The sequence below is a fragment of the Aethalodelphis obliquidens genome, unplaced genomic scaffold, assembly GCF_003676395.1.
Source record: "Aethalodelphis obliquidens isolate GAN/ISIS:26980383/991018 unplaced genomic scaffold, ASM367639v1 scaffold28, whole genome shotgun sequence".
NCBI classification, from domain to species: domain Eukaryota; kingdom Metazoa; phylum Chordata; class Mammalia; order Artiodactyla; family Delphinidae; genus Aethalodelphis; species Aethalodelphis obliquidens.
The window spans coordinates 20,769,227-20,841,315 of NW_020837972.1; positions in this window are offsets into that span (position 1 = coordinate 20,769,227).

A 72,089-nucleotide genomic window follows, 5' to 3' on the forward strand; every position below is an offset into this window, starting at 1 on the left:
CAGTGACTAAAAGTGAATCTAGTTCTTCCACACAGTGAAGGGTTCGCAGGGGGGTGTGGGAGGGACAACCAGTGCTTATAATTTGGAGACGCGTGATGGGGCCATGGGTTGATGTGAGCCGTTTGATGCTCATGAGCTGTTCGTTCGCTCATCCAGTGTCTCTTGAGCACCTTTATGCCAGGTGCTGTTTTAGGCCCTGGGGACATGATGTGGAACAGGACACAGTCCCTGCCCTCCTGGAGCTCTACCTTCCTAGGGAAAATGCAGTCAACCAAGAAATGAAGATCTCATGATACCCCTCATGCAGAGATAAGGACACACACAACAAACAAAGGACTGTAAGGGGTTGGAACAAGGTTTCTCAGCGTCGGCACTTTGCCCCTTTGGCCGTGGGATTCTTCGTTGTGAGGCCTCTTCTGTGCACGGTGAGACACTTAGCAGAATTCCTTGCCTCTACCAACCAGATGCCAGGCTCATCCCCCAATGGCTCCAACCCAGCATGCCCTCAGATCTTGCCAGATGTCCTCTGCGGAACAAAATTTCCTTGATTGAAAAGCTCTCTGTGCAACAGAGAGTGACTGAAGGGGATGGATGCCGTGTCCGATAGGATGTGTGAGGGGGACCTTTCCATGTGTGTTTCCTGGGGCCACCATAGCACGTTACCCTACACTTGGTGTCGTAAAGCACAGGAAATGTCTGAAGACCGAGAATCTCAAATCAAGGTGTTGGCAGGGTTGGTTCCTTCTAGAGGCTCTGCAGAACATTCTTTCCATGCCTGGCTCCTAATATCTGGTGGTTGCCAGTGGTCTTTGGCTAGGGTCCGCACCACTCCCATGTCTGACCCTTTCTTCACACGGCCCCTCCCCTCTGGGTTTCTTCTCCGCGCCTGTAAAATGTCTCAGAAATCCCTCTCTATTCTCTGATATGGAAACCAGTCATCGGATTTAGAACTCACCCTAAATCTCAGATAATTTCATGTTGAGATCATGAACTAATTATATCTACAAAGACCCTGTTTGCAAAGAAGGCCGCATTCACAGAACCAAGAGTTAGGCCTCGGACATATCTTTTCAGGACACATAATTCAACTTTCTAAGGAGATGACAAGTGAACTGAGATCCAAGCAAAGTGTGGGAATGAGGCACTGAAAGGAGAGAGAGAGAGAGAGAGAGAGAGAGTGTGTGTGTGTGTGTGTGTGTGTGTGTGTGTGTGATGCTCCAGGAAAAGGTGATGGATGCAAAGGTGGATTTGAGGCATGAACGAGAATGGTGTGTCCTGGGAAAAAACGATGGCCACTGGGTCTGCAGTGCAGGAAGCAAGGGGGAGATTGAGAAGGTGTGTTTGGGGAACTGGGCAAAGGCCAGACCATGCTGAGCCTCAGAGGCCACGAGAAGAAGTTTGGGTTGTATTCCAAGTGCGGCGGGGAGCTTTGGGCCTTTAAGCAGGGGTTTGCTGTGGGTTTGTTCTGGTTTCCGCTCCTCCCTTTGGAGAAAGCTTAAGACAGTGATGACTTTGCAGCTGTTAATCATCAGGAAACTGCAATCACTAGGAGAATGTTTGAAATCATAAGTTAAGGATTTTTAGAAGGAAGCGAACCAAAGAAATACTGTGGTAGCCTGCCGGAATTCTTTCCCGGGCTCCAAGTAACCAGGTGCACTGGAGAGATTATTTTTCTTCTTCTGATTTGTGGAGGTCTCAGGGTCTAAATTTTGAAACAGCTGATAGAACATGTTCTGGGATGGTGGGATAGGAATCTGAAACTTTGCTACTTGTCTCACAATAAAATTGCTTTTATTATTTGCTTAAGGTCTTTTTGTTTAAGTGGAATTGATTTACAATATTGGGTTAGTTTCAGGTGTACAGCAAAGTGATTCAATTATATATATATGTATTATTTTTTGCAGCTTTTTTCCCATTATAGGTTATTACAAGATACTGAATATTGTTCCATGTGTTATATAGTAAATACTTGCTGTTTACCTATTTTATATATAGTAGTGTGTATCTGTTAATTCCACAATCCTAATTTATCCCTCCTCCCCCCTTTCCCCTTTGGTAACCACAAGTTTGTTTTCGGTCTCTGAGTCTTTTTCTGTTTTGTAAATAGATTCATTTATATTATTTTTTAGACTCCATATATAAGTGATATGATATTTGTCATTGTCTGACTTACTTCACTCAGTATGATCATCCCTAGGTCCATCCATGTTGCTGCAAATGGCCTTATTTCATTCTTTTTATGGCCGAGTAATATTCCATTGTCTATATGTACTACATCCTCCTTATCCATACATCTGTTGATACAGCATGTGGGTTTTTCCCATGTCTTGGCTATTGTAAATAGTGCTGCTGTGAACACTGGGGTGCATGTATCTTTTTGAATGGGAATTTCGGTCTTTTCCAGATAAATACCCAGGAGTGTGATTGTTAGGTCATATGGTAGCTCTATTTTTAGTTTTTTGAGGAACCTCCATAGTGTTCTCCACAGTGGCTGCACCAATTTACATTCCCACCAACAGTGTAGGAGGGCCCCCTTTTCTCCACATCCTCTCCAGCATTTGTTATTTGTTTGTGTTTTTTTAAACTTATTTATTTATTCATTTATTTATTTTTGGTTGCATTGAGTCTTCATTGCTGCGTGTGGGCTTTCTCTAGTTGTGTCGAGCGGGAGGTACTCGTCGTTGTGGGCTCAGTAGTTATGGCTCGTGGGCTCAGTAGTTACGGCTCGTGGGCTCAGTAGTTATGGCTCATGGGCTCAGTAGTTATGGCTCATGGGCTCTAGAGCGCAGGCTCGGTAGTTGTGGCATATGGGCTTAGTTGCTCCGCAGCATGTGGGATCCTCCCGGACTAGGGCTTGAACCTGTGTCCCCTGCATTGGCAGGTGGATTCTTAACCACTGTGCCACCAGGGAAGTCCCAGCATTTGTTATTTGTAGACTTTTTGATTATGGCCATTCTGACTCGTGTGAAGTGGTACCTCAGTGTGGTTTTGATTTGCATTTCTCTAATAATTAGCAATGTTGTCCCTCTAGGTCTTAATAGGGGGAAAAAAAGCCTTCAGAATATCTTTTTTGGTTAAGTATCAACTTCAGATATCAAAGAATCATGTGGTATTTGTTTCTATAGAAGGGAAAATAAGGGTCGTGGACTTAAAGAACTGAGGGACTGCAAAGCTTATGAACTTGAAGCATTAGATAAAACCACTCAGGTTCCAGGGGTCTCAAGGCTTGTGTGTCAGTGTGTGACTTGACTTATAAATGGCCGATCAAATCGTGACATGATTTAGAGGCTGTGGGGAGTTTGAAAGCTAGAACAGTGCTTTGCCCATAGGAGTTCCAAACAATTGGTAGGGTGAATGAATGCTTATTTCACAGAAGAGAAAACAGAACTCATCAGAGGTACTGATCTCATTTCATACTGGCAACAGAAACCCTAAGAGAAAGTGTGATTCCCTGGCGTCTGCACACATGGGCACATGCCCTGAAATGGGCACGAAATATGAGGCTCTCTTACCCCCATTATTCTCTGTTCTGTGTTTGTCATAGTGGGAGTTTATTGCATAAAGATGCACGGCCCCCAAACATGCCGACCACTGCTGGCATTCAACTGTGGAAACATCTATTTTCTCTGATGCTGGAGGGAGAAACTGCTGGACTCATTGAACTAAGAGATTTTGTGCTATTCCCCATCGCTATGCTTTCCAGAGGTGTTTTCCAAGGATATATCTTACGGTGTCTTTTTGCCTTACAAGCTAACTATAAAATCCACCTACCATATAAGATGTGATGCCATTGCACGATTGGGTGGTCTTTTTTTAAACTGTAAGTGCTGACCCACTAGAAGGAGGTGAGATCACTTTAGTGGGTAATTTTTTAAAAAGGAATTAGAATAGCATGGAATGAAAGGGAACCAAATGGAACAGCGTATATAGGAGTAGAATAGAAAACATTGAACGCTGACATTATGAAACTTTCATTTTGGTTAGATGCATTTATATGTGCGTGCGCGTGTGTGCACGTGTCCAAGTCAGGATGAAAATGTTTCAGACTGTGGGACACACCCCAAGATGTCTGCAAACCACTGCTCTACATTCCACTTTCCAGTTCCTCATTGTTAAGCCCTGAAGTAGAAAAGGCACTTAGGCTGAATAGTTCAGGTTCATGAATAGTCAGTGTAGATTTTTAGATTAATCAACATTTCTCTGGAATCTGACTTTCTTCCCTTTAGGAACAGCGTTGTTCCTTCTCTCAGGCTGGTGGTTAGAGGTCTGAGGGCAACTCCGAGATCTAATGTCTCCGACTTTATAACTCAGATTTTCTCCCTGCCCACATCACTTTCATGGATGAGTTATCTGTGCTTGTGTGAGATCCAGACTGGACTTGCGAGATAAGAATGCTTTCAGCATGGATCCGGGAATCTGAGCAGTTTAACCAGCCTTTTAGGGTTGTTACTGTACCCATTTAAAGAAATAAACTCCGGGGACTTCCCTGGCGGTCCAGTGGTTAAGACTTCGCCTTCCAATGCAGAGGGTGCAGGTGCGATCTCTGGTTGGGGAGCTAAGATTCCACATGTCTCTTGGCCAAGAAAAAAAAAAAACAAAAAACAGAAGCAATATTGTAACAAATTCAATAAAGACTTTAAAAATGGTCCACATCAAAAAGATCTTTAAAAAAAAACAAACAAAAAAAACTCCCTTGGAGATTTAAGAAGGCAGCAGAGTTTGTTTGTTGGTTTGTTTTGAAGCATTAAGTACATCTATTCATTTATACTTTCATTACCCAGAGAGGAGATCAATATTTCATAAAACAAATATATTTCATGTCACTCACAGTTTTTGACGGGAGAACACAGTTTCAAGGATGCCCTCATCAAAGCACTAAATTGGTGCTATTTAAGGTGTCTCCTGCCTTGAGCCATCACTGCAGGTGGAAGGAGTTGTCATAGAGATGCTGATTCCTTCAGCCTTGTGAGTGGAATGAGGACCAGTTCTTGAGGCACAAAAGATGACTCGATTTCTTTCTGCTCTGGACCATAGGAAGCGTCAGAGATGCTGGGCTGGGCCGCTGTGCGTGTACCATGCCTTCACACGGGGTCAGACTCTTGATGGTCGAGGAAAGGAAAGATGTGGGTGAAGGGAAGGGTAGGTGGTGGGGGGAAAGAGAGATTAATTGCCTGGGTGATGTTTTACAAACTAGCTGGGCACCAGCCTCTGTGTCTGACTCTATTTGCTTTGGTAATCAGTCCACACAATTTGGGGGGTTCCCTGCAGTTTTTCTCTGCAGGGCTTTTTACAACCTATGTGTAAAAATTTGGGGGGTTCCCTGCAGTTTTTCTCTGCAGGGCTTTTTACAACCTATTTGAGTTTCCGAAGACTGCTATAACGAATGACCACAAACTGGGTGGATTAAAAACAACAGAAATGTACTCTCTTGCTGTTCTAGAGGCCGGAAGCCTAAGCCCCCGCTTTCTCCATAAACTCTAGGAGAGTTGCTCCATCCAGCTCTGGTGGCCCCTGGCTTGGCTTCCTTGGCTTGTGGCTGCATCCCTCCCATCTCTGCCTCTGTCTTCATGGCCCCTTCTGTTCTCTGGGTCTTCTCTTCTGTCTCTTAAAAGGACACTTATCGGGCTTCCCTGGTGGCGCAGTGGTTGAGAGTCCACCTGCCGAGGCAGGGGACACGGGTTCGTGCCCTGGTCCGGGAAGATCCCACATGCCGTGGAGCGGCTGGGCCCGTGAGCCATGGCCGCTGAGCCTGCGCGTCCGGAGCCTGTGCTCCACAACGGGAGAGGCCACAGCACTGAGAGGCCCGCGTACCACAAAAAAAAAAAAAAAGGACACTTATCATTGGATTAAAGGTCCACCCTAAATTGAGGATGGTCTCGTCACAAATCCTTAACTTAATTCCACCTGCAAAGACCCCTTTTCTAAGGTAATAAGGTCACAGTCACAGGTTATGGGGTTTGGAAGTGGTCATATCTTTTGGGGAGCCACCATTCAAGCCACTGTACAACCTAAGAAAGGAAATATACGCTGATGGGGTCAGAGTACAGTTCTGCTCCGTAATTACTCACCAAGAGTGTATGCTGTACTATGAACTGGAGGTGGTGTGTTAGGACAGGCAGAAATATAAAGGAGCCCAGCCCATGAAGTGGTTATCCTATCACAGTCCTGCCTCTGATGAACCCAAGAACTTCAGGCCTGTCGCTTAATCTCAGTTCCTTATCTGTGAAATCTCCTTCCCTCAAATCTTCTACCCAGTTTTCATTTTCTCAATGAGTTCTTCTCTGATCACCTTACTAAGATTACACCAACTTCCTGTCCCTCTTTCCATATCTTACTCAACAGCATTTATCAAAACCTTACCGGCTACATGTGATATTTATTTATTTGCTCGTTGTCCTGTTCTCCCAACAGAAAGGAAGCTCTAGAAAGGCAGGGTTTTTGTCTTTATCTTTCACTGTTATGACCTTGATGTCTAGAGCAATGCCTGGGACGTAGTAGGTGCTCAGGAAGCCATGCCTGAGGGATGGGATTGCCCAGGGCATCTTACCAGATGAGGGTGCAAATTAAACTGTTACCATCCAAACTTGGGTCCACTCTCCTGTTGCATAGCAAAGCCAATCTACTGACACTGGGTTGTGGTGAAGGAAAGTACAGTGTTTATTGTGGGTGCCAAGTAAGGAGAATGGGCAGCTCATGCTCCAAAGATCTAAACTCCTAGATGGCTTTCAGGGAAGGGTTTTTAAAGGCAAGGGTGAGGGAGAGGGTCGCGGGGTGCGTGATCAGCTCATGCACAATCCTCTGATTGGCTGGTGGTGAGCTAACAGGGTGATGTTTCAGGAATCTCAGTCATCAACCTTCTGGTTCCAACAGTCTGGAGTCTGCGTGCTGGTGGTCAGTATGCTTTAACTTCTTCTACCTGGTATGGTTTCAGTCTCTGTAAAACAAGTCAAGGATATGGCTCAGGATCTTGTCTATATCCCTTGAGGAGGAACTAAAGGTCCCTGACTTTGTTGAATGGCTAAACGATTACTATTTTGTCTTGCTTGATGGTTTTCTTTTGTTTCTGCATTTTCTCACTTCTCTGATTAAATTTGCTCTTTGAAACTTAGGGAAAGACTAGGAGGCTAAAGCTTTTCTACAAACAAGAGGCATGGGACGTGGTGTAGGGAGTGGGGGGAAGAGGGGGGGCCTGTCCCCAGGAAGGATCCTGCTTGGCTTCAAAATTAGAGAATCTCTGTCAAGTGTTACAGCAGATCTTATGTAAATGTGAGCTCCCCTTCCTTTTCTTCTCCCATTTCTTGAATTATTTCTTCCCCACAAGATCCATAATGCCACGGGTATAATTCATTCACAGTAAGAAACAGGCCACAGGATTTAAAATACTATGGTAGCAAAATGTGTTATTTGAATTTCTCTTTTCCAAGGCAGAGATATAGTGAGAAATACAGTCAATATTCATTATTCTTGTTATTCACAGTAGTTCTATTCTCGAAAGTGGCCGTGAACACTGAATTAGTGAGTACCACCCCTGCAGGGGCAGGGGTGGGGTCAGTATCCTGAGAGCCTCTGGTCACAGCATCTTAAGTCAACCGATCAATACGTAACCTGATTTTAACGTGTGTTTCTGTTTCAAGACACCTGGCTTAATATATATTGTGGATTCATTAGCACTGAACTCACAGCCAACAACATCATAACTCATGCTTGAATGAAGTGTGTCTAAGACGTGTTTTCCCCATAAGGCACATCACAGCCTTCTTGCACTTGGGAACACTAGCGAGCACTTCAGCTCTATGCTGGTATTTTTGTTTGTTTTTTTTGTTTGCGGTACGCGGACCTCTCACTGTTGCTGCCTCTCCCGTTGCGGAGCACAGGCTCCGGACGTGCAGGCTCAGCGGCCATGGCTCACGGGCCCAGCCGCTCCGCGGCGCGTGGGATCTTCCCGGACCGGGGCATGAACCCGGGCACGAACCCGTGTCCTCTGCATCGGCAGGCGGACTCTTAACCACTGCGCCACCAGGGAAGCCCCAGCACTATGCTGTTTTAAACAGCGGAATTAGCAACAAAAAGCACAAAAAGGTGAAAAACATGACATTAAATTGACTGTGAAAAGGACATTTGTTTACATACCATCTGAGAACTAAAACAAGAAGGCAAAGCATCATCTCTGATCTCAGCAGGGGACCCGTGCATTCAGGCCACTCAAATTTTTCGCCACTCAGCCTTGTCTGCAAATGATCGTGAAAGCACCTTGATTATTGATTTTGACTCTGCAAATAAACTTCCGCGAGTGCGTGGGTTCGCAAATACGGAATCTGCGAGTCAGGAGGATGGCTGCGTATACAGCCTGGTTGAAGAGTTCCACCCGCCTTCCTTGTGTTCCATTCCCCTCCAGTCAATAGGATCAGAGACGCCTAAGAAAAATAAGGCCAATAATGCTGAATATGTGTGCTAAGGGGGGAAACGTCAGTCTCTGCAGAGCAACAGCCTCAGCTGGGTTATTGTGGGCACTGTTTTGTGAAAGGGCTTGAAATCCCAAGAGCAAACCTCTATACGTGTGAGAAAGGAAGTCTGTCCATTCTCAGCCCTTCTAGGGTCTCCTGCCTGGGAAGCGCCGTTTTATGTTTATTTTTTCTAATTCTGTTTATTTACTATTTTACTGAGGTGCATTCACATACCATGCAATTCAGCCATTTAAAATGTACAACGCAATGGTTTTTTAGTATATTCTCAGGTACGCGCAACGTCACCACGGCCGATCTTACAACATTTTTATTACCTCAAAAAACCCCCTGTACCCTTTGTTCGTCACGCCCTATTCCCCGTGCCCCAGCCCTGAGCAACCACGAATCCACTTTACCTTTAGATTTCCCCGTTCTGGACATTGAGTGTGAATAGAATGAGGTCTTCCGTGATTGACTTCTTTCATTTAGCAAAACGTGTTCAAGGTTCATCCATGTTGTAGCATGTTTCAGAACTTCATTCCCTTTTATGACAGAATAATCCGTTTTGTGGCTATACCACATTTTTTAATTAATTTTTTATTATAGTTGACTTACAATGTTGTGTTAGTTTCTGCTGTACAGCAAACTGAGTCAATCATATATACACACACACACACACACACACACACACACACACACAGAGAGAGAGAGAGAGAGAGAGAGAGAGGGAGAGAGAGTCACTTTTTTTTAGATTCTATTCCCATATAGGTCTGTTTTAAAGACCCCCGTCTGAAGGCTGTAATCACAGGGCAGGCTCAGCAGAGACAGATCAGAGGACACTTCCCAGCTAGGAGGCTGGAGGGGACTTAATACCAGGACAGACACAAAGAGCAGCTCAGAAGGACATGACATCTGTCAGCTTGAAAGCGCGCCAGGGGCAAGACGCAAACTTCGGTGGCTCAAAGAGAGCACTTCTCAGAAACTTGCCTTGCTTTTGGAAAACAGTGAAAAGTGATGGACGCTCTCTCCACCTCGTAAGAGGAAAGGGCACCTGCTTTCGAAGGGGGGTGGATGATGGCCGCAAAGAGGGTACCGCCCCAATGTGTTTGGGGTCTCCAGCCTCCTTTTTGTCCACATCCTGGAGAAGACCCCCCTCCACATACCTCACTCAGACACGTCTTTTCTTGTTGTTTTCTGTATTCATTTTTAACTTTGTTTTTAGGAACACAAATAATGCATTAATACCGTGATGGCTAAGCTAATTGCCCGTTGCTTAGCAACCTGCTGCCACTCCAGGATACTTCAGCCTCTCCTTGGGCCAAGGAATCCGCTATTATGAGCTTGTCATGAACCCCGGACCCTTTTCACACTTTGGACCTCCGCAGATACGTGCCCATAAGAAAATGCAGTGTGATTTCCTGAGTTTTGAAAACATGCACAAATGCCATCATACTGTACAGACTATTTTCCATTGTTCTTTAAACTCAAGAGATTTTTAATATCTGTGTTACTAAATATAGGTCCAGACAGCGGTGACCAACAAAACTTCTACAATAGTGGACGTGTTCACTGAGCGCTGGAAATTCGGCAAGGGCGACCAAGGAGAATTTTTAATTGTATCTAATTTTGGCTAATTTAAATTTCAATAGCTGCATGTGGCTGGCTGGTAGTTACCGTATTGGACAAAAATCACAGACCTAGGTCACTCTTTTTATTACTTTTTAAGTTAGCATTTGATGATGGGAAGTTTTCAAACATATACAAAAAAGAGAGAATCGTATAATGAATTCCCATGGATTCATCCTCCAGCTTTAATAATTACCAGTATGTCACCATTCCTGTTGCTAGATTCTTCCTTTTCGCTAATCTACAGTATTCCTTTGCATAAATACATTATGGGTCAGCCGTCTTTCTCCTGTTGATAGAAGGCATTTAGGCTGTTTCTGATTTTCTGCTAAAACACATAAGAGTGAACCTCGTTGCACATTTCTCCTAGTGCATGTGGTATGTGTGTGTATATCTGTGTATATCTGTGTGTATGTGTAAGTGTATGTGTGGAAGTGTGTATACATGTATATATATCCATGTGTATCTGTGGGTGCACTTGTGTAAGTGTGTAACGTGTGTGTATATCTGTGTATATTTGTATATGTGTGTATAAGTGTGTATTCATTTATCTGTATATGTATCTGTGTGTATGTGTATATGTGTGCGCATATATGTGTACGTGCATGTCTGTAAGTGCGTGAATGTGTGTATATATCTATGAATGTGTGTGTATGTATGTATGTGTATGTATGTATATATGTGTGTATGTATGTGTGTGCGTATATGTAAGTGTGAATATGTGTGTATCTATGTGTGTGTGTATATATATCTCTATCTGTGGGTGCATGTGTGTGCATCTGTGTATATGTGTGTGTGCACATGTGTGCACGCGTGTGTGTGTTTCTCTAGGGCAGACACTTAGAAGCGGGTCATGGAGTCGGTGCACTTTCAGCCTTCACACTGCCACTTGCCCATCCATTTCCATAATAGTGAAACAGACACAACACTGCAACCTGACCTGGGCCCTGGAGGAGCTCAGGGCCCCGCTCCGCCCATCCGCCGTGATGGATGCTTGAGCCAGTTCCCATGGTGCTCAGCCTCTGGACACCCCACTGGGAAGCCCTGTGGGTTCCTGGATTCAGGGCAAGATAAAGGCAGGTCAGATTAGTGACACAAAGGCCCCCTGGTCTCCTAATCATTTTATCATTCCTAAATTTCTCTCTCCGCCCCCAGGGATTTCTATTTTCTCCCTCCCCCGTCCTTGTCTTTGCAGGGCAGGGGACCATCGGTGTTTTTAGAGGCTGCTTGAATGAGTTTTTCCAGGCAAGTACTTTCCCATAAAGGCACAATTAATGCGGGAAGGAGTCAGAAGCTCGGGGATGGGAAAAGTTAAGCCACTTTGCTTTTCCAACAGCTCACAAAGTTCTGACCTGCTTCCAGGAACCCTGGTGCTGCAGCCGCGCCTTTTCACTGAGAACTGCTCCCACACCAGAACGCTTGTGGATTATCTAAGTAACTCCGCTTTTTACACTATTAAGAGAACTGGCATCTGTTTAGCTGCCGTACTGTGGCCCGATCGCTAATACCAAGGTGGGGATTTTCGCTAAGCTGCTCAGTTAAAAAAAGAAAGAAAAAAAAATTTTCTAAACCGACAAAACCAAAGGAGGCCTTTGTTCCCTTTCCCTCCCTTGTTTGTTGGAAAGGGAACAAAGGAAAAAAGAGATGAGTGACCTAAATTATTATTGCAGGGACTGAAGTCTGGCCTTTTTCTTCTTGGAAGATAAAGAAAACTGTTTAGAGAGTAAATCGTGAGTTGATCAACTCAAGTCATTGGTCTCAGGTGCTGGACCCGGGCCTCGGTCATGCGTGGGAGAGGACACGGGACGGTGTCCCTTCAGCAGCCCCTGGGGGGTCTGGCAGGGGGACAGACAGGCAGCACTGTCATGGGGTCTGGGTGGGTCTCCACGGAACCTGCCTCGGTGCCTGTGTCAGCAGGACTTGCTGTTTGGTTTCCATCAAGAGCTTTTAAGGACCCCCGTGAGCCGAGACATCCTTGTCTCCCACGTCAAAGATCAGACACCAAAGTTTCTGTGACTCCAAGAGAGACGAGTCTGGGGACCAGGCATCTGATGGCCTCCATCGCTTGTGTGAGGCCACCGCGTGGGCCCGTGCGTCGTGATTCCGTGTCACATGAGTTCCCTTGGCGTCTCCTGAAAACACAGAGGGATGCGGGAGCTCTTTCTTCTTACGCATCCGTCTTGTTCGGTTCTGACTTTTCCACGTGTTTCTGGAGACTTTTGGGTTCACCTAATCAGGCCTCATTTAGTAGGTGGATGTTTGCCCTACCCTCGCAGGGCGGCAGCACCAAAGACAGGTGAGACGTCTTCACCTTCCTCCACTCTCGCGTGACGGCCACCAACCCCCCTTCCCCGACACACGCAACTGGTACTTGACCAGCCTAACGCTGGACTCCCACTCCAAGCAGGACACGGCCCCATCCAGCTCGTAGAACCTTTACAGTAACCTGAGCTATTCATGTCCCCAGAGCGGGTCACAGACAGGCCAGGAATAGGACACAGCCTCCAACCTTGATTTTTCTCACTTTGTCTGGAAGTGTCTGAGACCCCTTATGGGCTGCTGCTTCCTCAAGCTTTTACACACGCAGGTAGCAAAATGTCAGGAAAAGAGCTGAGGTTTGGAATTTGGTTGGATCTCAGTTTGAAACCCTATAGGGCTAGAAAGTAAGTTAACCTCTCAGCCTCACTCTTCCCACCTGTGAAATGGGGATAACAAGACCTAAGAGGATTTTCTTTTTGTAACTGAGATGTAATTGACATATAACATTACATTCGTTTTCACGGGTACAGCGTAAGGATTCAAGACTTGTATATATCGTGGAATGATCACCACAGTAAGTCTAGTTAATTTTGTCGCCACCCATAGTTACAATTTTTTTTCCTGTGATGAGAACTTTTAAGATCTGCTGTCTTAGCAACTTTCAAATATAGTACAGTGTGTTAACTACAGTCACCGTGCTGTACACTGCATCCTCAGTATTTATTTTATTTTATTTTAAATTTATTTATTTATTTTTGGCTGCATTGGGTCTTCGTTGCTGCACGCAGGCTTTTCTGTAGCTGTGGCGAGTGGGGGCTGCTCTTCATTGCAGTGCGTGGGCTTCTCATTGCGGTGGCTTCTCTTGTTGCGGAGCATGGGCTCTAGGCGCATGGGCTTCAGTAGTTGTGGCTTGCGGGCTCTAGAGCGCAGGCTCAGTAGTTGTGGCACACAGGCTTAGGTGCTCCGCGGCATGTGGGATCTTCCTGGACCAGGGCTTGGACCCGTGTCCCCTGCATTAGCAGGCAGATTCTCAACCACTGCGCCACCAGGGAAGTCCCATACTTATTTATTTTATAACTTTGTGTTTGTACCTCTTGACCTCCTTCACCCATTTCGATAATCCTAGGAGGATTGATTTATTTCATGATCACCTATTTTGATAATCCTAGGGGGACTACTGAAAACCTTAGAAACACAAACACCAATTCCTGATGCGTGGTCAGCCATCCTCTGATTTTTATTTCCCCCTGGAATTTTGTTCTTTTTCAGTTAAGTCAGCAGCACTGTAAGAATACCCACCCCGTATACTGTTTGTGATACGTATAAAATCACAACTCCGCTTTACGTGGGAAACATTTAAAGATTCACTTCGGCACTTTTTAGATCATTAATTAATGGTGGGAGAATTGGAAGTTAGGAAACGAGAAAAGGTCTGTGAAGTCATAAAGCCAGAGAGGAGCTGTAGGAGCTTCCGTTTGTGCACTGCTATCCTTCCTAGCATCTCCATTGCATAAAATGCGACACACCCACCATAGCCAGGGAAGGAAATCTGATTTGCGGCTTGATTCAATAACAGAGAAAGGGAGTAGGTGGGGAGGTTTGAAGGTGGGTGAGGTTGGCTGTGTACATCAGCTGCTGTCTTCACAGCCTGTCTCCTACTCTGAGCTGGGACTGAAGACCTCCTCCTGGCCGGCCTGCAGCCCTCAGGTCCGGAAGGACTTGGCCGTGGCTGGCTGGACGGTAGATGGTAGGACCCCTCCTGCCCAGCCCTGCGTGCTGGGGGCTGTGCATTAGTCCTCAGTGATTTCATGGGCATTTTACTCAGCAGAGCCTGAGGTCAGAACCCTACAAGACTCCTAATCAACCAGATGAGCTTTAATCGGAGGTGTGGTTAGATTCCAGGCGCTGCTTCCAGAATTCAGTTCTCACTCACCCCAAGACTCTCCAGTCAGTCCACAGATCCGGCACAGTTCTTTCTTTGACCAACATTTAACCAGTTTTCTTCCTCAACTGCTAGGAGGTCAATGCTTGCCTCTTGGCTAAAGGGGCGGTGGGGGCGGTGGGGGGGACTCTCCCTCGGGCCCCCTCCAGGGCAAGGAAGTCTCCAGATCATATGCGACCCTTAAGCAGACGTAGCCCCTGAAAGAGGCCGCGGCCCCGGGAATTTCCCTCCGTTTCCCCTTCCCTTGTGTTTCTCCTGAACCTGCATCTGTCCTCCCACAAGCCCTGCTTTTCACTCTCGTGGGGCAGAAAGTAGATTCGGGGGTGAGGGGGTTGGGAAGAGATCAGTGGGGAAAGACGAGAAAGTACAGGGGACCCTTGAACAACATGGGTTTAAACTGCACAGGTCCACTTACTTACATGTAAATAATAATTTTTCCATAGTAAATACTGCAGTCCTTCGTGATCCGTGGATAGTTGAATTCTCGAGTGTAGAACCTCGGGTACAGAGGACACGGAAATGTGGATTTTCAGCACCCCTGACCCCGGAGTTGTTCACAGGTCCGCTGTAGAGTATGATGAAAACCACAGAGCAGCCCGCGCTTCACCGCGCCCGTCCTGGTCTGGGGTTGCCCAAAGCCTGTTCCACGGAGTGGGTCCTTCCATCTCGTTGACAGCCCCGTGTAGTGGGTGTCATTACTGTTCTCCGGCATCTTGTGGATGAGGATGTAGAGGTGAAGAAAGGTGGGGCCTTTGGCAGAGGGTCACACGCTAGGGACGGACGCAGCTGGGACCTCAGGGCCTGGGACGGGCGTGGTCCAGGTACGGCCCGGCTGTCCCCTTACCTGGATCCCCTCCCCCGGGCGGCGTCTACAGCTCTCCCTCCTTCCATGCCTCACCTTTCCTGAGGGCACCCATCACGCCACGCTGTTTCTCTCTTCCTCATTATCACTCCCATCAGGGTACACACTCTGCAGCCCTCTTTGCTCCCTGGTGCCTAGTAGATGCTCAGTTGATATCTGTCCAATGCATGAATGAAGATGTGATTGCCAAACCTAGAAGCACAGCGAGCTGTGCCGTGTTCTACCGTCCACAGTATCCCATTTGGGACAAGAAAGGGTGTCTGGCTGCCCTGACCTGGCCCGGGGACCTATCCCCTGGCGGGAGTGACTCACTGGTGAACTTTGTCTCCGCTGTCATTCCAGACATGGCTGGGATCCCTGCTCTCGGAAATGTGGGCACCTTTGGCTGACCAAGCGCCTAGCATCACTCAGCTCGGGGAAACGTGTGCCTTGGAGCCGACAACCCAAGCCCCTTGGCCCGTAGCGTTTGAGTTCTCTGACTTCCCTTGTGCATGCTTCCAGCAACTCTATAGCGCCAAACTGCTTTTCATTCATTACAATGACAAGTTCTGGAGAGGCGCCACGCTGCAGGGAGGGGGTGGGGGACTGCCGAAGGCTTGTTGCTACAGGGCTGGACCGCTAGTTTCCGCTCTCCGGGGCTGGGTGACCGATGGATGGATGGACGGACAGGTGGATGGATGGCTGCCGCTTGCTCGGCTGGCCTGCCAGTGGCTGCAGACCTCCCTGGCCTTGGCCTCTCCTGGGTCCCCCAGGGCACGCCCTCTGGTGGCTGCAATTAGAAGTGTCTCCTGTGCCAGTGGCCAGACAATTGCTGTGTGCGTCCTGGGACCTTCTGTAGAGGATGCCAAGTCTTCTAGAACATTGGATGCCCCCTCCACTTCAGAGAGCCTGGGCTGAGACAAAGCATCTGTGTCGGGGACCTATTTGGTTTGGAGAGCTGGGCTGGATTAGCTCCTCTTCTCTGGGATGGGTGGGCTCTGGGTGGAGAAAGAAAGCCCCTCTCTAAGGCTGGGGTGGCCGACCCAGAGATGCAGGGGCCAGCCAGCTGGACATCTTGGTGACCCAGAGACCCAAGGGGGCAGCTCCTTCCTGGCTCCAGCTAATAGCTGCAGGCAGGCAGGCCAGCCTGGTATGGCCCCAAGTTCCAGTTTTTCAAATGCAACTAAGAATCTGCATTTTTACGTGCTGCCTCTAATTTCAAAGAACTAGCAACCCACCTGCCCTGCCTTACAAAGTCTCTTCCTCCCTCTTACCATCTCTGGCTCCCTCGTTTCCCCCTTCCATCCTCCCTGTCTTTCTCGTAAACACCGTGCCTTGCAGTAAACTTGTCTGAGGACCAGCGTGGCACCCGTGCCTCCGGAGAACGTCCCTCTGGGTCTGAGCTCCTTGGCCACAAGCAGCATCTCTGCTGGTGAAGCATATGCTGTGGATGAGACAGCCAAGGTGCGGATGTCCCGCCGGCCTCATCATTCCTGCCAGCAAGGCTGCATGTGGGCCACCCTAGGAAGGAGGTTTCATCATCCTCCAAGTAGCTTGAGCTGGGCACTCCCTGCAGCAGAGATGATGCTTCCCCCATGTGTGTTTTCTGTTGTTTGTTTCACTTGCCCTGGTTTTGGTGCCATAACTGGGAGGATCTTGTTTCCACTTTTTAACAGACTGTTGGCTTCACACGTAGCTTGAGGAAAACAGTGGCAGCTGCCTAAACACACACCAGATACTAAATTCACAGGAGGCAGCTCTACAAAAAAGTCAGTGCCGGCAGCCAGAAGGAGGGGACACGGTGGGTTTTGTCAGGCTCTGTGGTACCTGCACATGCCGTGAGCGTCCTGGGAGATCCAAGACCAGAGATGCGGCCGGAACAGGGAAATTGGTTCGGGGCGCTCAGGCATTGGCCGCCTGTGGTTCCCAGGGCACTCACCCATTCATTTGTTCGTTCGTTCGTACTTACTCAGTGCTCCCATGGTCCATATACTGGCCCAGATGCTGGGGAGAGAGAAGGTAAAAAAAGTCTCTCTTTCATGGGTTTTCCTGTCTAGCGGGAGAAGAGACGCACTAAACAAAGAAACCAACAAATAAACATCATTTAGGAGGGAGTAAGAAGACCCATGAAAGATAGTAAAATGGGTTGAGCCCATGGGGACCGATTGGGACGGGGTGAGAGCTACTTTGGCTGGAACGGCCATGAGGTCAGCACCTGCCTTGATACATACATTTCTTCTCCAGAGTCCCTACCACCACCCAACAGTAAATGCATTCTGTTTTCTCCCACTGGAAGGGAAGCACCGTGATGGTGGGAACTGTGCTTTGTTCACCGTGGTTTTTCTAGTGCCTGGAAAAGGCTCGGGCATGTCGTAGGTGCTCAGTGAGCTTTGCTGGATGCAATGCAAAGGAGCCAACCCCGTGAAGCTCTGGGGGGAGGAGAGCAAGCTTGAGCATCTCTGAGGTGGAATAAACAGGTCTGTGCGGTCCAGGTGTGGTACAGGCTGGGTGGGTGAAATCGGGTGAGTCCAGGTAGACGTGGGGCAGATCAGATTCCAGCCTCTGCCGTACCGAGTTTAGATTTTATTCTAACGGCACAGAGGAGCCATCGGAGGTTCTGAGTTTTCTGGGACTGTTGTAAAAGGTCACCTCAAGTGCACGGGCTAACACAACACAGATTCGTTATCTTAGCGCTCTGGAGGCCACAAGTCCAAAGGGAGTCTCACAGGGCTAAGATCAAGGGGTCTGCAGGGCGGTGTCCCTTCTGGAGGCTCCAGGGGCGAATCCGTTTTCTTGCCTTTTTGGGCTTCTAGAGGCTGCACACACTCCTTGGCTTGTGGCGCCTTCCTCCATCTTCACAGCCAGCAAGTCCTTCTCATGAGGCATCATCTTGACCCTCCTGTCCTTCCCCGTCCTGCCACTTGGAAGGACCCGGTGGATTTCACTGGGCTTGCCCACACATCCCGGGAGCACCTTCCTGTCTTAGAGTCAGCCGGTTATCAACCTTCATTCCACCCGCAGCCTGAATTCCCCTTCTCCCTGCACCATGTTCACAGATCCTGGGATTAGGATGTGGTTTTTAGGTCCTGATCTGAGGGTTCCCATGCAGAGATCACTCTGAGTCTGCGTGGGCTGGGTGGCTCGTCGACCCGCCACACACGCTGGTACCTCCTGCCCAAGGTGACTGGGGATGGAAGCGAAGGGACAGGTGTGGGGTCTCTTTGGGAATCAGATTCTGCAGTAGCCTTGCAGGGGTTCAGGTGGAAGCTGTCATTTCAAACAGCTTTAGCCTGTCCTCGTGATGTGTGTTACCAACTCCTGGACAGTAGGTCTGACGCTTTACAGCAGGGGTTTTCAAGGGGGGTCCTGGGCTGGCAGCAGCAGTACCCCGTCACCCTGCAGCGTGTTAGAAATGCGCGTGCTCCACCCTGCCCCCCAGACTCCGGGCGAGGGGTGGCAATCCCGTGTGTGGATACCACGGTCAGAACCTGTGAGGCGGCTGAGGTCTGTTCTAACACCCAGAGCCTGGGGTTCTGCTGTGTGCGTGATCTGAGGCAGCAGGCCGGCGGGGTGGCCTTTGAGAAAGTCGGGAGGCCCTTTCTTACCTTTCCTCCAAGACTGCACTGCATGAATCTCAGGGATGGAGACAGGCTCCCTGGACAGAGGCTCCCTGTGGTGAGATTAAAGGAGTCCCTGGGCCCCTGACTTTTTATGCAAATGTCTGCTAAATGGGCACAGGCATGTCCCTTAGGAAAGATGTCCTTAGTACTCAGCAGCGTCCCCAAAAGACCCAAGACCCCATAAAAGGATTAAGCAGCTCCATTCTGTGTGTTGGACGTGAGGAAGGAACATGAATAGCATGTATTGAACCTGTTCTGGACACAGGACTCTGTTTTAACCATTTTATATACACTGACATAGTTACTACTTCAGGAGGAAGGTGTCATCCTTACTACTCTCCCCATTTTACAGTTAAGGAAACTGAGGCACAAAGAGATGAAATGCCTTGCTCTAGGCCACACAGCTGCTAAGCGGTGGAGACAGGATCCGTGCCCCGGCAGCCAGGCTTCAACGCCTGGGTTCGCAGCCCCTAGCTGCACTCTAGACCCAGGTGGGCTGACTTGACCATGGTCCCTGGGACCGGCCCCGCCATCTGCTTGTAGGGCCTGTAGCTGAGAATTGTGTCTACATTTTTAAATGGTTGCATTTGCAACGGTTATATAAGTACTTACATAATGTCCTTGATTTTTGCCTCTTGGTCTAAAATACCTGCCGTCTACGAGTGCCTGCTATCTGGACCTTTAAGAAAAATTGGCTGCCGGTGCCTTTCTCTGCCTCTCTCCCTCTTCATGTCACTCTCGCTCCCACTCTCACTGTCACTCTGTCTGTCTCTCTCTCTGGAGAAGCTGTGTACACACGACACAGACTCTTCCCTCCAGGGAGAGAGGGAGCTGGTGCTTTCAAGAACTCTGGTGGGGTGATTTCTATAAACACTGCAGCAGCCCCTGGGGAGAAGGTGGTTTCCATTCCCATTTCAATTGATGAAGAAACGGAGGCTCATGAAGGTAGAGTCTCTTGTCCAATGGCCAGGTTAACAAGCTAGGATGTCACCTCCAAAGCACACTTCTTTCTCAACCTCGTGGTTCTCCTGACCCAAAGGAGTTTATATTCCAGTTTGACAAAAAGGACTTGAGCACGAGAGAGCCTGACCTCAGGGCATCAGAGAGGACCACGGTGCGTGGACAGACTGTGGGTAGGACAGATAGTCGGGAAAGAGGAAGGGCCACTGCTGGCCAGAGATGGCAAGGAAGACTTCCTGGAGGAGGCGAGGCAAGAACAAGTGATATTCAAACCGCCTTACACAGCAAGGGAACTTACGTGCTGTGGCTCAGAGCTGCATGGCAGTTTCTGACCTCAAGTGTAGAGGGTTCGAGGTGCATAAACAATGTCATTAGGAGTCTGCAGGTAATGGAAACCTGAAAATGGGTGGTTCGGACAAATTGGAGGCTTTATTTTTCTTACAAAACAAAAAGTCCTGAGAAATTTCTTGTCCTGACAGACAGCCTCAAAGCAGCATCACTAGAAAATTGATCCCCACTTGATCCGGGAAATGACCGGACAAGAAAACCCCCTCAGCCTGTGACATTGAACAAACTCCCTCTTCTGAAATGTCCCCAGACTTTTCCCATGCCCCCTTCAGCCAACCAAGGACTGTCAAACGTACCAAAGATCGATTGGAGGGTCTCCCCCGATTCAGGTTTCCCAACTTCATACAGCACTTGTCAATCAGACATGGTCACATGGCTCCGTCCTTTTACTCTTTAAAATTGCCTCTCCTTCCTAAGACCCTCGAACCCCTGCTGAAAGGAAGCTGACAGTGGATGGGTTTCCTTACCGTGAGTCTAGGAATCAGCAGCCTTTCTTATCTTGGAATTTGTTTTGTCTTCGATGGTCCAAAGTTTGGTGGCCCAGGTTGGTATGATGCTTCAAGATGCCGAGAGGGACCCAGACACTGCTGGTGTCACTAAGCCCAGCCCATGAGAGCTCAGCCTCTTGAAGACAGGAGTATCAAGGAATCTGTGGACATATTTATTATTCAAAACCCCACAGGCAGGGAAGGGAGCATTTCACAAGGACTTTTAATAACACAGGAAGGGGGAAAAAAGGTTTAGCAGAAAAATAAAGCAACAGATACACCTGTGCAACTTGGATTAAACCTCCACATGGGTACCAGGGACGCTCACAAGGAAATCGTCTGGTCAGCCCAGCGTCTGCTGACCCCCATCTGATCCTAGGATGAAGCTGAGGCATGTTGGGTGCACAAGTATTTATGTGAAACTCACTGCTTTCCATCTCCTTTGAAGTTGGATATTAGAAGAAATAGCAAAGAAGGGACTTCCCCGGCAGTCCAGTGGTTAAGACTTCGCCTTCCAATACTGTGGGTGTGGGTTCGATCCCCGGTCGGGGAGCTAAGATCCCACATGCCTCGCGGCCAAAATACCAAAAAATAAAACAAAAGCAATATTGTAACAAATTCAATAAAGACTTTAAAAATGGTCCACATCAAAAAAAATCTTAAAAAAAAAAATAGAAATCGCAAGGAATGGGAGGGGGGAGTAATTCTACCTTTAAATGATGCACCTGTTGAGAAGTCACACCCAGAACTAGCTATACATCTACTTTGCTGCGTCAGTCGGCCAAATCCGATCATTGCAGCCCTGTTGCCAAGGGAAGCTGTCTTGAAACAGCATTTTAATCGCACAAGTAATGTGTGAATACACGCTCTCATTTTATAAAAGAAAAGAAAACACCCAGGAAAGCTAAGATATGTGTGACCCTCCAAAAGATCTCATCTCCCTTTCGATTAATAACCACTTTTGTAGAAACGAAATTGAGCTATTTGTAATGAGGTGGATAGACCTAGAGTCTGTCATACAGAGTGAAGTAAGTCAGAAAGAGAAAGACAAATACTGTATGCTAACACATATATATGGACTCTAAGAAAAAAAAATGTCATGAAGAACCTTGGGGTAAAACAGGAATAAAGACACAGACCTACTAGAGAATGGACTTGAGGATATGGGGAGGGGAAGGGTAAGCTGGGACAAAGCGAGGGAGAGGCATGGACATATATGCACTACCAAACGTAAGGTAGATAGCTAGTGGGAAGCAGCCGCATAGCACAGGGATATCAGCTCGGTGCTTTGTGACCGCCTGGAGGGGTGGGATAGGGAGGGTGGGAGGGAGGGAGATGCAAGAGGGAAGAGATATGGGAACATATGTATATGTATAACTGATTCACTTTGTTATAAAGCAGAAACCAACACACCATTGTAAAGCAATTATACTCCAATAAAGATGTTAAAAAAAAAATCACTTTTGTAAGTGTGATATTATCATAAAAAACTTCTCCTAAACATTTGTATGTATGTATAGATAGAAGGTAGAATAGTGTGTTTCAGTTTGTTCGTATTTTAACATAATTATTATGTGGAGTTTATTAATATATGCTAATTTTTATAAATATCAGTATTGATAGTTATTTTTGATGTAAGTAGTTTAATATTTTATGATACTTGCGTGTAAGCGTGTGATAATGCTAATTGTCTACACAGTATTCGTTCTCGTAGCCTAGTAGTTGGGGCATCTCTGCCCCTCCCCCACGGTAGAGGCTATTTCTCTCCCCACGCCCCCTCCCCTTCTCCCAGCACCCCTGCTCTCTGGGGAGCATGGTTTGCTGTTCCTTCTTCTTCAGCTTAAGGCTTTTGTCCCGGGGCAGAGAGGGAAGGGTCTGGGTGGGGCTTCCCCAATGGCTTTCTAAGATGCTCCGTACTTTTTTATTGAAGTATAGTTGATTTACAGTGTCTCAGGTGTACAGCAAAGTGATTCAGTTATATATATATACACACATGTATATGTCTATTCCTTTTCAGAGTCTTTTCCATTATAGGTAATTATAAGATATCGAATATAGTTCCCTGTGCTATACAGTAGGTCCTTGTTGTTTCTCTTTTATATATAGTAGTGTGTATCTGTTAATCCTGCATTCCCAATTTGTTCCTCCCTACCCCTTTCCCCTAGTAACCGTAAGTTTGTTTTCTGTGTCTCGTACATGCCCTTTTATTTTTTTAATTTTTATTGGAGTACAGTTGATTTACAATGTGGTGTTAGTTTCAGGTATACAGCAAAGTGAATCAGTTATGCATATACATATATCCACTCTTTTTTAGATTCTTTTCCCATATAGGCCATTACAGAGTATTGAGTAGAGTTCCCTGTGCTATACAGTAGGTCCTTATTAGTTATCTATTTTATATAGAGTAGTGTGTCTATGTCAATCCCAGTCTCCCAATTTATCCCTCCCCACCCCTTACCCCCTGGTAACCATAAGATTGTTTTCTACATCTGTGATTCTATTTCCGTTTTGTAGGTAAGTTCATTTTGTACATGCCTTTTTAAGTTTGTGAGTTTCCAAAGGAAGGTGCCTCTTTCTGGAACAATTGCAAACTTAGCCTTCGACGCCAAGGTCCAGCTGTATACCCTGGTAGAAGGCAAGAAGGGCGCCCACATTCTATAAAAAATTCAAAAGCAACAACAAAACTGAGTGAAAGTTGGTCTGCCTTCCTTATCACTGTGGACCGGCCATCGGAAACTTCAAGAGTAGCAAAATGTGACGCCCTCGCCCTGCGACATCACTGTCTCGTGCAAATACCTCCTGCAGAGTATGGGTCCAAGGTGCCTGCCTCACTTTCCTTCCCAGCCTGGCCAATTCTGAAGCACCGTCTCATCACAGGACCACCTTCTACTTGTAAACAGTTACTAAGGCACACATCTCAGCTCTTGTATCACATTGGCATCCTTATTTCTACCCATCGTCATTCTTCCTTTCTGTGGCCAGTCTCCTCTCCTGGGCTTGGAGTCCTATGAGCTTGATAACCGTAGTTTATTTACGTACACATCATTCCTGGCAGAAGCCAGGCAGCGCAAGACACACCGAAGATTCCCAGTTAATATTTATTGGATGAAGAACATTCCTCATAATATCCCCCAGTTGGAGTGGGTTTTTTTTTTTTTTTGAGATTAATGTTAAGACCAAGATCGAAGGCTTGCCCCTGCAATATTAAATAAGAACAGTTGTAAGCTCAGCGCCCTCATCAATTAAAAACAGGAAATTGAGGATCAGTTAGTTCAAAGTGACGGGAAGTGCATCTCAGATGGGCTTAAGCTATGAACGGAAACACCCAAAGACCCTCTGACTTTAGGCATGGCTGGATTTAGGGGCTCCAGCTCTTGACTCTTCTTTCCTCAATGTTAACTTGATTTTCGAGCTGGAGTTCAGCATCTCTAGACCAGCACAGCCGTAGATGGTTAATAGCCCTCTTGCTGTTATTTTTACTAAGCTGGCACTGTAAAGGAAAAACATTGCTGGAAGAGAGAGATGTGAACATAAAGAAAGCTTATGTCCTGAAGCAGGTGAGCACGTGGGTCCTGAGTTCAAATCCTGATTCTAGTACTCTTAGCTGGGTGATGCTTGGGTAGGTTACATAACCTCTTTGAACCTCAGTCTTCTTGTGTGTAAAATGGGGTCATAAGAGTACTTAACATAAAGGGCTGTTCCAAGTTTAAACGACTGAGATGCAGTACCTGGACCTACAGGTTGTTGATGGTCGGTGTTGCTATGTTCATCCTTCTGTATCCATAATGCAGGTTTTATGAGGCTAATGTTTCACCTTCCATCTAAGGGACTTTTTTCCCCTTGAGTGTTCAGAATTCTCCCCTCTCAATTCTCCATCCTTTGTGGAAAACTCGGTTTCAGTGTCTTCTTTCACGTTATGAAGAGTTAAAAGCTATATATAATGAAAGAGAAAACGCTTTCATCTTCTGATGGATTCTTTCCTCTTTTTTGTTTACTCAACCATCAGGAAAGCATTTTCTACTTTGTAGCCTAAGACTCCTCATTGATATAATCATCTGAAATACTGGTGCAACCAATCAAAACTACAGATGCTAACCAGCAGGCAAATGAGACTCACGTGTTGGGGGAAAAATGAGGATGACTCAGTGGGTTACAGAAGGGTTTTAAAAAATTATCTGTAATTAGTGGGAAAGAAAATACATGGACTCTATTAAAAATAAGCTCTTTGGGCTTCCCTGGTGGCGCAGTGGTTGAGCGTCCACCTGCCGATGCAGGGGACGCGGGTTCGTGCCCCGGTCCGGGAAGATCCCACGTGCCGCGGAGCGGCTGGGCCCGTGAGCCATGGCCGCTGAGCCTGCGCGTCCGGAGCCTGTGCTCCGCAACGGGAGAGGCCACGACAGTGAGAGGCCCGCGTACCGCAATAAATAAATAAATAAATAAGCTCTTTATTTTTTAGGGGGAAAAACCATCATAAAGAACAGGAATGCTGTTCCCTTTTATTTACATGAATTGAGCTAATTGGGACTCTCAGGATAAATAATACCACCATCTGTGATAAATAAATGCTTCTCTCTTTGAATAGATACAGCAAAACATTCCCAAACCAACCATATGCTATGTGAACATCAAATGCAGTTATTTAAATTCTGCTGTAAATGCTTACATTACGCAACTCCAAATCTCTGCCGATGTTTGAATCCAATCTTTTTTTTTTTTTTTGCATCCTTTTCCAAACTGTCTTGGAGGCATCGTAAGAGGCATGTTTACATTTGGATCAATGAATAAACCTGGTATCTCTGTCAGATTGTAAAGAGCCCTGAAGGAAACACCAAGAAAGTCCTCATCTGCATGAAACACAACTCTTAGAAAGGCTTCGCCTATGTCAGAGGTCAGCAAACAACGGCTCACAGGCAGATCCAGCCACCACTGCGTTTGGATGACCTGTGAACTAAGAATACTCTTACGTTTTTAAATGGTTGGAGAAAAAGCATATTTTAAAGAAGAAGAATGTTTCTGACGTCATAATTCTATGACGTTCCGATTTCAGTGTCCATAAATAAAGTTTTATTGGAGCACGGGCACAGCCGTGTTTACACTGCTCTCTGGCTGCCCTTTTGGCATAACAGAAGGGTTGAGTAGTTGAAACAGAGTGTATTCAGCCCATTAAGCCTAAAATGTTTACTGTGTGGGCCTTGACAGAAAACGTGTCTCGATCCCTTCTTTTTATGACCTGTGAAGCCAGATCACCTCAGTGGATGAAGCCAGTCTGTATCAGCTTAGAAGCTTTCCGCTGAAAGTAAGAGAAAACCCGTGTCCTTTATGGTTGTGCACTGGTTCTCATAATAGGAAGGGCAGTGGAGAGGCAAGATTGAGGGTGTGTGTATTCAGTGGTCCCCCCCTTTGGTGTCAAGACCCAGGATCCCGCCACTGTACCTCCCCCATCCTGGCTTTGTCTCAGGATTTCACTCAGTTTCAGGTTGGGTGACAGTATTAGTGGGGTGAACTGGTCTTTCCCTTGCCTCTGGGAAGAAAGACGTTTGCTGCCATGGTTCTCTTAGGGGGGAGGGCTTCTCTCCCAGGAGTCCCAGCAAACCTCCCCTTGTAGCTCCTGGGCCCAAAGTGTCCGAGGGCATGGTTTCCCAACCTCAGTGCCATTGACCTTTGGGGCCAGCTAATTCTTAGCTGTGGAGCTGTCCTGCACATGGAAAGCACTGAGAAGCATCCCTGGCATCTGTCCACTAGAGGCCGGTAGCATCCTAACCCCCCAACCATGGCAGTGGAACTGTTTCCATGTGAGTGAAATCATACAGTACGTGTCTTTCACCATCTGATTTATTTCACTTAGCATGATACTCTCGAGATCCATCTGTGTTGTCTCAAATGGCAAGATTTCATCTTTTTTATGGATGAGTAGTCTTCCCTTATATATAGGTATCTAGATAGATAGAAACATCTATAGATACACAGGTACATAGATATCTACATAGACGTCAATATCTATCTCTATAGATAGATGTATAGATACCACATCTTCTTTATCCATTTACCCACTGATGGGCACTTAGGTTGTTTCCATGTCTCGGCTATTGTAAACAGTGCCGCAATGAACATAGGGGTGCAGATGTCTTTTCAAATTAGTGTTTCTGTATTCTTTGGATAAATACCCAGAAGTAGGATAGCTGGATCATATAGCAGCTCTATTCTTAATTTTTTGAGGACTCTCCGTACTGTCTTCCATGGTGTATGCAGCCGTTTACATTCCCACCAACCAAGCAACCAACCAACCAAGCAACATGAAATCAGAATAAGTGAACAGACCAAACCAAACAAAAACAAATACGTAGATACAGAGGACAGAGTAGTGGTTACCAGGGGGAGGGGGGGCTTCCCTGGTGGCGCAGTGGTTGAGAGTCCGCCTGCCGATGCAGAGGACGCGGGTTCGTGCCCTGGTCCAGGAGGATCCCACATGCCGCGGAGCGGCTGGGCCCGTGAGCCATGGCCGCTGAGCCTGGGCGTCCGGAGCCTGTGCTCCGCAACGGGAGAGGCCACAGCAGTGAGAGGCCCGCGTACCGCAAAAAAAAAAAAAATAGGGGGAGGGGCGGCTACATGGGTCAAGGGGATTGACTGTGTGCTGACGGATGGAAACCAGTTTTCGGTGGTGAGCGTGCTGTAGTGTATACAGAAGTAAACATACAATGTTGGCCACATGAAACTTACATAGTATTATAAGTCAGTGTTACCCCAATTAGAAAAATACATTGAAAAAATTAAAAATTTACAAAAACAGCTACATCAAGAAAAAAATTGTTTCCAGACATTTCCAGATGGCCCCCAGGTGGCATAATTGCCCCTATGTGGGAACCACGGGTTTGGGCCTGTGCAGAATTGAACCAGTTACTGGAGACAGATCTGGAATTACCCTGTGTGGTTTAAACCAGGGATTGGCAAACATCAGACCATGGGCCAAATCCAGCCCACCACCTAGTTTTGTGTGGCCCACAGGCTGAGTCAGGGTGATGTAAACATGTAAGAATGGTAAAAAGTAAAAATGTAAATGGTTACATTTAAAATAGCTATATAATAAGTACCTTTGTAACATTGATTTTGCTTCTAAGGCTGCAAAGCCTAAGGTGTTTATTATATTCTCTTCAAGAAAAAAATGTGCCAACCCCTGGATTAGACCAGTGGTTCTCAACCCTTAGCTTTATAGATCATAAAATTAAATTCATAGTCTTGTAAACTGTCTATATACATAATTAAAAACAAATCAGTCTAGTGCCCTGTTCTAGAGATGAAAAATATGACCAAAGTAATGGATCGGAAAATAATATTTTAATATGTGTACATATAGGGAAGGTCAAATGAAGTCGTTAGATGCTCGCCCGTGTATTCAGCGTCAGCGTGGATGTGTCAGCCACACGTGCAGGCTGGTATAGCTCTTGGGGCAATTTGGATTTCACAGGCAGATAGGGCATTGCTCATGTAATTTGCCAAAAGGGTAAACAAGTTTTTAGTAAAGTTTCATGAAATCAAAGTACAATCTGGATTTCCCTGATGGTGCAGTGGTTAAGAATCCGCCTGCCAATGCAGGGGACACGGGTTCGAGCCCTGGTCCGGGAAGATCCCACGTGCCGCGGGGCAACTAAGCCCGTGCGCCACAACTACTGAGCCCGCAAGCCACAACTGCTGAGCCCACGTGCCGCAACTACTGAACCCCGTGTGCCCAGAGCCCGTGCTCCACAAGAAGAGAAGCCACTGCAATGAGACGCCCGCGCACTGCAACGAAGAGTAACCTCTGCTCGCCACAACTAGAGAAAGCCCGTGTGCGGCAACGAAGACCCATAAATAAATAAGCCATAAATAAATAAGTACAATCTGCACCCCAGTAATTGCAATACTGGCAAATGCACAGGTTCCACTGTTGCCCCTCCTGGAATTTTTAGTGGAGATAGGTTCTTGGCTTGGGTCGTCCTAATAGGTTTCTCACCTTTGTCAGTGTCCAGTGGGACAGTCAGAAGTCATGCAGGGCCTGGGCAATTATTTGTTGCCTGGGACCATTTCAGGCCTTGCAGGGCATCCAGCAGAGCTGGACCCCGCTCTCTAAACATCAGTGGTATTCTTCCCTCTAGTCACTGTGATAACTAGCTCTGCCTCTGCGAACACCCCGAATGCCATCTCTGGTCAGCGGAACGGTACCACCATCCGCCCCCATAAAGATGTCTGTTCCTCAGTTGTCAGAGCCTGTGAATGTGTGACCTTACGTGGCAAGAGGGACTTAGCAGATGTGATTCAGTTGAACATTCTGAGATGAGGAGATGGTCCTGGATCACCCAGATGAGCTGATGTAACCACAAAGGTCCTTACAAGACGGAGGCCAGAGGTCAGAGAGAAGAGAAGCTGCTGGCTTTGAAGAGAGAGAGAGGAAGGAAGTGGCCAGGAGCCACGGAACGCAGGCGCCTCTAACAAACGGAAAAGGCTCGGAAGTGATTGTCCCCTGAAGCCTCCCGGGGGATCGCAGCCCTGCCGACCCCTTCACGGTAGACTTCTGACCTCCAGAACTATAAATAAATATTTTTTTGCTGTTGGTTTACACTACTAAGCTGTGGTAATGTGTTACGGCGGCAATAGGAAACTAATACGTACATTGTCTCACGGGGGAGCTCTGTCTTGAGCCAGTCGGAGCCCCTCGTGGACCTGGGGTCTGAGCCACATTGCAGGGATGGAGGAGGAGGGATGGGCCTTGTGGGCCGTTTGCCAAGATCAAGCCATTTGCCAATTGCAGCCCAGTTAAAAGACTGCGTTTTAGGGGCTTCCCTGGTGGCGCAGTGGTTGGGAGTCCGCCTGCCGATGCAGGGGACACGGGTTCGTGCCCCGGTCCGGGAGGATCCCACATGCCGCGGAGCGGCTGGGCCCGTGAGCCATGGCCGCTGAGCCTGCGCGTCTGGAGCCTGTGCTCCGCAACGGGAGAGGCCACAACAGTGAGAGGCCCTCGTACCACAAAAAAAAAAAAAAAAAAAAAAGACTGCGTTTTAGATTTAGAACTTTGCATAGCAAATATTTCCCTCTGTGCCTACCCAAGGCACTATTCTCATGCTGATAAAGGCTGAGATTCTGGGTGTTTTAGAGAGTTTGTCTTTGAAAGGCATGTCTCCTTTGCTCTACTTCCAGGGGACTGATTGAGGAGTGCCTGAGAGTGATTATGGACTTTAACCAGAGAACAGGGGGGGATACCCCCCCATGGCCTCCAAGGGGAATATAAGTACCTGCTCCTTTAAAGGAGAGTTTTACTGTTTCGAAATTGCAAACCACACTGTAATTTCAGCAGAGGATACTGGGGGGAGGTTTGTTCAGAAGAGGCATTGAAATCAAATAATCCATTTATCAAGGTGCCTTTTGTTTCAAGAAGAAAAGTAACAATGTGTCATATTTATCAGAGAGACATTTTGTGTCTGGCGAATGTTATAAATCACAAATGGTGGAGGGAGAGGAAAAAAACCTTCCAAGTACTCAGGCCGGCTTGTGTTTCAAGTAAGCTGCGATGACTTGGAAGGAAAGTCCAATCAGGGTTTTTCTTGAGGCTTGTGGGGAAAGGCAGGTTTCTGTGTCGTAGGTTTCTGATATCACACAGGTAAACTGGAGATGTCGGAACAGGTCATTGAAGTTATAACAAGAGCCCACCCCTCTTGATCGCAGATTTCTTTTCTCACATGGCTGTCACCCAACTTTTTTTTTTTTTTTTACGAATTATAATTATCACCTATTTTTTTCATGTTGCTGTAGCCTGAAAACCTTTTTACTATAACTTATCAACAGGATTGAAATAATGGTAATGAGCATAATGATAATAACAGGAATAGAAACTGCTCCCCAATTATTAGGTATGTTCTAGGTGCTGGGTACTTTCTTTATGGCTCTAAGGGAATTGGTTTTGATATGATTCCCACTTTAAAGATGAAGATTCTCAAACTCAGAAGTTTAAGGTATTTGCAAAAAAACCAAAACTTACCTAGTACGTTGGGGACAGGGGTTCATTTTTGGATGTGGTCTGGCTTTGGGAATGCTCTTAACCTGGGATGCATTCCTCTCACTGGGCTGGAGAGGATTCGGTTACAATCCTTCCTCCTGTCTCTTTGGCATCTGTGACAAACCTCTGAACACCTGCTGTGAATCGAGCTAGATCAGGGTTTCTCATCCTTGGCACTACCGGCGTTTTGGACGGGACGATTCTTTGTGGCGGGGGGCTGTCCCGTGCATTGTAGGATGTTCTCAGCATCGCTAGTCTCACCCCACTAGGTGACAGTAGCACCCAGCTGTGAAAATCAAAAATGTCTCCTGTAGACGTTGCCAGGCATCTCCAGGGTGCAAAGTCACCCTTAGTTGAGAACCTCTGATACTCTTTAGGAAGGACCTTTGCACATCCTGAAGCAGCACCACTTGTGCCTCTGGAGTATTCCAGCGGGGTTTGCTTGTAGCTTATTTAATTGACAAGGAAACCGGGACCCAGCATTTTCACCAAAGTACCACACGCGCATCCATCCCTTACCACATTCAGGGCAACGGCGGGCCCCGGCCCCGCTTCCTAGACCAACTTCCCACTCCTCACACACCCAGCTCCTGAGCTTTCCCTCCACTGACCCTTTCCTGGTGCTGTGCTCCGCACCCCCCTTCCAAGGATCCTTCCCCTATCCCACTCACCCTCCCGAGATCCAACCCATCCTTCATGTCACAGCTCAGAGAGAATCAATGCTAAAGAATCCATCTCGGTCAACACATCCCAAAGCGAGCATCGCAGTGGAGGGGGCACATGACGTTCGCCGAAGGGTCATTTCCCCTGGGGTTGTTCTGTCTGGGTGCTAAGTGGCATGGACACCTGCCGCGTCCACTGTCTCAGAATCTCAAAAACTCAATTTCCGGCAGGCAGCTTTGCAGTAGAGTTCTCTGATGAGCGGCTGATGGAGGACACGATATCCCGACACTGACAGGCAAGCACAGATAAAGAAAATGGATAAACAGGAAGGGAGACAGCAAATGAACGTGCTGTCAGCTGGGAGGCCAGATGCGGAGGTGCAGCTGTCAGCTTCTCTCCTCTTCCCCGCTCCGCGTCCGGAGGCAGACAGCATCGGACTTTTCCAGGGGTATTGTTTCAGATGGGTAAAAATTACTCAACAATCCTATCTTTCTAGGAGACGCTGCTATTAGCGGATGAACCAGAATTAGAGGGTGGATATCTGTCTGTGTTTCACTAGGTCACGGCAACCGTGGGATGGTTTCCTTGCAATCAGCAGATAGAGAGTCAGGAGAGAAATACCACAACGGCTGGTGACCACCACGGGTCCCTTAATCTGCCAGATGAAGGCTCCCCAAAATGTGAGATGAGCTTGGGAGATCCATATGGTGTCACAGCATGTGGCTGTGCAGACGGGCCTAGCACAGCTCCAGGGGGGCCGTTTTCATGAGCGTCTATGAGGTTGGGTATTGCAGGTCCACCTACAAGGTGGGAAACCACTTGAGTCTTACCAATGAGAAAGTGATTCCCTTTTCAGTTCTGTTTGAATTACTCTAATTCCCTCGAGGAGGAGGGAGTCTCATGTTGGTGTCACTGTATTTGTTCAGTTTCTTATCCTTGGTAATCTCTTGATATTTATGAGTTACCCCATCAGGTGTTGCTGCATAAAACACCACCTCCAAATTTAGAGACCTAGTTCACTTTTCATTTCTCATGAGTCTAGGGGTGACCAATCTTTGCTGAACTTGGCTAATTTTGGCTGGGCTCTCTCACTTGTTCGGGGGTGGCCGAAGGCTCCGGGTTGGCTGATTTTGGATGGCCTCCACTGGAATAACTCTGCTGTCCTTCACATGGTCTCTGCAGAAATTCAAAAGAGGGTTAGTGGAAACCTGAGCTTGGAATTGGCACATCGTCACTTCTGCCACATCCTGCCGACAAGAGCAAATTCAAGGCCAACCTAGATTCAAGGAGTGGGGCAATAGACTCCTAATTTTGAAGGGAAAATTGCAAAATCACACACAAAATGTGTAGAAAGAGGAGGAGAATGGGAGCCATTTTGTAATTGCTCTACAACAGGTACTATTAGATCCTATATAATGAAATCTGTCCACCTGTCTATCTACCTGTGTACCCATCCATCCATCCATCCATCCAAACATCCATCCAACCATTGATCCATCCGTCCATCCAGGCATTCATCCAGCCATTGATCCATCCTTCCATCCATCCTTCCATCCATCCTTCCATCCATCCATCCATCCATCCTTCCATCCATCCATCCATCCATCCATCCTTCCATCCATCCATCCATCATTCCATCCATCCATCCTTCCATCCATCCATCCATCCATCCATCCATCCATCCATCCATTTATCTATGGAAACTGAAACTGTCCAACAAGGTAAGAACTTGCCTGAGATCACATGGGTACTGAATAGATCAACTCTAGATCTCTATAGCCAAACATCATGTCTTTAACCACTATACTAGATCCCACTCCCTTCTTTACAATGTCTGTCTCTTCTTGGCTCGAGTTAAATCTCTCATTAACTGGAAAACTTCAGAACTAGGTTCAGCAGGAAGGTATGAGCTAGGCACTTCCTGTCCCATACGAAAGATAAAGAGGGAGTTAAATAATGGAAGCAGCCTAAGAGAGGAGATGAGAGGACAGCACGCCCACTTCAGCTTTATGTCATCGAAAATAAACTCAGCATTTGCTTCAAAGCAAAAGGTTCATTTTTAGGATTTTTTTAAAAGTAAAAAGACCCAAAAAAAGGAGAAAAAAGGCATTTTTAGGTGCAAGAAGAGTGAAGAATGATGAGAAAGCTTGTTGACAAGCTTCCCTGTTGTGGAATACACCCTGCACAGACGGGCCTTAGAATCCTTGCTCTGTTCCTTCAGAGAGCCCTTGGCCCACTGTCTTTTCCAAACAAACCAGTCTCTAAATCTCTACCCTTCAAGGTTTAAAAGCCTTTTTGGAGGGGGATGAATACATCAGAATAAAAGCGTTAAATGTAGTAATTAATCCATTGGGTTTGATACAATTCTACAAGTTGCTTAAAGAGTCAATGATTACCCATTCTCTAGTAGGTCTGTGTCTTTATTCCCGTCTTACCCCTAGGTTCTTCATGACCTTTTTTTTTTTTCTTAGATTCTATATATATGTGTTAGCATACAGTGTTTGTTTTTCTCTTTCTGACTTACTTCACTCTGCATAACAGACTCTAGGTCCATCCACCTCACTACAGATATCTCAATTTCGTTTCTTTTTATGGCTGAGTAATATTCCATTGTATATATGTGCCACATCTTCTCTATCCATTCATCCAATGATGGACACTTAGGTTGCTTCCATGTCCTGGCTATTGTAAATAGAGCTGCAGTGAACATTTTGGTACATGACTCTTTTTGAATTATGGTTTTCTCAGGGTATATGCCCAGGAGTGGGATTGCTGCGTTGTATGGTAATTCTAGTTTTAGTTTTTTAAGGAACCTCCGTACTGTCCTCCATAGTGGCTGTATCAATTCACATTCCCACCAACAGTGCAAGAGGGTTTCCTTTTCTCCACACCCTCTCCAGCATTTATTGTTTCTAGATTTTTTGATGATGGCCATTCTGACCGGTGTGAGATGATATCTCATTGTAGTTTCGATTTGCATTTCTCTAATGATTAATGATGTTGAGCATTCTTTCATGTGTTTGTTGGCAATCTGTATATCTTCTTTGGAGAAATATCTATTTAGGTCTTCTGCCCATTTTTGGATTAGGTCGTTTGTTTTTTTGTTATTGAGCTGCATGAGCTGCTTGTAAATCTTAGAGATTAATCCTTTGTCAGTGTGACAAAGTGAGAGAGTGGCATGGACATATATATATATATATATATATACAACCAAATGTAAAATAGATAGCTAGTGGGAAGCAGCCGCATAGCACAGGGAGATCAGCTCGGTGCTTTGTGACCACCTAGAGGGGTGGGATAGGGAGGGTGGGAGGGAGGGAGACGCAAGAGGGAAGAGATATGGGAACATACGTATATGTATAACTGATTCACTTTGTTATAAAGCAGAAACTAACACACCATTGTAAAGCAATTATACTCCAATAAAGATGTTAAAAAAAAAAGTCAATGATTTTCTTCAAGCACATAGAGCCAGAACCTTTTCTAGAATGTTATGCAGGGTCTTCTGAGAGTGTTTTAACCTGGTCCTGAAATGAGTGGGTTAAAAGGGAAGCCGTGAAATATCCCTAAAGAGAGAGGGGCAAAGTACCCGTGTTACCGGTGACCTCAGAACAACGCCTCTGGGCGAAGAACAAGGGAGAAAGCTATTCCTTTGAAAAGCCACCTCTACAACCTAAGGGCGTTAGGCTGCAGCACCAAAGGCAGCTTTGATCTGCTAGCCAGTGTCCTGGCCGGGAAGAGGATTAGGGGAAGTTCCGGAGGAGAGAGGCAGTGGGGTAGCCCCATAGGCTGGATGGGCTGTGCCGGCTGCAGTTAGAAGCAGGGACAGCAGGGGAGGTTGGAGCATCAGGGGAGAGGAATGCCCGTGTTCTCTCTCAGGGTATGAATGGGGGCTTATGTGGGTTTTCTGGTCTGGTTTTGAAAGACAAGGGCCAGGCGATGGTCTTTCCTGGGCTTTGCAAAGTTAGCAGTTGGGGCGCAGTAACCTCTCGTGCCCTGGGCGAGCAGCGAGTCCCCAGCAATATAAGTATCAACCCACGGGGAAGCTGTAGAGGGCAGCCTTCAAGCAGCAAGGAGGCAGCTGGTTGTACTGCTAATGATGCGGGTGATGGACAGAGAAAGACAGGAAGATGGGAGCGATGTGCTGCTTTTCCCTGGCTCAGTGTTGAACCTCCAGCCTCCAGTGTACATTTACTTACCCGGCTGGAGATTCTAACTGGTGCTTTTAGTATTCTTTTTTTTTTTTTGGTACGCGGGCCTCTCACCACTGTGGCCCCTCCCGCTGCGGAGCACAGGCTCCGGACGCGCAGGCTCAGCGGCCATGGCTCACAGGCCCAGCTGCTCCGCGGCATGTGGGATCTTCCCGGACCGGGGCACGAACCCGCGTCCCCCGCATCGGCAGGCGGACTCTCAACCACTGCGCCACCAGGGAAGCCCCCTAACTGGTGCTTTTAAACTCAGGTGCTCCTGAGGGTCCAGCAGGAAATGGTACTGAGCAAAGGTGGTTTGCTGGGTCTGTTCTCTTACCGTTGCCGGGTGGGCAGACAGCCTACATGCTGCCTGCCACTCCTCTCACGTTTGCAGAGAAGCTGGAAACCCAGACACTCCCCAGTTTTTAAAAAAGGTTCCCATTCATAGCCATCTTTTAAAATAGCGTGGACCAAACAGAACGCACCTGCAGGCTGAGTTGAGCACCGTAAGTGAGCAGTTTGCAGTGTCTCCCAGGTTGCCCTTTTTCTTTCGACTTTATGATAGTTTTGGCTATGAGCAAGGTCTTGTAAAAGTTATACACAGGCACGTTTATCACTGTTTAATTGCATTCGGCGTTTGGGTTATCGTTAGAGAGCTTTCCCTAGACCCAGGTTATAGAGGAAATCACATTTTCATTCAGTAGTGAAAAAAATGTCATTTTTTTACATCTAGATCACTGATCCATTTGAAGTTCATGCTTGTGTATGGTGTGAGGTATGGCCCTAATTGTATCTTTTTGCCAAATGGCTGGTCGGTTGTCCTAGTACCATTTAAAGTCTGTCTCTGCCTCATGATTTGTGGTACCACCTTTAAAACATACGAAATGTCTAGATGTACAGGGGCTTGTTTATGAACGGTTCCCTTCCACTGGTCTGGTTTTCTCTTCATGTACCAGTGTCATTAAAAATGTTTGAAACTCATGCAAGTTATTAATAAATCCACCCACTTTACACTCCCACACTTGCCAGCATTAGATCAGACTCCATAAAGTTGCCGCGGTTCAACAATTCTTAATGGACAAAAATCTCCCTTTCGTAGGTTTCGACCTAATACACGCAGGTAATTTTCGGAGCATGTTGTCATTTACTGGCTGATCGAAGGAACATGAAAATCCTAGCCAAGTGGACTGCAGAGTGTTTACCCTCGTTTCTAAATTGCTCGTCAATTACCCCTCGTTGCTCGTAAGTGACCTCTAAGGAGCCCGGAATAACCCCATCTTTGTCTTTTTCTTTTTTCTTTCCCCCCTGCAGTGATCGAGGGCCGTGGGATCACAGACAACATCCAGAGGTTTTCCTCGCTGCCCCCTTATCTGCCCGTGACCTACCACGTGCTCAGAGCGGAGACCTCCTTCTTCCTGAAGGAAACCAACCAGGACTTGACACGCAACTCCAGCCTGCAGTCCCGAGTCGAGTCCTTCTTCCCCTACAAAGCCAGGCGGCCCCCGATCTTAAATGCCAGCTATGGGCCTTTTTCGGTGGAAAAGGTCGTGCCCCCGGACCTGATGTCGACTCCAGACTTTTTGGGTCCCACCGACAAGGTTAGTTTCAACTGGAAGCTGAAAGCGCACATCCTGCGGGACAAGGTCTCCCTGAGCCGGCCCCGCGTGCAGGTGCTCTTCCACGTGGTAGGCAGGGACTGGGACGACGCCGACCCCGCGCAGAGGCTGCCCTGCCTGCGGGTGTTCGCCTTCCGGGAGACCCGGGAGGTGAGGGGCACCTGCCGGCTGCAGGGGGCCCTGGGGCTGTGCGTGGCGCAGCTGGAGCTCCCGGCCGGCTGGTTCGGGCCCCCCACGGTGGTGGCCGGGAGGAAGAAGTCGCCCGAACCCCCCGAGGGCAGCCCCGTGGAGCTCTACTACGCCCTGCAGCCCGGGGACGAGCGCGGAGACTGTGCGGGCGGCGACGTCCGGAAGGGCAATGCCATCCGCCCCGGGAAGGACGGGCTGGAGGAAAGCACGTCCCACCTGCAGAGGATCGGCGCCGTCGGCCTCTACCGGGTCCAGGACAGCGCCCAGCTCAGCGAGTTGCGCCTAGATGGCAACGTGGCCGTCTGGCTGCCCTCCCGGCCGGCCAAGCAAGGAGACGTGGTCACTGCCTATGTCACCGTGGCTAGCAATTCCACCGTGGACTTCTTCATCTTGAGGTGGGTGCCCACTGTAGTCTGGGGCGTGCGTACGGTGACGCCGGACGGGAAGGTGGGGTGCGGATTTGAGAAGAATCCATCTTCACCACCTTCAGGGACGCTCCGGCTTCAGAGTAGAAGCCACATTCTGCACCCGGCCACAGGCTTTCAGCAGCTTCGCTGTATATTAGGGGGTGGGAGAATGAGGGCCGGAATTGCACCCCTAAGAAACAAGACTAACCTACCCACTGTCTTCTGACCTTGTATTACCTTTGAATTGGCAGAAAGATAGGATTTTTTTTAAGCTTCAGGTTTTTTTAATACATGTACAAATACTTGGTTGCATGGCCAAGTATATGTTCAGGGGGCCCAAGAAAAGACATAGGCATATCTCACTCTCCACTATCTCACTTGGGGTGTAAACGTGAAAAAAAAAGCCAAGGATAAGTATTTTTTTTTTTTTGGTGGGGTTAAATCTTGCCAGTTAGCGGTGGGAAAACCCCAGTTTCTGAGTACAGTTTAGCAATGATTCAGGGAGTCTGCCCAACAGAAGATTCTTCAGCAGAGGTATTCCATCTCATAAAAAAAAAAAAAGAAAACTAAATTGAAACAACTACAGAACAACCCACCTACCATCACCTCTGTTGGTTCAGCAAATCACCCCAAACTTGTAATGGGCTCTTTCTCTGCACAGTGATTCTAAGGTTTAGATCAGGAGCGCCTGTTATCCGAGGATAACTAATAATGGGGGGAAAGCCACCTGAAGCAAATCCTCTTAAAATGTGGCCCAGGATTTCATAAAAATGAAAAACTATTTGCTTGAGATTTGTTTAAAAGATAAGGATGATAAATAGCAGGTTTTTGTTTGGTATCGTTAAGAAGGACTTAGGTTGTAATTGCAGCTATGCTTTGGTTCTTTTTAGAATAAAAAATTAATCACATGTTGCTTGAGTTGCTGGGGAAAATATTCGCAAAATAGAATGATGGCATCTTATAGCATATTTCACTTTGGTTTAAATTTTGTTGTCTGATGATAAGAATGGTCCATTTTCAAGGGTTTTAATAAGTTTCTCGAGGCATTTCTTAGTCCTTTGGATTCGAATAATTCTCTTCTGAAGTGTCTGTCTAGTCATCATCCTTATAATTTTTTCTTTCAATTTTAAGTGGACTAGTTTACCAGCTCCTTCTTTGACAGTGGTTTGGGATATGATCAAGGGCTTTACAGCATCACTTTCAGTGACGTTAGGCAGTCCTGCATCTTCTACAGAATATAAACTGTGTCCTGGGGGAAAAATTCCCATCATATTTGTACTGATGGGTGGTCAGCCTGGTGCCTGCTGCCTTTGGGGGGGAGGAAGGATAAACTCAGTGTCTTAATGCAAGTGTCAGCCTTATAACTGCAGGGCCAGGATAGCAGATATTGAGATAAAAGGATCCAGGTTTGCTTCCTCCTGCCTTGGATGGGGAAAGACACTGATCTGGAAGGTTTGAGTTTCATTTCCACTGAGTCCGTTGGCACCCTGGTCTCATGTTCTTCTATTGCAAAATAAATATATCAATCCTGAGCTTTGGAAAAGAGGGATAGAAGGCAGGGAATCAGTAGTACTGCTAACAAGTTTTAAAATTCCAGAGTCACAAGTATCTTCCCACTTGTACTTATCCTTAGCTTCCCTCTTTAGCACAGCAGGCTTGAGGGGTGAGTATGCCTGAGCCACTGGGTCCCCATGTGTAAGATGCAGGGCCTTCCGCTGCAGGTGGGACACTCAGACCTGGTTCACTGGAGAGGAGAAGCTGTTTTCTGTATTTTTCATCACAAAGATGAGCATGATGTGGGAGAACACAGGTCCTGCAACCAGCTGGCCTCAGTTCTGGTCTGCTTCCTGGCTTTGGGACTGTAGGCATGCCACCTCATCTCCATGTGCCTTAGTTTCCTAATTCAGATGAGACTCTGGTACCTACTGCCATAGGGATGGGAAGATTCAGTGGGCTGATATTTATTTGTGAGATGCTTACAACGGTATCTGGCACATAAAAGTGCTTCTATGAAGGGTTGCTGTTGAACACCCATCAGAACTTCCATAAGCATTGAATTCTATTTTAGCAGTGAAAGGATATTGCGCTTTGCATCAAACAACAGCTACCAGGTGTGTTCTGAAAGCTGTATTGATTCTCACTTCACCATGCTTTTGTTTAAAGAGCAAAAAATTTGTTTTATAATGACAAGAGCTTTGGGAGCACAGAGGGTCGGAACGACATGGATGTTGCTTGATGCCGGGAAGGGCAGTGGCCCTATTTCTGCCTTCCTGATCTTTCCACCCACGGATCAGAGTCATGGGGAGAGAGAGGAGGTGGAGGAGAAACAGAGTCAAGAATGACTCCAAGGACTTTCCTGGTGGCGCAGTGATTGAGAGTCGGCCTGCCGATGCAGGGGACGCGGGTTCGTGCCCCGGTCCGGGAAGATCCCACATGCCACGGAGCGGCTGGGCCCGTGAGCCTGTACTCTGCAACGGGAGATGCCACAACAGTGAGAGGCCCACGTACTGCAAAAAAAAAAAAAAAAGAATGACTCTAAGACATTGGGCGTGAAGGATGCAGCTGCCCTGATTGGTATGGGAAGGCTGTGGGTAAAGTAGGTATTCGCTTTCCAGATAACGTATCTCATTTTAATTTATAAATTAATTATTCTAAGGAAAAAAATATTCAGTAAGAAAATACAAAAAGATGTACACAGATGTGGCGAAATAGTGAACTTTGCATGAGGCTTACTGAAGTCTGGGAAACACCACTTTCTTCCTAGTAAAAGTAGCAGCTTGTGGAAATCCACCTTTATCCAGCTGTCTCCGGTGATGGTCACTGGTTCAGTCGATCACAGGAGAAATCCATCTGGCCCATCCCTGGAAGCCAGCTGCGAAATTCACGGGGGATTTTTTTTTTTTGGGGGGGGGGGAGGGACTTTGCTACACCCTTCCTGACCGTGAAATCCAAAGACATTCTCCATTGCCTCCCTGGAAGATGGCTTTGCCGACAAGGCTATGATGCTTGAAGACAACCCAAACTTCTTGGGAATTTTTATAGGGCCAATGACATACATGGACACTTGGCCTAAGCCTCCTTTCTGAGATCGTTTTCACAAACGATACTCTCTTCCATGGGCTCGAGGAAGCCGCCTGCATTTCATTAGTTAGTCGTGCATTTAATTCAAGGGCCATCCCTGCTTTGCGATCAGCTTGGTTCCTGAGATGCAGTCAAGGTGTGGAGGTTGAAGCTTTGTTTCCTGTGGATAGAACGTTATTTTAGAAACCTATTTTGGAAAAACAGAAACATAAAATAAGGGCCAACGTAAAGAAAAATACCCAACTTGGATATGTTTTACAGATACTTCTAAGTAGGTCAGTTCCATGGGTATCAGTCCCTTGTCCCCTGGGATACAGCTTAGCACATATTGGGCTGGCCAAAAAGTTCATTCGGATTTTTCCAGAAGGTGTTAACAGGAAAACCCGGATGAACTTTTTGGCCAACCCGGTAGTCAAGGACTAGTAAACATTTATTGAATCGATGCAGAAGCAAATACCTAATGTCCAATTTATACCATGATGTGCCTTTTCATGGATGTTTTCCTTCATGACTTACTAACTGAATCTTCTTGAAATACCAAGATTCCTTACGGCAAGCATAAGCATTATTCCCTATTCCGAGGGTTTTCAAAACATATTGACAGTTGGGGTCATCAGTCCTGACAATTCCCGATGCCATCTCCACGTACCTGAATGCTGCTGACAAGCCGGGATGCTGAGGACCGCACATCTTACTCAAAGCTCAATCTTAGACTGGGTTTGCGGAATTACTCCCTGTGTTGGGACCAACGTCCACATTATCTCAAGTTGCAGGTGTTAGGCAGGTAGATCACTCTTTACCTTGCAGGTCTTTGAAGGGAAGAGTAGGGGACACCGTGGCACCTCTGATCTCAGCAGGAAGCAACTGAAATTGATCCCTAAAGAAGCCAAGGCAGTGGTTCACTGGTCCTCTCCCTTTTAAAATAAGCTTGCTTCATTGAAATCCCTAATTCACAGAAACGGTCGGGGGATGTCCTCCTCCGAGTGTAACTAATTCAGAACCCCGCAACTTTGTGATTGGAATGAGGGATGCTAAGAGAATCATAAAGAGAGTCTTTCCTCTTTACAGGATTACATTATGCTGCTACCATGAGCTTACACATAGCAGATCGTCCTATCTCGAGTCTCATAATGAAAAGAACGTAAGTAGCGTACCAGCTGGTTTAGTCTACGCCGGGGTTTCTCAACCTCCGCAAGATGGGCGTTTGGGGCCAGATCATTCTTTGTCGTGAGGCCGTCCTGTGCATTGTAGTATGTTTAGCAGCATCTCTGGCCTCCACCCACTAGCAGTGGTACCTTCTCTTCAGTTGTGACAATCAAATTGTCTCCAGACATTGACAGAGATCCCTTGAGGGACAAAATCACCCCAGTTGACAGCCACTGGTCTACACCTTTGATGTGCAGAGGGTATGGATATCTGGATGGTCTGTGTGGAGATTTGGGTGGGAAATGAAGAAACAGTCTGGCTCATCCTAGGCGTCTGACCAAAGTCAAAAGCTGCTGAGACCGTATTTCCTCAGTTTCTCTTCTGACAGTGTACTCCCTCATTCTGTTCCTTCCCCATCTAGAGTTAAGTGTCTGATCTGTGTAATCAATTCAAAACCAAAGGATCCAGACTATTTCACAGGTGACTGAGGAAGAGAGAAAACAAGATACTTGACATCACCTGTCTTGGATTCCATGTATTTCTGGATTTCTGTCGAGCTCAGGTAGTTATCCCAAGTCCTGTCAGCCGGTGGTCCGGCCACCACGCCTCCCCTCAAAGGTAGCTGACTCTTCAGAACAAGTCATGACCCCCACGAGCAGAAATAGAAATCTTTCCATCTCTTTCTCTCCAGAAGAACTGACCACAGAACAACCGTTTGCATGGCTGCTTTGTCCTTTTCTGGGTAAGGTTTGTGTATCAGTGGTGATCATGGAGCCTTCAGGGTTTAAATCCTAAGAGGTGATTTTTCCTTTTTAAGTAAAACGTGGTGAAGTCACGAGGTAATCCTCCCAGAAGCATAAAGGAATAGAAGAAAGATGACGCTATGCCAGGCGTCCAGTCTGAAGAGCCCTTGCTTTGTAGAGGCAGGATCACAAATTAAGGGAGTAAGTCGTGAGGCAGCCCTCCGCTGGGGTGCAAGGGGTATCGTTCTGTTCCTTCCTGGCTCTCGGATGTGGGACCTACGGGTTCATTACCTCTGTCCTGGTGTGGCTGCGAGGTATATGCACAGTCATTCTTGTTAATGACTAATGTCCCCCAGCCAAATCAGCATGACGTCATGTGCATTTAAGTGCTGCTCTGTGTTCCCAGTGTCTTTCCAATAAATAAACACCAAGGATGAAGGGTGCAGTCAGGCAAGAAGCTTTTAAGGAGATGTGCTAAAGGAAGAAGAATGTTAGGGAAGTATTATTTTTCTTCAAGCAGGATGAGATCTGTAGGTGGATGTATTTCTAGAACCTCAGCGTATAACGAGGGAACGCGGGTAGAGTGCAGAGCCTGGCTCTCTCCAAGTCTACAAGGATTTTGTGAGGTTCATGTTTTACAGACAAATTGTGTCCCTAGCCAGCGCAGGGCAGAGGGCAGAGTCTCAGGATGCCCCTGGTGGGTGGATGGTGGGATTCATGGGGCATCTCTCTCCTAATAGACTGAAGCCCATCACACGGCTTCACTACTAAGTCTACTTACACTTAATTATACACAAGTACGCAAAATACACAAATGGTCATAGCAGCATTATTCACAATAGCCAAAACATGGAGAAGACCCAAACGTTCCATCAGTGGGTGAATGAATAAGTGAATTGTGGTATATTCCTACAATGGAATAGAATATGGCCGTAGAAAGTTATGAAGTATTGATACGGGCCACCATTGTGGATGAACCTTGAAAACAGGGCGCCGAGTGGAAGAAGCCAGACACAACAGATCACGTGTGGTACGATTCTATGTATAGGAAATATCTAGAATAGGCAAGTCCATAGAGACAGACGGTAGAGTAGCGGTTGCCAGGACCCAGTGAAATAGATGGCCAGTGGTGAATGATTGCTAAGGGTATGGGGTTTCTTTCTGGAGGGATGAAAATATTTTGGAATTAGATGGTGCAGATGGGTGTACAACTTTGTGAATGTACCGAACACCACTGAATTGTATACTTTAAAAATATACGATATACAAAACTAAACCATATATACAATATAGAAATAAGCCAGATATATAAATAAACCATATGTATTATATATAAACATCTGTAAATAATTATATATATAAAGAAACTATATATAAGTATAATCTATATGTATATATAGGGATATATTGTAAGATGGTATGGAAAAACCCGAACGAACTTTTTGGCCATCCCATTATATCTCCCAGCAGATGGTGTGTGTGATAGAAAAGATGATTCGTCTTGACCTTTCTTTCTTGCCTCCAAACTTAGCCACATATTAAACATGGAACGAATTAAAAAATATAAAACTCTAGTCTAACTGAGGCTCTTTCCCTCAAGTGATCAAATGTTCAGTTGCCTTTCCCACACTTGGCAACATTCTTAGGATCATGCCCGGTTGAATCTTTCCCACGGACGCTAAAGCGTTTCTTATGCTTTGTACCATGTCACGATGAGAAGCCGCCTCAACGTTTCGGATGAATGAGAATGGCCAAAGCAGGGATGGGCTGGCTTACATCAGACGTCTATACGGGCTAGCCAGGGAATGTAGACACGTGCAGCTGTATGCGGGGGGTGGGCGAGTGCTAAGAGGGCCTCAGCAGCCCCCATAATCTCAATTAACCAGCCCCCGAGGCCGCCCCAGATCAACACTTGATCCAGCGAGGGCAGTATATTATGTCCGCACAGTTCTCCACTTCCGCGCAACGGCCAGTCAGATGTGTGCACCCTCCGCGGTGGAAATGATGGGACCGGTAGGGAAGCAGCAAGAGGGGGATCACATGTGTTTCTTTTTTTTTTTTCACGTGCATTTCTAAAGGGAGCAGCCTCTTCTCAACTCTCAGCAATTGTTGCCACTCTGGAGCCCAAGACCATGACAACCAGGTTTACTGGTCTTGAAGACCAGCTGGAAACGCAGGGCTTATGTACAGTCTTTCAAACAGAATGACTTTTCAGCCATCGCCATGCAGGCCTGGGGGCCTGCTTGGGTCTGCAGGTTGCCATGCTGCATCTCTTGATCCGTAAGTCAGGGCTCAAAGGAGAGTGGTTTAGTGTCCCAGGGCTGCTGTAACAAATGGCACCAAACTGGATGGCTTAAACAACAGAAGTTTTTTCTCTGACGGTTCTGGAAGCCAGAAGTCTGAAATCAAGACAGCGGCAGGGCCGTGCTCCCTCTGAAGTCTCTAGAGAAGAGTGCTTCTTTGCCTCTTTCAGACACTGGTGGCTGCTGTCAGCCTTTCGGGTTCCTTGGCTTGTGGTCACATCCCTCCACTCTCTACCCCTGTCTTCACATCAGTTTTCCATCTGTTTCTCCTCTATGTCTGTGTCTCAAATTGCCCTCTCCTTTCTCTTATAAAGAAACCTGTCATTCAGATATCATATGATACCGCTTATAAGCTGAATCTAAAAACAGCGATACAAATGAACTTATTTACAAAACAGAAACGGACTCACAGACATAGAAAACAAACGTATGGCTACCAAAGGGGAAAGGGGGACAGGGATAAGTTGGATGTTTAACATATACAAACTACTATATTTAAAATAACCAACAAGGACTTACTGTAGAGCACAAGGAGCTCTGCGCAATATTCTGTAACAACCTAAATGGGAAAGTAATTTGAAAAGGAATAGATACATGTATACGTACAACTGAATCCCTTTGCCGTACCCCTGAAACTAGCACAATATTGGAAATCAACAGTAGTCCAATATAAAATAAAAATTTACAAAAAAAAAAAAAAAGAAACGAGTCATTGGATTTAAGACCCACCCCAATCCAGAATGATCTCATTTTTGAGATCCTTAACTACTTACATCTGCAAAGACCCTGTTTACAAATAAGGTCACATTCTGAGGTTCTAGATGGACATGAATTGGGAGAAGGGCCATCCTTCAACCCACCCTAGAGAAGATGGGCCACTCGCTGTATTTCAGAGCCTTCCACTGTGGCATCCTTGGTTCTTCTGAATTGCTCCATCCCGCGGCGGGAAGGAGATGCTATGAATAAGAATGTGTGCCTTCGCTGCATGAAGGATAAACCCTTCTCTGTTGGGGGAGTCCAAACCTGCACCCTCAAATCCATTCCACTAATTTCTGAGCGCAGCCTGTGTGTGTGCGGTTATAATTGAATATTAGGGAGTGTGGGTTTTTTCGCCCCATCCGTTTTGTGTCTGAGGATACAAAAAGCCCTCAAAGGCAATTTCCAGATACCTGGCTTGCCCTGGATAATTTTGGGCTCTTCATTTCCACCGGAGCCTCAATCTGCAGGGTCAAGCAGAACCCTCGAGAATGACGGCACAGTCCCCAGACTCCCCCTGAAGCGGAGGAGACCGTCCAACAGGATGGTGTTTGCCTCGACGGCCAATTTGGAGCTAATTCAGAAAATTCTAGAGACTCATTTTCCCACACCCGTGTTGAAAATGCCTTCCCTGTTGAAGGCCTCCCCGGGAAAGGTTTGTTTTCATTTTCTCCAGCTTGTCGTTTTAAATGTATTCTGCTGGAATAGAGAAAAGGAACAATTTTCTTTCTGCTTGGGAAGAAGTAAAGAAATAACGTTTCCTGCCTGGGGCCCCTCCCCAGCCCCCCAGAACACATCTGGGTTGCCAGGCAGCCCGGCTTCTGCGAAGCATTTGAGAACGATTTGACTGTTGTGGGAAACATTTAAACATAAAATTGATTCCAGTTCTGTGAACAGAGAAAAGCAGAGCCCTTCTGACCAAGTCCTGCCTCTTTTGTTCCACGTTCTTTCAACCATGTAAAAGTCATCTTAGTGTTCGAGTTTCCCCAGATCACAGCTTTGTCTGTTGCAAACAATATGACACGTGCATAAGTGGCCCTGTGACACACGGTCCCTTTCTATCCGGACATTTTGGAAAAGAGAGTCTGGCTAAGGGCGTGGTAGTCATTGCAGTAAGAGTGTCAAAATTTTAGTATTATTTTGTACTGGGGTATTTTATTTTTCTTCATATGGAGTTTTTTCTCTTGTTTTTGAGTCCCTCTTTTTATTTTGTTTTTTAATTTAATTTTTAAATGGAAGTATAGTTGATTTACAGTGTTGTGTTAGTTTCAGGTGTACAGCAAAGTGACTCAGATATATATGCATATGCTGGAGTATTTTAAAGTACTGATAGGCTGCTACTTTGGTGTCATGTCACTGCTCCAGGGTTCCTAATATCAGAACTTTCAACTGTTTATGGCTTGCAACCGCAAGAGTTATTAGCTGAATTAAAATCTCGGAGAGGGGAAAAAAACCTTACCGGATTCAAAAGCGTTCGGAATGCATTCCCGCTGCTTTATTTCACTAAGTGAAATAAGTCAGCCGGAGAGAGACAAATACTGTGTGGTATCACTTATAGGCGGAGTCTAAAAATACAACAAACTGGGGCTTCCCTGGTGGCGCAGTGGTTGAGAGTCCGCCTGCCGAGGCAGGGGACGCGGGTTCGTGCCCCGATCCAGGAAGATCCCACGTGCCGCGGAGCGGCTGGGCCCGTGAGCCATGGCCACTGAGCCTGCGCGTCCGGAGCCTGTGCTCCACAACGGGAGAGGCCACGGCAGTGAGAGGCCCGCGTACAGCAAAAATAAAATAAAATAAAATAAAAATACAACAAACTAGTGAATATGACAAAAAAGAAGCAGACGCACAGAGAGAAAGTACTAATGATTACCAGTGGGGAGAGGGAAGGGGGAGTGGGAGATCCAAACTGTTGGGCGTAAGGCAGGTTACAAGGATGTGCCGTACTACACGGGGAGTAGAGCCAGTACTTTGTAATAACTGTCAATGGAAAGTAACCTTTAAAACTTGTATTAAAAATTAATTTCAAAAATTTAAAGAACAAAACATATGCATACAAATTTTAAAAAAGAATTTTTTTTCCATTAAAAAAAAAACCTTTCTTGGAAACTTCTTGCTATTTCAGCTTCCATGTCCTATGTTCCTAGCAATGTTGAGTATATTTTCTTGTGTTTATTAGTCCTTTGTGTGCTCCCCAGGGCCAGTCTGGCTCCAGTCTACTTTCAGAAGTACGATGCACTGTTTTACTTAGAAGGGAAGGGTCCTGGAAATTAGGACATCAAGACAGACAGGAGGCTGTGGTGTAGGAGGGGATAGAAGGGAGGGGAGAGGGGCTGTGGATCTCAGGACCAATTACCAGCCGTTTTCTCCAGCTGAATCCAGTGACCTCACTCCCCCCGTGGCTGAGTCCCATTGCCCCACCCCGCCCCCTCCCCTCTTTCCTCCACAGTGGATGCACATTCTCAAGGCCTGACCTTGTTCCCTTAGTTTAACTTATATCAACTAGGACTTTCTTCCTCCTTCATCTTGCCTCGAGAGCATACAGCTAGAAAGACCAGCATCACCAGACCTGGACAGTGGCTGTCCCTCAGGTGGAACCACATGTGAGGGCAGTGCCTAAAAGACGGAGACCACATCTTACATGTCCCTAAAATACCAGCATCTGGTTGGCGTGGTTAAGAATCCACCTGCCAATTCAGGAGACACGGGCTCGAGCCCTGGTCTGGGAAGATCCCACATGCCGCAGAGCAACTAAGCCCGTGCGCCACAACTACTGAGCCTGTGCTCTAGAGCCCACGAGCCACAACTACTGAGCCCACAAGCCACAACTACTGAAGCCCGCGCACCTAGAGCCCGTGCTCCGCAACAAGAGAAGCCACTGCGATGAGAGGCCCACACACCGCAACGAAGAGTAGCCCCTGCTCGCCACAACTAGAGAAAGCCTGCGCACAGCAACAAAGACCCAACACAGCCAAAAATATAAATAAATAAATATAAATATAAATAAATATGTATAAGAAAAGCCACGTGCGGGCTTTCTCTAGTTGTGGCGAGCGGGGGCTACTCTTCGTTGTGGTGCACGGGCCTCTCATTGCGGTGGCTTCTCTTGTTGCGGAGCACGGGCCCTAGGCGCGCGGACCTCCGTAGTTGCAGCACACAGGCTTAGTTGCTCCACGGCATGTGGGATCTTCCCAGACCAGGGATCAAACCTGTCTCCCCTGCATTGGCAGGTGGATTCTTAACCAGTGCGCCACCAGGGAAGTCCCCCAATTGGTTTTATGCAGTCACTTTGGACATGCCTTCTTGAAGGAGTCTTCTCTTCTTTTGAATTTTTCAGAGACATCTTTAAAAAGGGAAATTGCTGCAACAAAGTAAAGAAATGCATAGCCTTTTCAGCAGCTCTCACCCAGTGTCACCTGGATGGGACCAGTCACTCCTGAAGTTAAAATCCTGGCTGCCTCTGGGACTGCTGGTTGGATGTGGACCTATTGGGATTCTAGGAGAGTATACTTGCATAGTGTTTGGCATGTCATTCATTTGTAACACGCCATGCAGTCCTCTCAACAACCCATTCTGGCATCCAATCTCTTTAGCTCCATCAGCCGAATCCCCTCCTTACGTGTCATTATAATTCTCCTGCTGGCTCTCTACATGGTGACCCCCAGCGGCTCCTAATTGCGACCATGCTGAGAGTTATTTTTTATTTATTTATTTGGCTGCGTCGGGTCTTAGTTGCCGCACATGGGATCTTCTGTTGCAGTGCACGGGCTTCTCTCTACTTGTGGCTCGCGGGCTCCAGAGCACGTGGGCTCTGTAGTTGTGGCACGCAGGCTTAGTTGCCCTGTGGCATGTGGGATCGTCATTCCCTGAGCAGGGATCGAACCCGCGTCCCCTGCATTGGAAGGTGGATTCTTAACCACTGGACCAGCAGGGAAGTCCCCATGCTGAGAGTTTAAGAGTGGACTTCTACAGTGAAATAGCACCTCGCAGCCATTAGATTGGCTGCTATCCAATAAACAGAAAATAGCAAGTGTTGATGAGGATATGGAAAAATTGGAACCCTTGTGTCCTATTGCTGGGAATGTAAAATGGTGCAGCTGTTGGGAAAAACAATATGGCGGTCATCAAAAAGACGAAAAATAGAATTACCATATGATCCAGCAGTTCCTCTTCTGTGTATGTACCCAAAATAATTGAAATGAGGATCTTGAAGAGATATTTATATACCCATGTTCACTGCAGCGTTACTGAAAACAGCCGAGAAGTGGAAGAAACCCAAGTGTTCATTGATGGATGAATGCATAAACAAAATGTACAGTGGAATGTTATGCCACCTTAATAAAAAGCAAGGAACTTGTGACACCTGCTGCAACATGGATAATAATCTTGAAGACATTATATCAAGTGAAATAAGCCAGTCAAAATGATAAATGCTGTATGATTCCACTTCCATGAGGTACTTGGATGAGTCAAAATCATAGAGACAAAAAGTAGACTTGTAGATAAAGTGGCCATAAGCTATTGAAATCGAGGCCAATTTTCATGTTTCCCAAAGAGCAAGGATCTCATTTAGTTTGTCTATACTCTGTGATAAGTATATCTTAATATCCCTCCTTAAAAAAAAAGAGAGAGAAGAGAAAAGAAAACAACAAGAAAAGGGCTTTGATAACATCAGAGAGGTCTGTTCAAAGACAGAGCCATCCTTGACATCACATTGGCAGAAAGAGGGCCACACTCCAGGGGCTGCCCGTTTCATTAGCTGCTAAGGAGTACTTCCCGGAATGGGCTCCGTGGGCACGGGACTGGCTCTCAAAATTGACAGATCAGTGTCAGCATGTCTCAGATGGAAGGGCTAAATATTGAGTCCAGCTAACAAACCCAGCTGTGCCATCCTGAAATGCACAGGGGAGCTCGAAGGATGGAATGTGGCAGCTGCGTTCAAATGGGCAGTGGGAAGGGGCCACCTCCACGTAGCTGCGCTGTTGGCTGCAGGGCCGGGGAGCGGCTTGGCCATCTCAGCGACTGCTGGAGCTAGAGCATCTCTAACGAGTTCAAGAGATGATCTCCCCAATCCTAGTCAACCTAGGTTGGGTTTTTTTTTTTTTTTTTCATTTTTTGGCCACGCCGCGTGGCATGTGGGATCTTAGTTCCCCACCCAGGGATCGAACCCACGTCCCCTGAAGTGGAAGCGTGGAGTCTTAACCACTGGACTGTCAGGGAAGTCCCAACCTACAGTGGGTATTTAACTGTCTCTCTGCCCCCCTTCTATTGGGGGATAATATTTTGATATGTGATATGTCATCCCTTTGTGCTTCTTATTCCATTCTTGGTCCATAGTTCTTCCCAAGATTGAAGCCATAAAGAGAACATGTTATACTGATTTCCAGAAGGAATGGGCTAACATAGCACAAGTGGAAAACAAGAGAGTGAAACCCTTAATTTTTGAATTGGACCAGAAAATCTGGAAAACTCTCATCAGGTTTGTTCTTATTGCAAAAAATTAGATAACAGTTTCCTAAACTGAGGGTAAAGCAAAAAAAAAAAAAAAAAAAAGCAACAGATGGGAATTAGAAGGAGTTAAAAGTTGGTAGGACCCTAAAAGGAACATTGAGCTTTGAGGGTCCATCTGAGAAGTTTGGGAAACCAGAAAGTGTGGATATCTCTTCTCTCCTTCCAGATAAAGAACAAGCAAGATCTCTAAGTTCTCTTGTGCTTAGCGTGGTAGGAAAAAGAAGTAGGGTCAAAATGGTGTGAGGTGTCTGGGCAAAAAAAGCCTTCACCCCCATGCAATTTTCCATATTTTCTTTTCAGTATAAGGGATATAGAAGCAACTAAAGGGATGCTGACTTTGTTGTCAAAATAAACAAGGCGCATCGGTGGACCACCTGTGAAGTTGCTCTTTTGACTGGAGAATATGCCTTTGACATGTATGTGCCTGGATAGACACACAGGCAGCTCACAGATGCCAGTGTGGGCTGATGCCACAGGGACTGATGTCCCCACTGACCTTCGACCCCCCCAAGAATGGAGATGGTCCTTAAGGATGGGAGGCCGTCGGCTAGAATGCTTCAGCTAAGGGAACAGAGCTCAACCAAGAGTATTCAAACCAGTGATGCCCCACCTTGCGTGGACGTCAGAATATATATAATTAATATATGTATATGTATAAGTTCTTTTAAAATATATGTAATTCATATGAGGGATATTAAATTTTCAGAAGGTATATATATTTACAGAGAGAAAGAGAAAGGGAGACAGAGAGATAGAGACAGAAACAGAAGAAGAAGCAAAATCATACATGGCAGATTTTCAAAGTCTGTCAATTTAGGTGAAGGTTAGCTGGGCATTGATGATACTCTTCTTTTAATTTTCCCACAACTTGAGAACTCTTGGAGAAAAGCTGAAAAAAAATTCCAATGTCTGAATCCTACACTAATCCAGTTAAATCAGAATCTCAGGGGTTGTGCTTGGGTATCATCAGTATTTTTAAAAACCTCTCCAGGTGATGCTGATGAACAGTGAAGATTGAGGTCCACAGATGCAGGCTTGCCCATCTCTCCAGCCTTAACCTCGTTTCTCACACTTGTTGCACTGAAGCCTCGCTGCCGCCTTCTCGTTGCAACGCAAAGCTCACTCCTGCCTCATGGCCTTTGTACCTGCTGTGCTCTCTGCCTGGAATGCTCTTCTTTCTACCTTCACAGAGTGGGCTTCTTCTTGTTACCCAGGACTGGACTTACCTTGGTTCTCCTGCCTTTTCACTTTCCTCCAAGCCAGATAGGAGCTCATCCTCCTTCAAGTTCTCCAAAGCATTCTTTTCTTACCACTCTTCTCCTTTATCATCCTGGCACTACCCTGTATGGATTTGCGAACCTGAAAATACCTGTACTGCCTTCCTAGTATTCCCTGCAGCATCTCAAATTGTTTCTTCTCAGATGGAAGGTCCAAGGCACACTTAATTCACAAAGATACTGGTGAGCCGTAAGGGTCTGGGTCCAGGGTGATCTTGTGACTGCATGGGAAGCTTTCATGTTTCTATAACGATGTCCTTGGTGTTTGCAAACAAGGGAGGGAACAGAGTGGTAATGAACTGAATGACTTCAGATTCTCCTCTCATCTGACTGTTAATGACAGTCAAGGGATTTGTATGGAGGAAGCAGCACGTAACCTTAGATTCTTGCTTTCAAGTTGGACCACATTCAGGCAACTAGACTCTCCTAGGAAGAAATCATCTCCACTCTTCTTTGACTGAAGATGGTGGCAATAAATATCTTTCCTGTTTGTCCAGGGTAAAGGACATCGTCCCCCTTCTTGGCACAGACAGTATATGATTAGATTTTTTTGTTCGTTCCCCCACTGCACTTGAAAAGTGCAATTAACCCTGTGAGGAAAGGCCATTAAGAAGCAGTCTTAAGTCAAGACGCAAAGAATTCATTAAGAAATTATGTTTTTCAACCTGACAGAGATGGGAGAGACTACAAGGAAGATATTTAAACATTGCACAGAGGTGTAAAGGTCATTATACTGGGCTCTGTCACCCTCGAGGTTAATTGAAACCACTGAAAGCATTACCCAGAAAAGAATGGAAAGTTACCCGTATCTGCAACAGCCTCATACAAAATTCTGAAATGCAGGCACCTGGCATTGTTGCTTATCCTTGATTCTTCAACTGTCTCCAGAAATGCAGGTGGTGGCGGGACTGTTGCTCTGGAAATTGCTGCCTTTTTTTTGCATAAGAAAAGTTAAAGAAAATGTTACTTTCAAAACACCTACAACTTTTGTCTTTGCTTCCATATTGCGATCATTTGGGCCGGCTAATTTAAACAGTTCAGGGGTGAGCACATTCGAAGCGAACTGAACAAAGGGGACGGATTAGAAGGGAAGCGTGCAATTTACCAGTTTCCAGTGGCCTCTTTTTCCCTCTCGTTTCGTCTCCTAAGGTTGTGTGCTCTTAGCTCCTGCCGTTCTCTCTGCCATTTCACTATGCGTGTTCAGAGCCCTCGGTACACATGAAGCAGAGGCATCCCTGGGTGATGTGACAATGATTGATGATACCTAAGATGCAATGCCTTGGTCCCAGGGCGCTCTGAATCTAGAGAGGGGCCAGGAGTGTTCTGGAGCTGACGTCCTCTGGGAAAGCTGGCTTCTCTTCTCTGGCTCTTGGGTCCGTCGCTGCCCTTACTGACGAGCATCCTTGTGTCTGCCACTGAGAAACTCTCCCTGGGCTGGCGTAGAGGGGACCCACCCCGAGCGCCTGGAATCCACGAAATCTCCAGAGAGTGTGTCTCTGTCAGTGTTCTGGCACTCACTGCAAGGTCTGTGTGGAAGAAGAATGAACTCCCCATCGTGGAGTAAGTGGTGATTAAAAGCCACCCCCTGGGGATATTACACTGGCTTCTAGAATGTTCTGTCTTCAAGCACAGCCAAGCCCCTGTTCGTAGAACATGAAAGAGGAGACCAGAAAGCACTGAAGAACCACAGTAATGGAATCATAATGAGTGTGAGATGATTAATCTGTGTCATCTTCAAAGCCGTGTCAACGTTACAATGCTGCGTTTTCCTGTATATCCTTTTTCTCCCCGCTAATGCTATGAAAAGTAAAAAGCAAAGGAAAACTGTATGGAAAGGTTGGTGAAATGATCCAATATATAATTTTGGTTAACATTATTTGGCCTTTCAGATATGTTAAGGTAACTCTGCTTTCGACGGGTTGAATGCATGATTCTGCCCATTGACTGGACAAAATCATCACTCATTTTAGGGGTATCAGACTCACAGGGCAGGGAAAGGGGGAGGGTAGACCTCCTTCAGTCCTTCTCGTTTGCTGAGCTTAAGTCTCAGAACCGTGAAGTTCTGGATCCCGGACCATCAGGGATGCAGGCGGACTTGCCAGCCTTTGGGGTGAGCAAGCAGCAGACAGACGGTGGGTCTCCACTGGGGAGTTACACCAGCAAGATCTGAGCACCTGACCCAGAGACCGCATGCACATCTAGGGAGAGTAAACTTCCCACGTCGTAAAACTCCCTTTCTTCCGTTTCCCCAGAGGCATCTGTATTTCTCCATCACATTCATTTGATCAACTGTTTAGCAAACGTCTGTTGCCTGGGAGCAGTAATCCCCAGGAGAGAAAACAGTACGGGTCAACCCATTAAGTAGATGAGCTCTGTCGACGTCCACATTCGGAGGCTGCCTTTTCCCGGACTGCTTTGCATCCCACCGTTATATTAGGTATGACGCCTGCGCTTCAGAGTGGGGGAGTAATTCAGGCATTCCCAGCCGAGATCAGTACTCGCTTAAAAAGTGATGGAATAAGAAATAGCCTTTTTTAAATGGAAAGGCCTGATAATACCTTCATGCTTGCCTCTGCGGGCTGATTGCACTACTGGTTTCTAAAAAATGTTTCCATAGCTGCAAATATAAATGAGTAAAGAGTGTGTGGGATGCAAAAGTCCAAGGTCTAAGAGAGTATATGGCTTTCTTCCACCTTCAGTTCCTTAAAGTTGTTCTTGTATCAGGACTTCATACAATGGATAGGAGATAATCCCCTCAAAGGAATCTGATGCCGTTAGGGAGGGAAAAGCAAATGGTTATAGAAAGAAGGAACCACATTTGATGCCTGGTTTAGTGTATAAGGGATACATGCAGAGGTTTACAGATGCAGGTTTAATATCCAGCTCTCTGGGAAGGGGGAAGAGAAACAGCCCTTATTTGTAGTATTGGTCTGTTTCTATGGTGTAAATTCTCCCACCATCCACGTTACTACATGGCTAGCAAAATTCCTGAAAATTTAATATGTCGGCCTCACGAGCCCAGATGCACCAGCTTCAGCACATCTCTAAATGCATGTCATTGTTTCAATTGCTTTTTAAAACACATACTAATATAAACCCTAAGTCAAGTACCACATATGCTCAATTTCTGAAACACATGGCCTGCTGAGCAGCAGAGTTGGGACAATTCAGACTTTTTAGTTGTTACTGATTAAAATGGACTGGACGTCTTTTTGAAACATTGGGGTGAAGACAACAAAATTATTAGTTGATAATAACTTACCAAGAACTTATGTGTGCCAGGCCTCAGTCTAAATACTGTGCATAGATTATACTATCTCACTAAGTTCTCATAAAGGCTCTCTGAAGTAGGTGTTATCATTATTACAATCTTTATGTTATAGGGAGGAGGAGATTGAAGCATTGAAAGTTAACTTACTGTTCCAAAGTCACCTGGTTAGTAGCTGGTGGAGCTGGGATTTGAACCCTGACGATATAGCTACTGAACTAAAAAGGTGTAACAGTAGCTTTTTCTGTAATAAACCACCCTGGAAATTAGTGGCTTAGAGCAATAACTGCTTGTTTATCTTTTGATTCTGTGGGTCTGTAATCTGTGCTGTGCTCAGCTGGGCGGTTCTTCTGATCTTGGCGGGCTCACTCAACTGCCAGGCAGCCCTCTAGCTCTGCTTCTGCAGGTTGGCTGTTGGCTGGGATGATGGGGGCCTTGGGGCCATGTGTGTCTCAGCACCTAGCAGGCCATCTTGGGCTTGTTCACAGGGTGGTCCCAGGGCTCCACGAAAGAGCAGAGACAAGGTCCTGACATGAACTTAATCCAACAGGGCTTTTGCCGCCTTCTCTTCTCTCAATACAACAAATCACAAGGCCAGCCCATGTGTGAGGAATGGGGAAAGAGACTCCACCTCTTTTTAAAACATTTTTTTAATTTTAAATTTTTTAATATTTTATATAGTTTCTAAAGGTTACTTTCTGTTTACAGTTCTTACAAAATATGGCAGTACTCCCCGTGTTGTACATACATCCTTGAGTCTCTCTTACACCCAATAGTTTGTACCTCCCACTTCCCTCCCCTATATTGCCCCTCCCCCCAAGTGGTAACTCGTTTGTTCTCTATATCTGGGAGTCTGCTTCCTTTTTGTTATATTCACTAGTTTGTTGTATTGCTTAGATTCCACGTATAGGTGATATACAGTATTTCTTTCTTTTTCTGATTACTTCTCTTAGTATGATCATCTCTAGTTGCATCCATGTTGCTGCAAATGGCATTATTTCATTCTTTTTTATGGCTGAGTAGTATTCCATTGTATATATGGAATATCTGTTGATGAAGAGACCTCACCTCTTAATGACAGAACTTCAAAGTCATTCCAAAAGAACTCATTATGGAGAAGGAAAAAATTATGACCATTTTCACCATCTATCAGAAAGAATAAGCTGAACATAAAGTTATATTCTTTGTTTCCGCTTTATTAACCAATTCATAGAAACATAACTTAGCACATGGCTTAAGATCTGGTGGCTTGAAGAAGTGTTTCCTTGGGCCTGTGTAGTAGTTTTAAACCTAAGAAATTTTATGTAAGACTCTGGCTTTCTGTTTTTTCTTAAAGATCGGAAGGTCTGAGGCTTGAGCCCTTTATTTATTTATTTATTTTTTGCGGTACGCGGGCCTCTCACTGTTGTGGCCGCTCCCATTGCGGAGCACAGGCTCCGGACGTGCAGGCTCAGTGGCCATGGCTCACGGGCCCAGCCGCTCCGCGGCATGTGGGATCTTCCCAGACCAGGGCACGAGCCCGTGTCCCCTGCATCGGCAGGCGGACTCTCAACCACTGCGCCACCAGGGAAGCCCTTGAGCCCATTTTTTTTCCTCCAGTAGTTGGGAGCCAGCTTGTGGCCGCCTTGGAGGCGGGGAGGCGCTTTTGTTTTCTACCCCTTCGCAGCCCCACTGCTCCCTCCAGCACCTCCCAGGCAAGCCTTCCTCACTTACCCCAGTTACTTTCCTGACCCCTGGAGGCATTTTCATTTACAGGCCCTGCTTTCCCATTTCAGTAGCTGTGTGGGCTTCCACCTTTCATCAAGTTAATTTGTGTTAACCTACTCTACTACAAGAAACAAACCGACCAGATAGCTTCTTATTAGTCTATGCTTTGGGTCTGTTTCCAGTTTATTGAGAGGACTTCCCCATTTGGACCAAAGACAGGATGAAACTTCAATCTTGTTCGATGTTATCACAATTCCATTGTGGAGGAAGTAATCATAGTTTTCCAATATGTCATGTCTGAAGACGCAGTCTTTTTTTTTTTTTATATCTTTATGGAAGTATAATTGCTTTACAATGGTGTGTTAGTTTCTGCTGTATAACAAAGTGAATCAGCTATACATATACATATATCCCCATATCCCCTCCCTCTTGCGTCTCCCTCCCTCCCTCCCTATCCCACCCCTCTAGGTGGTCACAAAGCACCGAGCTGATCTCCCTGTGCTATGCGGCTGCTTCCCACTAGCTAGCTATTTTACATCTGGTAGTGTATATATGTCCATGCCACTCTCTCACTTCGTCCCAGCTTACCCTTCCCCCTCCCCATATCCCCAAGTCCATTCTCTACGTCTGTGTCTTTGTTCCTGCCCTGCCCCTAGGTTCTTCAGTACCATGTTTTTAGATTCCATATATATGTGTTAGCATACAGTATTTGTTTTTCTCTTTCTGACTTCACTCTGTCTGACAGACTCTAGGTCTATCCACCTCACTACAAATAACTCAATTTCGTTCCTTTTTATGGCTGAGTAATATTCCATTGTATATATGTGCCACATCTTTATCCATTCGTCTGTCAGTGGACATTTAGATTGCTTCCATAAGATGCAGTCTTATTCGGGCTTGGCTAAGTACGTATTACAGTGTACCCATCCGAGTACAAGATAATAATGCTGTCCATAACCCGAAGACCTCAGAAATAGCCGCGATTTTACGACAGGTGTCTTCTTAGTTCTGCAGCTAGTGAAGTGAATCAGACTGCTGCTTCCTGGTAAAGTGACTGGAAGTTTCCATAGAGAAATGCTTTGGGAGGAGACGAAGGTATATTTGACACACAGAAGCAGAAATGAGACAACTTCCTGGAAAATGGAATCAAGTTGAGTATTCAGTGGGTTCTAGAATCTTCCAGTGAAATATTCACAATGCCTATGAAGATTTGGGGATCCCAGCCTGCCTCTAGAGGGATGTGGACCCTGCCTTTCACAAGCAGATGGCGAAAAGTAACTTCAGGGTGTGGAGGGAATGTTCTGTGCTTTCTGGAGGAGACCTTTGCATGACAATGGAAATGGTCTACATAAGTACGTGCCATACAGTATAGCAGCCTCTTGCCACGGGTGCTCACTGAGCCCTTGCAATGTGGCTGGTGAGATGACGACACTACATTTTGGATTGTATTTCATTTTAATTTAAACCGGCCACATGTGGCTAGTGGCTGCCATATTGAAGAGCACAGAGAACTCAGAAGACTGATCTTTTTTTTTTTTTTTTTTAAAAAAAAGTGTATATATATATATATATATATATATATATATATATATATATATATTCTTTTTCATATTCTTTTCCATGACAGTTTATCACAGGATACTGAATATAGTTCCCTGTACTATACAGTAGGACCTTGTTGTTTATCCATCCTATACATACTAGTTTGCATCTGCTAATCCCAAACTCCCAATCCTTCCCTCCCCCAACCCCTTCTCCCTTGGCAACCACAAGTCTGTTCTCTATGTCCATGAGTCTGTTTCTGTTTTGTAGATAAGTTCCTTTGTGTTCTTAGATTCCATACATAAGTGATATCATCTGGTATTTGTCTTTCTATTTCTGACTTTCTTCACGTAGTATGATAATCTCTAGGTCCATCCCTGTTGCTGTAAATGGCATTATTTCGTCCTTTTTTATGGCTGAGTAATATTCCACTGTATATATGTACCACATCTTCTTTATCCATTCATCTGTCGATGGACACTTAGGTTGCTTCCATGTCTTGGCTGTTGTGAATAGTGCTGCTGTGAATGTTGGGGTGCATGTGTCTTTTCAAACTAGAGTTTGGTCTGGATATATGCCCAGGAGTGGGATTGCTGGATCCTATGGTAGTTCTATTTTTAGTTTTTTAAGGAACCTCCATACTGTTCTCCATAGCGTCTGCACCAATTCACATTCCCACCAACAGTGTAGGAAGGTTCCCTTTTCTCCACGCCCTCTCCAGCATTTGTTACTTGTAGACTTTTTAATGACGGTCATTCTGACTGGTCTGAGGTGGGACCTCACTGTGGTTTTGATTTGCGTTTCTCTAATAATTAGTGATGTTGAGCATCTTTTCATGTGCCTGTTGGCCATCTGTATGTCTAGGAGATGCTGATCTTAAACCCTGACTCTGGGTGTTCCATATCTAGAATAAATAATAGTGAGAACCCAACTCCTTTTATAGCTGGAGTCCCACCAAGGACGAGGCTTTGAGATCAGGTTGTTTCTCTCTCTCTAACCCCCAGCCCCTCAGCAGATAGAGTCAGCTCTCAGTGACTGTCTCATGAAGTTTAAAGGCCAGTGAAATGTCTTACAACTCTTTCCGGAAGTATGATAAGAACGCCACTGGCGATACACCAAATTTTAGTTACTTCTTGCTCGTGCTTCTTTTATTTTACTAATTATAATTTGTTTCAGTATGTGTGAGGAGAGGATAATTAGCTGGTCAAACTCTTAATGTCAAAGATACGAGTTCAGGCTCAATTTCTAAAAATATCAGTGGGATTGAATTCATTTACAGAAAAATATTACATAAACAGTGAGATAGTTTGTCCTCAGACATGACACACATTGCAAAGTCAGTAAAGAAAGAAATGAAATGGAAGAAGCGCTGATGGAGATGCTGGCATTTTTTTGTGCTCTGATGATTGTAAGTTTTCTTTTTCTTTTCTCTCTCTCTTTTTTTAAACAGATGCACATGTCTTAAAACATGAAATCTTGTCCTTCAAACCTTTGTGCAGCTGAGTGAACTACTTTTTATTTTTTCTTGTTTCATTTGGCTTCTCTTGTTTTTATTTGGAAGTAAGCCGAAAGCATGAATATTCATGATGCCGTTCAACAAGATTTTTATTGAAAACAAAAATGGATCCGAAGTTTTTCATTTGTGCTTCTCCAGTCAGAGAGTGAAAGCCCCATTGAAAGATCAGTATCAGAGATTTTGGTTATTTGCCATTTGCTTTTGCTCAGAATGTATAGATTTTTGGCTACTGAGGCGTTATCCTGTTCTGGAAAAAAAAAAAAGTTAAGTATTTATATACTTCTGTTTTCTGTCCTTGAGCAACAGAGGAAGAAAGGAGAATATGGCTAATGCAAAAGGGGGAAATATTTATTTTTCTGCTTGTCCTAAATAGGAGAAGAAAAAAAATAGGCACCAGAAGCTAAAAAAGGTGCCTTTGATTGCTCTGAGGCCCCCTTTGCTTTTTGATAGCTAGAAAATTGATCCTCTTCATCCTTTTTAATTTGTGTGTCTCCACCCACTACCCTCTGCAGGGAAGAGGGCTGCATATTTTGCGAGGTTGATTAATCAATGCATTATTCTTTCTCGCTCTTTCCAGCAGTTCAGGGCTACCCATTTTTCATCAGACCTATTGTTACTTGGCAGAAAATAAATACACCATCAAAAATGTATCGCCATACCGACTGAAAGATGAAGGGGAGTGAACATTTCACTTTGCGTTTGTGCAAACAATATTATGAAAAAAAAATTCCCAGGAGAGTCTTTATAATCAAACAAGTTTATTCTTGACTGGTGGGGTGAGTGGGAGACTTTGAGCCATAAATCATTAATTTATTCATTTATTCCTTAAGCTAATAAATATCTATTAAGCACCTACTTAGTGCAATCCCTACATACACATCGGAACAGACTCAAAAGGGTCCGAACAGAGCTTACATTTTGTGGGTGGGCAGGCAATTATCAGACAATAAAATAGACTAACTTGGGCTCCCCTGGTGGCGCAGTGGTTGAGAGTCCACCTGCCGATGCAGGGGACGCGGGTTCGTGCCCCGGTCCGGGAAGATCCCACATGCCGCCGAGCAGCTGGGCCCGTGAGCCATGGCCGCTGAGCCTGCGCGTCCGGAGTCTGTGCTCCGCAATGGGAGAGGCCACAGCAGTGATGAGGCCCGCGTACCGCACAAAAAAAAAAAAAAAGAAAAAGAAAAAAAATAGACTAACTTAAAATACAGTGAAAAGTGCAGTGACAAAAATTAAACAAAAATTAAGCTTTCTTAAGTATGCTTTAACAAGTTTTAGATCCAGAAATGATTTGAGAAAGAAAGGGAAGACAAAAGAACAGAAGAACAAGAAATTTTCACAAGTGTACTTAAGGCAATGTTCCGGAGCATGGTTCGTGCGTGGCTGGTGGTCCGTGGGTCATTATCTTTAAATGGTGATAATGAATGACATATTTAGTGTTCGGGTAACCTTGCATTTTTATCAAGGGATGCAAGTTCTCCATTCATAATAGTTATACAAAGTTTCATATCCTGGTACATTTATAAGTCAAAAAGGCAAATGGTTGTAGAGAAATATATTAAGTAAATTATAGAAGGTTTAGTATATGGATATGAGAGCATTTGTGTTGGGAATACGCACATGGCTGTCCCAGTGAGCTGAATACATGCCTTCTGTCCAAAAACAAAACAAAACAAAACAAGACAAAGCAAAAACAATATCACAAAAACTAAAGAAAGAAATGCTAGGGCTTCCCTGGTGGCGCAGTGGTTGGGAGTCCGCCTGCCGATGCGGGGGACGCGGGTTCGTGCCCCGGTCCGGGAAGATCCCACATGCCGCGGAGCGGCTGGGCCCGTGAGCCATGGCCGCTGAGCCTGCGCGTCTGGAGCCTGTGCTCCGCAGCGGGAGGGGCCCATTGCGGTGTGACCAGGAGTCCCTGCTGAGGTGATTTACCTATCTCAATGTTCTGTCCCTGCATAGTATCCCGCCCCAGAACTTGGTGGCTTAGTTTTGGCTTGTCCGTGATGCCCTGGGTTGGTCAGACAGGGCTCAGCCAGGACACTAGCCTCTGCTTCATGCAGTTGCAGGTTGGGTTCCTCATGCTGGTCTTGGGTGGCATCGGCCTGCAGCGGCTTGAAGCAGGATTTCGGTTCCCAGCCGGAGGTTGAGATGGGGCCGCGGCAGTGCGAGTGCTGAATCCTAGCCACTAGACCAGTGGCCAGTGACAAGGCCCTGGCCCTTCGGCTCTGCAGACGTGAATTCCCACAAAGACGGAAGGTGGTTCAACAAGTAGAGTGTTTATTAGGAGGGAAAAGAGTACGTGTGGATAGACACAGGGGCGGGCTCAGAGAGAGAGTTCCTCCCTGGTGGTAGTTTGAATCACTTCTATGGAACATTTCTTCTGGGTTTCCTTTCGCCGGTCATCTTGCTTTGCCTGGTTCTGAGTCCGTATTTGTGATTTGAGATACTCAAGCTGGGCATTACCCCCCGCCCCCAGGTAAAGCACTTCATCTGTCAGTGGAGGTAACTAGGATTGCTGACATTTCTAGTATTACTTGTGAGTGGTCAGAGGGAACATGGGAGAAACATTGGGAGGAGGGAAGGGCAGCATCCCACGACAGCACAGGTGCTCCCCCAGTAGCCCCATGAAACTCTGCTTAAGTCTCCAAATATTGATTATCAGGAGCCCAGGGACTGCCCTGGTGGCGCAGTGGTGAAGAATCCGCCTGCCAGTGCAGGGGACACGGGTTCGAGCCCTGGTCCGGGAAGATCCCACATGCCGCGGATCAACTAAGCCCGTGCGCCACAACTGCTGAGCCTGCGCTCTACAGCCCGCGAGCCACAACTACTGAGCCTGCGCTCTGGCCAAAAATAAATAAATAAAATAAATTTATTTAAAAAAAAACAGGAGCCCATCAGGTCCTACACCTTTGTTTCATTCCCTGTGACCATGCCCACCTCTTCCAGGGTCTGGGCAGTTGCTGCAGGCTCTGAGGGTCTTTCTCTTTTATTGGGAGGTTCACCTAAAATGATTTGTCCATTTTAAAAATGCTCTCTCATCCCAAGAAAAGTGATATCTGAGCTCTTAGAGAATCCCGGTGAGAAGCAGTCTCCCGTTCATAAAGGCACACCACACGTCACCCGTGGTCAGTCTTGCCCTTGCCTGGGAGCTCCCTGAGGATGGGAACTGGATCTCATCTATCCCAGCTTCCTTGGTCTCACACAGAGGAAGAGCCAGGAAAACACCCATCAAGCTGCATAGAATTCCCTTCCATCAGAGTTTAAATAATCAACCAAACGGAACAGTCCTGCAACCCTCAGGACGCTTCACTTGACGTAGAAGTAGCTAATTCAGGACTTGAAAGTGCAGACCTCTCTGGGGTCAGCAAAGTACAAACTGAGGGTCAAATCCAGTCTGCCAGCTATTTTTGCATAATCCGGGAACTAAGAATGGTTTGTACATTTTTTAATGACTGAAAAGAAAAACTGAGGAAGAATAATGGTTCGTGACCCAAGAAAATTATACGAAATCCTTTCCCTCAATAACATAAATTAAGTTTTATGGGGGTCCGGCCATGCCCCTTCCTTCTGCATCACCTGTGGCTTCTTCCGTGTTACAGTGGCAGAGGGGAGTAGGGGCAGAAGATCCCACATCAGGCTCATCTCTTCCCACTGCTGCCCGGGGCACTGCCCGTTACGCTGATGCAGCTCTAACGTGAGAGCATCAAGAAAAACTGGGTGGAAATTTGTTTCCTCTCTTATTATATGAATACAGACATAGCACCTTCAGTTTTGTCTCGCAACCTGCAAGGGCTAACATATTTCCTCTGTGACCCTTTCCAGAGAAGGTTCTCCAGGCCCTACACTGGAGCACGTTTGGAGGCTGATCTTAGATTTCATATCTACTCTAAGGGCATCTCAGTAAGATTAGCAAGTGGTTGAAGAGAGCAAGGAGGGGATTTGGGAACTTCCTGGTTTGCCCTTCTGGGAAAATGGACCAAGGGATTTGGGGCACGATTGCTCTTATTTTTTCTATCCTCCATGTGCAGCTTCAAGTCCAAACAGCATAGTAAAACCAACAGTAGGCAGGTATATCCACAAAGAAGCTTGTGCTCAAACAGATATCTCAGTGCATTGTGGCTTCTGGCATGTGCCTGAGTAGTGATGTCCTCTGCCTTTGCTAGGTCCTCAGGACAGGTTGGCCCAAGCAGAAAAGGGGTCTCTAGTCTCCCTGAAGAAGGCAACCAATTCTGTCCCCTTTTGAAATTGGCCTCCAGACAGAGAACAGATGGGTGACTTGCCTCTCCGTATGGCACTGTAGAGACAGTGTGAGCTGACTGCCTCTTCCTTGTATCCACTGACCAGTGAAGGTGACTGGGAAAGGTAGAAACTTCAGGCCATAGAACTGAATTTTTTTAAAAACAAGAGCCCCTTGTGGTATTTTCCCTCCCCTCTCCCTCTTGTATGATGACTACAGAGTGTCAGGAGAAATCTGAATTTTGGGTACTCCAAGTAAGTAAGTAAGTTTGAGATAAGATGAGTCTTAGGTGTGACTGTGGCTCAGAGCAAAGAGTTGCTCGGTAAATAAATCATGGCTGTCACATCCAATTAAGTGGGTCTGCAGTGACTAGATCCTTGTCTGAATTCAGCATTGCTCCAGACCCAGACTCTTTCCCCAATTGGAGGTGGCTAATATCAGAAACAACAGACGTGGAAACACGGTTCAGCTACCTCGGCTTGGGTTCAGGGTGGGAAGATGTGCATCTTACCCATAAAGGTTGCATCCTGGTCCCTTGAAGTGACAAGGAAGCCAGTAAGTAGGAACGCTCGAGACAGACATCATTCATTAGGAGAGATGTGACGGTTTGTGAATGTGAGCTTGCTGGTGAAACGGTCCCGGTTGATGACACTGCGAGGCGGAGCGGATTTTCCATCCTCAGGTCATTTTCATCAGCAAAGGAGAAATAAAAGATCTTGTTCTGTGGGTAATGAGTAAACACGACCTCCATTTTATCGGTGCTTATAAATGGCAGGTTTTGGGTGCTTCCCGCCCTGGACGCTAAAAGCCAAGGCAACAAAGCCAAGGAGAAAAAGACAGAAGGAAAGGAAACAAAGACAACATGCGTAGGGACTAGGGAGCGGCAGCAGAGGGCGACATGCAGGCGATGGGGCAGGTATCAGGTCTGCCCAGCCCACCTGAACTCATGCTCTGGCCCCCACGACTGCTTGCTGCTCCATCGGTTCAGCGTTGCGTGTCGTGCTGGGTGTTTGTAAGGCAGAAATGGTCAAGATGGTGCCCTATCTCTGTGAGCTCACGCTTCTGGTCCAGGACGCCAAATACGTCAGCTTTGATCTGTTTGCGGCGGATGCCTGGAATGATGTGTCGAGAAGGATTCTGAGGCCCGAGTGGAGGGGACAAGGGTGCATTGATTGCCGATGTGGGCCATGCGCTAGGAGAGGAGTGGCAGCCTGCAAACCGCGTGTGGTATTTCAGGAACTGTAGCTCTGTTTCAGAAAACACTAGAATCTTGGCAGATTTGGTGTTGGCAGGTGTTGAAGACCAAAAGTCTGAGGCCCAGTGTAGTCTCCAGACATGATTGTTTGAGTTGCATGGAAAAAATGTCCTCCTTTTGTCTGTTTTTCTTCCTTTCCTTCCTTCTTTCTTTATGGAGTAAACAGGCATTCTGATGCTTTATGTGTTTCCTGTATTTCTTTTTTATAATGTATTGACATAAATTGCATACATTAAAAGGCACAGATCTTAATTCGGTGGTATGATTACTTTTCACAAATGTATACGCCCATGTACCCAACACCTCTCTTAAGACATAGAACGATTTCATCATCCCAGAAAGTTCCCTCATGGTCCTTCCTGGGCAGTCCTCTCCCCCATGTACTGAAGCAGCCAGTGTTCTGATTTCTATCACCATAGAGTAGTGTGACATGCTTTTTAGCGTCATGTAAATGGACTTCTAAGTAATACTTTTCATCTCACTTCTTTAGCTCAGAATTTTTTTGAGATTGATTCATATTGTTGTATGTAACAGTACTTCATTCCCTTTTATTGATGGGCTGTAGTTCATCCTACCAATAGACTACAATGGGTTTATCCATTCATCTGGTTGTTTCCAGTTTGAGCTATCACGCATAAAACTGCTATGAATATTTGTATGCAAGGTTTTGTGTGCACATCTGTTTTCATTCATTTTGGAGTGAAATTTCTGGGTTGTAGGGTAAGCAGATGTTTCACGTCTTAAGAAACGGCCACACAGTCCCCCAGTGTGGTTTAGACCATTTTATGCTCCTGTCAGCAATATTGAACAGAATATAGAACAAAATATAAATTTATTTTCTTAAGTTTCTTTCTTTCTCACATAGCATCCAGGAATCATCAGTTTAGGGTTGTATAATCACTTCACAGTGTTGGGACCCAGGTCCCTTCTAACTTTTCTTTTTTTTCACATCTTTATTGGAGTATAATTGCTTTACAATGTTGTGTCAGTTTCTACTGTACAACAGAGTGAATCAGCTAATATGTATACATATATCCCCACATCCCCTCCCTCTTGAGCCTCCCTCCCACCCTCACTATCCCATCCCTCTAGGTCGTCACAAAACACTGAGCTGATCACTGTGTGCTATGCGGCTGCTTCCCACTAGCCATCCATTTTACATTTGGTAGCGTATATATGTCAGTGCCACTCTCTCACTTCATCCCAGCTTCCCCTTCCTCCTCCGTGCCCTCAAGTCCGTTCATTACTTCTGCGTAGAGACGTATTTATTCCTGCCCTGCCACTAGGTTCATCAGTACTGCTTTTTTAAATTCCATATATATGTGTTAGCATACGATATTTGTTTTTCTCGTTCTGACTTACTTCACTCTGTATGACAGATTCTAGGTCCATCCACCTCACTACAGATAACTCAATTTCATTCCTTTTGGGCTTCCCTGGTGGTGCAGTGGTTGAGAGTCCGCCTGTTGATGCAGGGGACATGGGTTCGTGCCCCGGTCTGGGAAGATCCCACATGCTGCGGAGCGGCTAGGCCCGTGAGCCATGGCCACTGAGCCTGTGCGTCCGGAGCCTGTGCTCCACAACGGGAAAGGCCACAACAGCAAGAAGCCCGAGTAACACACACACACACACACAAAAATTTATTCCTTTTTATGGCCGAGTAATATTCCATTGTATATATGTGCCACATCTTCGTTATCCATTCATCTGTCGATGGACACTTAGGTTGCTTCCATGTCCTGCCTATTGTAAATAGTGCTGCAAGGAACATTGTGGTACATGTATCTTTTTGAATTATGGTTTTCTCAGGGTATATGCCCAGTAGTGGGATTGCTGGGTCATATGGTAGTTCCATTTTTAGTTTTCTAAGGAACCTCCATACTGTTTTCCATAGTGGCTGCACCAATTTACATTCCCACCAACAGTGCAGGAGGGTTCCCTTTACTCCACACCCTCTCCAGCATTTATTGTTTCTAGATTTTTTGATGACGGCCATTCTGACGGGTGTGAGGTGATACCTCATTGTAGTTTTGATTTGCATTTCTCTAATGATTAGTGATGTTGAGCATTCTTTCATGTGTTTGTTGGCAATCTGTATATCTTCTTTGGAGAAATGTCTATTTAGGTCTTCTGCCCATTTTTGGATTGGGTTGCTTGTTTTTTTGATATTGAGCTGCATGAGCTGCTTATATATTTTGGAGATGAATCCTTTGTCAGTTGCTTCCTTGGGAAGTATTTTCTCCCATTCTGAGGGTTGTCTTTTTGTCTTGTTTGTGGTTTCTTTCGCTGTGCAAAAGGTTTTAAGTTTCTTTGTTTCTATTTCATTTATTTCTGCTCTGATCTTTATGATTTCTCTCCTTCTAACTTTGGGCTTTCTTTGTTCTTCTTTTTCTAGTTGCTTTAGGTGTAAGGTTAGATTGTTTATTTGAGATTTTTCTTGTTTCTTGAGGTGAAGCTTCCATTGCCTTGAACTTCCCTCTTAGAACTGCTTTTGCCGCATCCCATAGGGTTTTGGATCGTCATGTTTTCATTGTCATTTGTTTCTAAGTATTTTTTGATTTCCTCTTTGATTTCTTCAGTGATCTCTTAGTTATTTTGCAGTGCACTGTTTCGCTTCCATGGATTTGTGTTTTTTACTGGGTTTTTTTCCCTGTAATTGACTTCTAATCTTATAGCATTGTGGTCGGAAAAGATGCTTGATACAATTTCAGTTTTCTTAAATTTTCCAAGGCTTGATTTGTGACCCAAGATGTGATCTATTCTGGAGAACGTTCTGTGTGCACTTGAGAAGAAAGTGTATTCTTCTGCTTTTGGGTGGAATGTCGTAAAAATATCAATTAAGTCTATGTGGTCTATTGTTTCATTTAAAGCTTGTGTTTCCTTATTTATTTTCTGTCTGGATGATCTGTTTATTGGTGTAAATGGGGTGTTAAAGTCCCCCACTATTATTGTGTTACTGTTGATTTCTCCTTTCATGGCTGTTAGCATTTGCCTTATGTATTGAGGTGCTCCTATGTTGGGTGCATAAATATTTATAATTGTTATATCTTCTTCTTAGATTGATCCCTTGATCATTATGTAGTGTCCTTCCTTATCTCTTATAAGTGTCCTTATTTAAAGTCTATTTTATCTGATATGAGTATTGCTACTCCAGCTTTCTTGTGATTTCCATTTGCATGGAATATCTTTTTCCATCCCCTCACTTTCAGTCTGTATGTGTCCCTAGGTCTGAAGTGGGTTTCTTGTAGACAGCATATATAAGGGTCTTGTTTTTGTATCCATTCAGCCAATCTGTGTCTTTTAGTTAGAGAATTTAATCCATTTACATTCAAGGTAATTATTGATATGTATGTTCCTATTACCATTTTCTTAATTGATTTGGGTTTGTTTTTGTGGGTCTTTTTCTTCTCTTGTGTTTCCTGCTTAGAGAAGTTCCTTTAGCATTTGTTGTAAAGCTGGTTTGGTGGTGCTGAATTCTCGTAGCTTCTGCTTGTCTATAAACCTTTTGATTTCTCCATTGAATCTGAATGACAGCCTTGCTGGGTAGAATAATCTTGGTTGTACGTTTTTCTGTTTCATCATTTTAAATATGTCCTGACGCCCCCTTCTGGCTTGCAGAGTTTCTGCTGAAAAATCAGCTGTTTACCTTATGGGGATTCCCTCGAATGTTATTGATTGCTTTTCCCTTGGTGCTTTTAATATTTTTTCTCTGCATTTAATGTTTGATAGTTTGATTAATAATGTGTCTCGGCATGTTTCTTTTTGGGTTTAGCCTGTATGAGACTCTCTGCACTTCCTGGACTTGATTGACTAGTTCCTTTCCCATGTTAGGGAAGTTTTCGACTATAATCTCTTCAAATATTTTCTCAGACCCTTTCTTTTTCTCTTCTTCTTCTGGGACCCCTATAATTCGAATGTTGGTGCATTTAATGGTGTCCCAGAGGTCTCTGAGACTCAGTTCTCAGTCCTCAGTTCTTTTCATTCTTTTTTCTTTATTCTACTCCCTGGCCATTATTTCCACCATTTTATCTTCCAGCTCCCTTATCCGTTCTTCTGCCTCAATTATTCTGCTATTGATTCCTTCTAGAGTATTTTTAATTTCAATTGTTGTATTGTTCATCACTGTTTGTTTGCTCTTTAGTTCTTCTAGATCCTTGTTAAATGTTTCTTGTACTTTCTCCATTCTGTTTCTGAGATTTTGGATCATCTTTACTATCATTACTCTGAATTTTCTTTCAGGTAGGTTGCCTATTTCATCTTCATTTATTTGGTCTTGTAGGTTTTTACCTTGCTCCTTCGTCTGTAACATTTTTTTGTCGTTTCATTCTTTTTTTTTTTTTTTTTGATGGGTGAGGCTAAGTTCCTGTCTTACTGGTTGTTTGGCCTGAGGCGTCCAGCACTGGAGTTTGCAGGCAGGTGGGTAGAAGAGCTGGGTCTTAGTGCTGAGATGAGGATCTCCGGGAGGCCTCACTCTGAACAATATTCCCTGGGGTCTGAGGTTCTCTGTTACTCCAGCAGTTTGGATTCAGAACTCCCACCACAGAAGCTTGTGCCTGACCTCTGGCCTGGGAAAGAAAATCCCACAAGCTGTGTGGTTAGGCCAAAAAAAAAAAAAAAGGCAGTACAATAACAAAGAATAAAAAACAAATAAAATTAGAAAGATAAAAAATATATTAGGAAAAATAAAAATATAACTGAAACAACTGCAACAAGGTAAAACGAAACCACAACAGAAAAAAGGGGGTGGGGAACAAGCCAAAAGGAGAACAGGAACAGAAGTATAAAGAATAAAATCAAATTAGAAAAATAAAAGATTTATTAGAAAAAATATAAATATAAATGTATTAACAACAGTGAATCAACAACAAGGTAAAACAGAACACCCCAATCTAAAAGAGGAAAAAAGAAAAAAAAAAGCCTTGGATGGGGGCGGAGTTTAGGTGGGGGGTGGAACTTAGGCAGGGGCGCGTCCTAGGCGGGCGGGGGGTTGGGGGTGACGTTTGATCCGGGGCCGGTCCTTGGCTCAGGACCTGAGCAGCCGGAAAAGGTCTTGGGGGCGGGGCCTAGCCCGGGTGACGTTCAAGCATGGGGCAGGGCCTCTGCCTAGGACCTGCAGAAGGGGAGAGGCAGCACGTGGAAAGGACGGCCTCTGGAGTGTGGAGTTCCGGGGTTTGGAGGTGGGGCCCTGGGTGCGGGTGTGTGGGTGGGGCTTAGGCCCAGCGGGTTGGAGGGGGTCTCAGAGGGGGTCTCCGAGTGTAGAGGCGGGGCCCCGGGTGGGGGTCTAGGGGCAGGGCCTGGGCTCTGCACGGCAGGAGGGAGGCTCCCAGTACAGAGGATTAGTCCCGGGTGCCCAGCAGACTCCCTGGTGCCTAAGTGGACGGGGAAAGTGCTGGCCCCGTTCCTTCCTGCCCTCCCCCACCGTCTTTCCCAGGGTCTCCCCCTGTCGCGGCTGGACCCCTAACCATGGGTGGGTCCCGCTGGGTGTAGGAACTCCTCCTCTCCCCCAGCCGCCCCTCAGGGGTGCTGGTCCCGGAGGTCTGGCCTTTACTTTTGCTGCCCCTTCCCTCCCTCCCGCTCCTTCAGGACCCGCACAGCTGGAGGCGGCCTGGTGGTTAGAGGATCGGGCCCGGGATCTCAACAGGCTCCCAGGGGCCCAAGTGGGGAGGGGGAACCTGGCCACGCTCCGTTTTGATCCTCTCCCCTCCCAATGGTCCCCCGATTTCCCCCTTCCGGCGAGGGATCCCTTCCCCTCCTCCAGCCGCCCCTCAGGGACACCAGTCCCTTCCTACCTCCACTTCTCCCCCCCCTCACTCCTCCCCATGCCCCACGTCCTACTCGGTCACTGGGGGTTCCTCCCGTCCCCTTAGGTGTCCGTGGTCCCCTCCCAGTGCCTGGTAGGTGCCCTAGTTGTGCGGAGATGCAAATTCCGCGTCCTCCTAGTACGGCATCCTGACTCCACCCCCTTCTGACTTCTTGCTGCACCATCCTTGGACTGTTGCCCTCCTTAGCACAATGGCCCATCACCACACCCTGATTCCAACCAGTGCAAAGGAGGAGGAATGGGAAGAGGAAGCCTTACTCTTCCACTTTAAAGCAGTGGTGCCCTGGCGAATATTTAACAACCAGATCTCAGATGGGG